The sequence below is a fragment of the Macaca nemestrina genome, chromosome X (genome assembly GCF_043159975.1).
Source record: "Macaca nemestrina isolate mMacNem1 chromosome X, mMacNem.hap1, whole genome shotgun sequence".
Classification (NCBI taxonomy): domain Eukaryota; kingdom Metazoa; phylum Chordata; class Mammalia; order Primates; family Cercopithecidae; genus Macaca; species Macaca nemestrina.
Genome location: NC_092145.1, coordinates 90,526,073 through 90,597,361, shown reverse-complemented (window position 1 = coordinate 90,597,361; position 71,289 = coordinate 90,526,073). Strand labels below are relative to the sequence as shown.

At 45.2% G+C, this 71,289-nt stretch overlaps 2 protein-coding genes across 7 annotated transcripts; both read right to left on the bottom strand.

The window, feature by feature from the left end:
- Positions 1 to 6,743: 6,743 nt before the first annotated feature.
- On the bottom strand, positions 6,744 to 28,482 carry LOC105476711 (APC membrane recruitment protein 1). Of its 2 annotated transcripts, none has more exons than XM_011732898.3 (2): positions 28,428 to 28,482; positions 6,744 to 14,969 (listed from the first exon to the last, which is right to left on the bottom strand). In XM_011732898.3, exon 2 carries the CDS (start codon positions 14,869 to 14,871, stop codon positions 11,467 to 11,469), a length of 3,405 nt encoding a protein of 1,134 aa, XP_011731200.1. In that variant the 5' UTR covers positions 14,872 to 14,969; positions 28,428 to 28,482; the 3' UTR covers positions 6,744 to 11,466. The 2 variants fall into 2 exon arrangements, with proteins under 2 accessions (XP_011731200.1, XP_011731199.1); XM_011732897.3 differs by lacking the exon at positions 28,428 to 28,482 and adding an exon at positions 27,719 to 27,861.
- A 15,737-nt stretch (positions 28,483 to 44,219) lies between these two features.
- On the bottom strand, positions 44,220 to 65,455 carry LOC105476710 (ankyrin repeat and SOCS box containing 12). 5 transcript variants are annotated; one of them, XM_011732894.2, is made up of 3 exons: positions 50,506 to 50,662; positions 44,852 to 45,698; positions 44,220 to 44,494 (listed from the first exon to the last, which is right to left on the bottom strand). In XM_011732894.2, exons 2-3 carry the CDS (start codon positions 45,672 to 45,674, stop codon positions 44,361 to 44,363), a joined length of 957 nt encoding a protein of 318 aa, XP_011731196.1. In that variant the 5' UTR covers positions 45,675 to 45,698; positions 50,506 to 50,662; the 3' UTR covers positions 44,220 to 44,360. The 5 variants fall into 5 exon arrangements, with proteins under 5 accessions (XP_011731196.1, XP_011731197.1, XP_070944891.1 ...); XM_011732895.2 differs by lacking the exon at positions 50,506 to 50,662 and adding an exon at positions 65,297 to 65,455 and having other exon boundaries at positions 44,223 to 44,494; XM_071088790.1 differs by lacking the exon at positions 50,506 to 50,662 and adding an exon at positions 57,514 to 57,736 and having other exon boundaries at positions 44,223 to 44,494.
- Positions 65,456 to 71,289: the final 5,834 nt, after the last annotated feature.

The window sequence follows — 71,289 nt, the reverse complement described above, 5'->3', positions numbered from 1 at the left end:
AGCCTTGGCACCAAGCACCAGCAACTGTCATCTCCTTCCTGCTCACCTGTTGGGTCCCATTGTTATGCACTTGCTTCCCCCCTTGGCATTGGACTTCTGATGCCCACTTTAGGTTCCTTACTTACATGATGATTTTAATTCTGATTAAGCAGTTCGCATCTTAGCCTGGTTTTTCAGGTACAATGTGATGCAGGTCCCTGGGCTTTCAATTGCAGGTCAAATAAACACTTGCCACTGACTTCGTTTGAAGTCTCCATTTCAACCTTCCCTCAGAAAAGGAACATTAAACTTTGAGCCTGAATGCTGACAGCCCTGGGTCTCCTGAGACCCCGGGTCTAGCCACCAATAGACACTCACATAACTCAATGGGAGAAGCACACGAGGTCCACACTCTTACATCTCCATCTGCTGAGCCCTACAAAAATGTGATCATTTTGACCAAATTCTCTCCAACTACAGGGTCCTACCAAAGATCCAAAATGAGGCTGCCTATGTGCCAAGGATAGGAGACACAATGATAGTCAAGATTGACCACCATATGTGCAGGGCCTGCATGGGGCAGGCAGTAGACAGAGAGGCTTTATACACATTATTGCTATCTCCCATGATGAGGTGCAGATTATTTCTTCTATTTTATAGATTAAGATGCTGAGGCTTAAAGAAGGTCTCATTTACGAAGGTTGTACAGCAGGTAGGTCATGGTCTTGGGTCTGTTTGACTCCAAAATTCATAATATCACTTAGACTCTTACAGGTATCTAGGAATCATGGCAAAGAGCTTCGGTAAATTTGTCCAAATTGTTCACCTTAGCATACGAAAATATAGAATTACCTGCTCTATGATGGTGAATTTTTAAACCTTATTCATTCTTCCTCAAAGAATGTCAGCATTAGGCCAGGCACAGCGGCTCATGCCTCTAATTGCAGCACTTTGAGAGGCTGAGGTGGGCAGAGAGCTTGAGTCCAATAGTTGGAGACCAGCCTGGGCAACATGGTGAAAGCCCAGCTCTACCAAAAATACAAAAAATTAGCCTGGCGTAGTGGCCTGTGCCTGTAGTCCCAGCTACTTGAGTCTGAGGTGGGAGGATTGCTTGAACCTGGAAGGTGGAGGTTGTAGTAAGCCAAGATTGGGCCACTGCTCTCCAGCCTGGGTGACAGAGTGAGACCCTGTCTCAAAAAAAAAAAGAAAAAAAAAGTCAGTGTTAAAAGTATGCTAGAGAACATCAAGGAAATAATGACCCCATACCTCCCTGCCTAGGTTAGGCAGTCCCTGAGAGATCATATCCTATTCGGGGACCCATGCTTGAAGGGGGCACCAACACACTGGGGTATATCTAAGAGGGAGCAAGAAGGCTGGGGAGGGGGCTAAGACCCAAGGCACATAAGGAAGGACTAAAAGGAGCTTACTTGTTATGGTCTGAATGTTTGTGTAATCCCCAAATTCATATGTTGAAACCTGGCCCCCAATGTATTAGTAAGTGAGGCCTTTTGGAGGTGATAGGTCATGAGGGTTCTGTTCTTATGAATGGGATTAATGACCTTATAAAAAAGGCCCAAGGAAGCTGTTTGCTCCTTCTACCATGTTAGGACAAAGCAAGAAGGCACCAGCTGGGCATGGTGGCTCACGCCTGTAATCCCAGCGCTTTGGGAGGCCGAGGTGGGCAGATCACCTGAGGTCAGGAGTTCGAGAGCAGCCTGGCCAACATGGCAAAACCCCATCTCTAATAAAAATACAAAAATTAGCTGGGTGTGGTGGTGCAAACCTGTAATCTCAGCTACTCAGGAGGCTGATGCAGTAGAATCACTTAAAACCAGGAGGTGGAGGTTGCAGTAAGATGAGATCACACCACTGTACTCTGGCCTGGGTAACAGAATGAGACTCCATCTGAGGGAAAAAAAGCAAGAAGTGGCACCATCTATGAGGAAGTGGGCCTCACTAGACACTGAATCTGCTGGCACTTTAATCTTGTGCTACCTAGCCTCCAGAACTGTGAGATATAAATTTCAGTTGTTTATAAGCTATGTTATAACAGGCCAAATGGACTAAGACAGAGCTGAAGCTAGTTAGGCATAGAAAAGACACCTCTACAGGTGACTTGAGTCAGCTCATGTCACTGCTCCCACCTCAGGAGTCTTTACAATGTATTTACAATTGTCTACAAGGCCCTGTTTCATCCCCCTAGCCCCAACACTACCTCTATGATATCGTCTCCTAGCATTGTCCCCCTCACTCACTCTACTTCAGCCATACTGGGCTCATGTTTGTTCCTCCAATACATTATATGCTCTCACCTCAGAGCCTTAGCTCTTCTCTCAAATGTGACCTGCTCAGTGAGTCTTCTTTAACCACTCTATTTTAAATTGCAACCCCTGTCTCTCCTCCCCTACTTAATTTTTCTCCTTTGTACCTATCATCATTTGACACACTATTTTATTTTATTTTCTGCCTCCCTACTCTCACAAAAAAGTAAGCTCTGTGAAGGTAAGGGTTTTATCTCTCTTGTTCACTTCCATATGCTTGGCATGGAGAACAGAGTCTGACACAAAACAGGCACTCAATAATATTTATTGATCCAAAGAATACCACCTCTGCCTTCAGATCTGGAAGGGCTATGATGGGGTAGATAGCAGACAAGATCTGTGTGGCACCCAAGAACTAAACTAGGCCAATTCCAGCTCAATATAAGAAGGGGCATCTCAGGTATTAAAACTTCTCCAGGAGTCTATGCCAGCTGCAGCGAGCAGGCAGAGGACACATGGTGTACGAGGGGACTTCAAGCATCAAAAGGGGCAGGGTGAGAAAAGAACTGCAGCTCGAAATTCTATATTCTCCAACCCCTGCCCCCCACATTTACAGTGAGGAAACTGAGACTGAGAAATCACCCAAGTTCCCAAGAGTTATAGGAAGAGCAATGACTAAAATCTTGGGGTCTTGAGTTCTAGGATAGTGAAATCACTTTTTTCGCCAATGAGAAAGTTTTCTGTGGCAGAGTAATTTCTAGAAATATTTATGTTTGTGTATGTTGTCTCCCTATGTCCCCATTCCCCATTTTTCTGCTTCATGGAGGTAATCAGGCCCTTGACAGACCTCTTAAAAGAGGGATTTTGGAGTGTAGAAAGAAGAAGCAGACTGAAGCCACTAAATCTATCATTCTTATAAAACCCCCCAAACCACAGTGAAGACATAATATCCTACAGGCAAAGGAAAGATGGAAGAGACTTCTGAGAGCCCAGAGAGAGAAAAGAAGAAAGATTCCTACCATTCCCAGCCCCAGCTGGGAAGGGAGAGTTCCTGAGTCTGGGACTGTAGGAACCCTTAGCTGTAGAACCTCCTCCTCAAGGAGAGGGTGGACATAGTCCTAAGGTGCTCAGAGGGAGGAAGAACCTAAGATCTCGGGGCTCTTAGCTTTCCTTCCCCTACTATTAGTGTAAAAAATGAGGGTGTCAGTGACGACTGGAACAGATGGGAGATTAGTTGCCCTTGACCTGGTTTTTGAGAACCACAAATAGTCCCTGGATTCCAGTGCCACCCTTGAGGGAGTGGGGACTCCCAGTCATGACTGACATGGAATTTCCCACTTCCCTGTTTGGATGGGGAGTCTGGGGTCAGAATTCAGTTACTTCAAAGAAAACAAACAATGGCTGTTTCTTGCCCTAACACATCTGAGTCTGAAGATGCAGATGGATGCCCATCCCGTTTTCGGCCTTTTAAAGGACATAACATTACTTAGAGCATCCACTTCCTGTTGGTGATGGGTGCTGCACAGGAGCCCTTGGAAAGCTGCATGAAGTGCCCCACGGGCTGGAAGGAGCAGAGAAAATGTTCCCGGGCATCCAGAGGGAGCAAGTGGGAAAGTAGGAGAGAAACTGAGGGAACAAAGAGCAGCCTTCAAGAGCCCATCAGATAGCAATTATTCCCCCAAAGAAAGAGACTATTTCCCACTGTGGCTATTAAGTGATTTACAATTAAGTAGCTCCTCATGAGGCAGCGCTCCAATTGATGATAAAGGTATGAGTGGTGAAAGCTGAGTGGTGGGAGGCCCTGTCTCCAGGCATCTAAGTGCTCATGTCTGCCATTCATCATCTTTCCCAGGCCACTTATTAGAAGATTTAAGTGAGAGTAGTGTTGAGCTCACCTGGAGGGAAACAATTCTCAGAGATCCAAGGCTGGGGGTTGGGAGGGGGATGGGAGTCCCACCCTGGACTCCACCAGGGCCACAGCCACCAAGCTCCCCTGCTGACTGGGGGTGGGGGCCTTGGAGCTTGGAGGCTGGGCTGGGCACAGTGGGATAGGGAGGCAGCTAGCAGTCCCTTTCAGCTTTTGGATGCTCTGACCTGAGGCCAGCTGCCGGGACCATTGCTGTGAGTTACCCCTAATGTTCAGCTGACAGCTTCACTAAAAGTGCAATGGTAAAAGCACAAGATTTGGAGTCCAGTGAGCTAGTTGGGTGAATTTTGGAAAGGGTCTTAACCTCTCTGAGTCTCAGTTTTCTCATCTGAAAATAGGGATAACAACAAATGTCAACGTCATAGGGTTAAGTTGAAGATTACACAAGAAAATGTAGTGTTTAGTGTCCCGCACATATCAATGATATTATTCATTCTGTGCTTGGAGAATTATTAGCAGTAAACTTTCTCTTCTACCACCTCTTCTAACCCAGCCTGCCCTACCATCTTTTCCACACTGACTTGCAGTCAGTATTCTGTATAACCATGAACAAGTCACTCTACTTCTCCATGACTCTATTTATTCATCTACAAAGAGGGGATGAAATTACCTGCTCTTTTCATCTACTTTGTAGGACCATTTAGAAGATAACAAAGATGGAAGGAGTTTGCAAACTACAAAATGTCACCCTCCGGTCACTTGCTCTTACTGGCTAGTTTTGGCTCCCAGAAGCCAGGCAGCTCAGCTAAAGCCTAAGAGTTGTTAAGCAAAGGAAGAACATGATCAGTAGGGCCCACAGCCCAGTCAACCTCCTTGGGAGTGGGGCAGTGGGAAACTAGCAGCTTGCCCACAGCAGTTTCCAAAAGGCTTACAAAAAGCTCTCTTATCTGTTGGATTTACGTCTGCTTTAAACATTAACTGGGAACAAGGGCAGACCACTTGCTAGGCACAACCCCAGCCCTCAAGCAGGCCATAGAACAGTGCTGGAGCTGACCAAAGTGAATTTCTTGATGATAAAAGGAAATTCTTAAGAAATTCCCTCCATTAACACCACCCACCCCTCCGGCCCCCCACCCCAAAAAGCACTGCAAAGCACTCCTCAGGGGACCACAGCAAAGGCAGCCATCTGTCATGGCAGAACAGGAAGAGCTCTTGTCCAGCAGGTTCAACACACCAGCATCATGTGGGTAAAACAATAAATACTCCCTCCCAGGCCACCTGAGTCAGAATCAGGGTGAGAAATCTTGCACTTAGGCAGTTGAAAACGTCCTGAGTCATTTGAGGTAGCCCAGTCTTCTGACTTACATATGGGAACTAGTCAAGTAAAATCTAGCCCAAGATTTGCCAAAGATGAGATTTGCCCAGGGCCCAGTTGATTAACTGGGGGCAAAAATTGGGCAGAAACCCAGGCCTCTCAGACTCCAGGACCCCTATGAATTTCTAATGGATATAATGAGATTTTATGGACTTTCCCAGAGGTTCTTGCTCCAAAAGTTCCTTTAGCAACCATGCCTGCTCCTTCCTTCCCTGGACAGCCCAGGAGAGTTAATCCAATTTCTATGAAATATCAACTCCCCTCCCATAAGTTTCTCTTTTTTTGTCTTGCTAATTTGCTTTTAATTGGCTTTGCTTGATTCATGAAATACCGAGGGCCACCAAGCTTCTTTGTTGGTCTGGGAAGGGGCCCTAAGAATCCCTTCAATTATATCCATGGCAGCACTGCCCACAGCACTTTCAAGCAACTGTGGCTTGCTTAGAGATTGCAGTTGGGGGGAACTCAGGAATGCATCTACAGCAGGTGCCAGATGCCCTTGCTTGCCAGGGACCAAGGGTAAGAATCTGGATTAGAGAAACCAAAGCCATGAGCACAATCACCTTCTCTTGGTTGGTGGCACAGGTAGGCATTTGTGTGGTAACAGAAAGTGGCAAGTGATTCCTACCTAGGCTAGGACAGGCCTGGAAATCAGCACATGTCCCCAAGGTGACTGATTGTTGCTGTGGTATACCACTGGTGCTCACTGGATAAGATGCCCTGCAATAAGTGGCAGAAGCCACATTCCCCCACCCAGCCCAACAGCTGAATAGGTGGGGCAGGCAGCTATCTGGCCAGCATCTCTGCCCATAGGCCTGGATAAAAGATGCCATTCCTGCAGCTTGGCCTGCTGGTCCCACCATTAGACATAACCTTTTGATTGAGCCAACAGCAGGAGGTACACATCTTTGTCTCCTGGCTGGTAGGGAGATCGCATACTTGCAGAAATTGAGGCTAATTTTAGAAGTGCTAGCCAGCCCCTGGCAGTGCACAGGGACTTCAGAGGCAGGTCTTAGGGCATAGAAGGTGTGATAGAGTTTACTAATATGGCATCTGACTGGGATGTAAGGCATGGCTTGGATGAAAAACTGCAATTTCCTCTACTTTCAATTTCAGCCCTGGCTTCTGTTTCCCCTGCTAGGTTCTCCCCATTCCACCTCCACCCACCACCTCCTTGGTTTCTCAATTTCTCTCCAAGGGCAATCTCAACAACCATGGGTTACAGGCACGCTACTGTGGAACAAACCACAAGAATGCACATTAGTGACTGAGGGGTTCCCTCTTGAACCCAGAAGTTTATTAGCATTCAGCAAAGATGTTGTTACAAACAGGCAGTGCATCCAGATATCCAGATGTCAGTGAGAGCTAGAAGTGGAGAGGTCAGAACCCAGGTGCTTCTGTGATGTCTCAGGGATGGAGAAGAGGAAGCTCAGGTACAGCCAGGGGCCACACTCCCCTTTCTGCACTGGGAGAGAAATAACTCTTACACCTGGGGTGATGATGTACTGCAGTTCCTAATTTCTTCCCTCCTTCCTCCAGCCATTTTATTTAACATGACCTAAATATACATTCCTGTTTTATTCCCCCACCCCCACCCCCATATACAGCAGGAAAAATAAGCACCAATAATAATAACAATAATTAAAGTCCCACCTCTCAATAGACCCAACCCTCACACATATACATACCATGTGGATTTTCTTCTTTGGAGTGACTATAGGATTGGAAAGTTGGGGATCAGGCCAGCAAGCCATCACCCTGAAAGTCACTGTTCCCCAAAGTACCATCCACGTGTGAGCTGGAGCAGGGCAGGGGAGGGGGAATGGTGGTAGGGGAGGATATTCCCCCAAAGCAGCAAGAGGGGTGAAGGAGTTCCCCAAAGCCTCTTCTGGGCAAATGTCACAATCAACTGAGCTCCTAGGAAGTCCTATGCAAAGGTTTCCTCAACGAGATGGTAAATTCCTGATAGTGCAAGCATCATTGTCATCTGTCTCCCACAGCTTCTCGGGGAAAAGGGACATGGCTGAAACTCCCTGCCTTCCCCATTGGGTGGAGAATGTCCCCAAAATGCTCCTTTGGAGAAACTCAACAAGACAAATAGCACAACATGGGCACTCTGATTACAAAACAAAAGCACAAAACATAAAGAGGAAAAAAAAAAAAAGCACATGAGTACTCTCAGAAGGTCTAGACATGGGGAAGGAGGGTTCAAAAGAAAGAAAAACATAAAATAAAGCCAGAAAATGACAAGCTGTCTACCAGGTCCCACACGCCTGAGTCACCTGGCGTTTGTCTTCAGTACCTGGGCATCTTCTGCTGTCCCTATCATGAGGGGAGGGAATGGACAGTGTGATACAGCTAACGTAGGAAGAGGGGAAAGAGGGAGGGCCCTAGGCAGTTAAGATGCCAGCCCTCTGCACAAGCAGCAGCAATTTTTGTGTCATCTTTGTTTTGTTTAAAACTGTAAACAGCACCGCTTAAAAATAAATCAGAAAAGAACAATTGATAAACATTGTTTTCCATGAATATAAAATGCAAACAATATAAAAATAGATAATTGACTTTTGATATATATATATATTAAAAACAACTTGAATGCAACATACACATGGGTAAACTTGAAGTCTCCCTGCTAAACCCCATGCCTCCCTCTAGCAACTGGGCCTGGGGGCTGAGGGCAGGTGGGGTGGTGGCACTGGCACAGGTAAGGAAAGCTGCTGGCAGCAGGATGAAGGGTACATACCCAGCCTCCTGAGTGTGTGAAGCTACTTCCCTTCTTGTCATAGGACTAAGGAGGGAGAGAGACTGGTGTTTATTGAACCCATTATCCGGGCAGTCTTGTGGCCTGGTACCCAAGTTGAGGCCAGATAGGTAGGGCTGGCTTGAACTGGGCCCCAAGGCAGTGCTTCCTTGGAGACGCTAAAGCACCAAGAAACTGGCATCCTGGCCCTGGGAGAGGCCTACTAGGTAGCCTTCTCTATCCACATTCACTGGTTCTCCAAGGATCAGTCTCATCTGGGAATTCTCAGGATCACAGCTGTCTGGCACTAGGCCTACTGGGTAACAAGATTAAGGCAGCTGCTTTCACTAAGTCCCATTTTCCCTTAAAGTCACATCCAAAAGCGTTATTCTAGGACCTTGCAATGGAGACATGGTGTTCATTTAGTCATAGTCTTGGAGGTGTGGACATGATATCAACAGTTTTAGTGGTCTGGGGCGTATTTGCTGCCAACCAAGTCAGCACTGGTCTGTGTTTGGAAACAGGGCTGAGGCTTGGCTGGCTCTCCCAGTGTCACCTTGTGCTGTCATCACCATGGGTGCCCAGACAGGTCTTCCTTCCTCCTCTAAGCTGCAGATGGATTTCAGCCATAAACTGCTTAGCGCTAGAGATTCAAAGGAACCTGCTTCTGCAGCCACATATCTTGGCTGCCCCACTTCAGGTGGTAAGGATCCTATCCCTGGGCTGGCTAGGGCAGTGAAGGGACTTGCAGGCAGCAAGGCTGTCCAAACCATGAACTCTCACTCAGCCCCAGGCCCTACTCTGTGGTGTGTGACCTTCCAAAGCCCATCAAAGTGTGTCAGGGCTATGCCACTGCCCCTCAGAGACAATGCCTCATGCTGCCTTCCTGACCCTGAGGGCAGCTCTCAGCCCTTAGCCAAAGGTTGACCACCTCCTTTTTCTCTTCCCAGATAGGCTGGTGGCCCTTCTCCAGCAGGGTCCGGAGGCTGGTGATGGCTCTACTGCCTGCTGTGGCTGGCACAGTCCACATGTAGACAGGAGCTCAAGCTGCCCTGAAAGAAGAGGCAAGAGGTGGGTTTTTCCCTGTTGTAAAGGCATTTGGTGAGTGTTTACTTCCTGCCAAACAGCCAGGCCAATTTCAGCCCCACCATCCCAGAGCAGCTTTGGTAAGAGGCCAGAAAGTTGGAATTTGGGCACTTCTCTCTTGGAATGCTGTGCTTGGGGTAAGGAGGGCCTTCCTCACCCTCTTTCATTCTCCAGCTCCACAACAGACACATTTCTTCACAATGTATCTGTAGCCAAAGTCAACTTGAAGAGCTGGTCTGGGTCCCTTGAGTGGTGGTGTTAGTGCCATGCAAATTCATGTGGTGCTTCCAGGGGTGCAGCTTCTACCAGCCAGGTCTGCTATTTGTGAGTAACGGCCAACCCCAATCTGAGAAATGGTGACAAAGACCAGCATGGACACATCCCCTGGCCAAGAAACAGTTTGCCCACAAAGTCACCTTGACTTAGAGGGCAAACAGCATCTGTTTCCAAGCTAAAATGCTGTATCTCAGGAATGGCAAGAACCCTGTTGACTTCTCTCAACAGGCATGGAGATGGTGGGATGTGGGGGTGGGGGTGCAATAATCATAATTTGAGTGAACACAGCCAAGCAAAAAATGTTCCATATGCCATTTCCAATAAAGACATGTAAAAGGAACCCTCTCCTATAGGTGACTAATGAGAGGTTGGGCTTGGCAAGATTAGCCTGTTCCAGTGGCTTCCTGACAGCAAGCTCTTCCCCACCAGTATTTCCAACCTAGTTTAACATGAAAACTGCATGGATGCAGGAGAAGGGAGGGTGCCATTCATTCCATAAAGGGCTGCAACTGCCAAGAAGCCCTGTCCTTTGATGATGCTGAGGACTTGGCTAATTGGAAGATAAAAGCTCTTTAAAGGGCCCAGAACAGCAGCTGAGATGCCTTTGGTATCCTGTCTTGGGAGTGCAAAGCTGGGGCCTTATTGCAGAGTTCAAATGATGGGGTGGGCAAGGCTTAAGGAACTTTTTGTGTTGGGAGGCTTGAGAAGGGAGTAGTTTTCCCTTTTAAGAAACTGAGATACCTCAAGCTCTGCAAAGTCTGAAATCCCCTCTCTTGCTGGCTGTGATAAAAGGACCCTCATTTTCTATCTTTCCCCTACACCCCACAAAAACCCCAGCCCCTATAGTCAAGCCTAATTTAGGTTGTTTCTCTTCCCTTATCTCAATTAAAAGACCAAGTTCCTTGTGATGAGATTATGAAAACTTCCTTTAGAGGAAAAAAGAACAAAAATTCAAAAGTTTCTGCAACTCAGGTAGTCACAGGCTTAAAAGAAAGAAAAAAAAAATCCTATCATTCCAGAGCTCAAGACTCTATGGCAGTGTCCACAACAGAACTTTGTTTTGTCTTCTGTTTGCAAATCGATGAATTTTATCGCTCCATCAAGGGGATTAGCGTTTTTGTCTTTAACCCAAGCTATGGCAGGACAGGTTAAAAGGCCCCCATCTGGTCATGATGCTGAAGTCCACAGTGATAGGCTGTGAGACACATGCTACTTGATCCTAAGGACAGCTAGCTGGGATGAATAGCTTATAGTCATCTGATATAATGATGGCAGCTATGCCAAGGCTAGAAGGAATAGGGGTGGGGAGGATCTGTACCATAATTTCACATTGCTAATAGCAAATAAGCCCCACTTCCCCAAGTGGGAGGCAATGCAGACTTGGCTGCTAATCAGTGGTTCATCATTCACTGGGGGAAACGGGCAGGGAGCGCTAAAGGTTTAGCCTGTGTCAAGGATGCATGCTAAATATGCGTGTGCGTGTGTGTGTGTGTGTGTGTGTGTGTGTGTGGGTGTATATATACATATATATATGTGTGTGTGTGTATATATATACATATATATATAATCACTAACTTGGCAACTGGAATAGGCACAAAATTACAGCATCCCAAACCCGGCATGGGGTCACAAGAAGAAACCTCAAAAGCAAAAACTGGAGTGCAGTAGCAGCAGCAGCCTCCCTGGGCAGATGCACTTGAATTGAACGTGGCCATAGATGGCAGAAGAGGGAAGTGGGAAAACCAAGGTGAAAACTCATAGGAGTTTTCCTTGGCCCAAAGGGTTTTCAAGTTAAACAGCAACCCCACCCCCCACCCCTCTGCCCAACCCCTGATCCCCATTCACATGCTCAGGCCCCGTGCCCCTACTCCAGAACTGATGATAACTACTTGGCTAGGTTTCCATTCACGGCAGTGGAGGAGTAGCTGGTGGCAAGAGAGGCACCTTGCTCGGACCTCTCCTTTGACAGGTCAAGGCTGGAAGGTCCATAGTGAGTGGGCTGAGGCTGGGGGTGCTCAGGCTGGACCCTGGGCAGCTGAGGAATGCCATGGGTGATGCCCACAGGCTTGGCCTGTGGTAGAGGGCTGGGGCTGAAGCCTCCAGAACTGGAAGAGCAACTGGGCTCATCAACAGGCAGCAGCACATCTCGAGGCCTGGCCCTCACACTCTGGGAGGCCTGTGGCTGGAGGTTATAGCAAGGGCCCATGGGCAGGTGTAGGTGTGAGGGACGAGCTAGCTGAGGCCTGGATTCCCCAGGTGCCCGTGACTCTGGCACTGATAGTGACATTGACGTGGTCATAGGAGGTATGCAACAGGTTGCCTGCTCATATGGAGACTGGCTGGAAGGTCTGTCCAACTGGTTAGGGCTTACCCAGGCAGGACTTGGCCCCACTGGAATAGGGCAGGGAGCCCAAGCAGGCCAATCATAGGCCCCTGGGGGTTCAGTATAGAGGGAAAGGGGACTGTCTCGGCTCCATTCCCCTTCTTCCTCCTCTTCGTCTTCTTCATCTGAATCTTCCTGCTGGGCCTGCAGCTCATCAGACTCCAGGTAGCCCTGGGCCAAGTGGGAATTGGAGAGCTCCATCTCCAGGGTCTCTGCAGTGTCGAGAGAGCGGCTTCTCCTGTTGAGGGCCATAGCAGCAGGTGGAGGTCGAGGGTGCAGGCCAGGCAGTCCCAAGTATCGAGGGAGGCTGCTCACACCCCAGGGCAGGCCTTGGTAGAATCGACTATGGTAGTTGTTGAAGGCATGTTTGTGATAGTAGCCCAGCTCAAAGGCTTCCAAGGAGGCTGCAAGATCTTCATCATTGTGGAACTCAGGATTCTCTTCACACTTGCCTTCCCCATCCCGTTCCACATCAGCGATGTCAAAGGTCACCATGGGAGGCAGCTCAGGGAGGTTTTGAGTGAAAGATGAGTCAGAGTCAGAGCTGCAGGACATGCTGGAAAAGAGGTTTCCATTGCTGGTGAACTCTACCAGGGCCTGTGAGAAACTCACAGTGGCATTCCCTTCCTTCTCAACCTCCTCTTCCTCTGGATCTTCAGGGGGTGAATAAGTAGGGTAGGCCCTCCTGGGAGATCCTCCAAAATTTGCTTCTTGCATATCTGGCTCAAACATGGCATCACTCTGGAAGAGCTGCATTAGGCAGGTACTTTGATCTTTCTTGGAGCAGGTTCCTTCATAACGCTTCTCAAGAGGACGGAAGTCCCTCCAGTCTGGCTCGCTGCTCGCAGTGGTGGGAAAAGCTGAGGTAATTCCCCGGTGGGAAATCTGAGAGGTCCCTGATAGCCCTGCTGCCAGGCCCATCACTGATGGGCCTAAGGGCCTCATCTGATACTCTAAGACGGGCTTCTCCTGCCGGGCCTGGGCCTCTCGGACTTGAGTCTCTCTAGAACGAGCCTCTCGGGCCTGGGTTTCTCGGGTTCTGGCCTCCCTGCCACGAGCTTCCCAAGTGTGGACCTCCCTGGCATAGGCTTCCCTGCCATGAGACTCTCGAGTATAGGCCTCCCTGGTGTGGGACTCCCTGGCATGAGCTTCTTGGGCACGTGCCTCCTGGGCCTCAAGCTGCTCCCGCCGAAGCTCCCAATACAACAACTGTTTCTGGATGGTCACTAGCCGTTCTTCCTCTGTCTCCATTGCCCCAGGTGGCCGGGAGGAAGAAAAGGGCTCAAAGTTTAAGAAGGGGTCAAACATCTCAGAGCTTCGACCATGGAGGTCATAAAGGCAGTCATCTCCAGGTGGAGAGTTCTCAAGGCTGTCATCTGGCTCATAGAACTCATATAGGGCATCTCCACTGTAACTGTCTCGGGGTAGACAATCCCTGTGGACAAGCCCCAGGGCCTCACCTGAATCATCCTCAAATCCAGGTGTGGTGGAGTCATAATAACCTTCATCACTATTGGGGGCGGATTCTTGCTGGTCACTCTGAGGAGTCAAAAGTTCCCCAGGAGCTAGGCCAGGATAAGACCTAACTGGGTCAAGGAGCATGTAGCCGTGGTGGCCTGGGGATGTGGTGGGATGGTAGCCCAGGTTCATATTGGGCCTTGGATACATCTGAGCAGTTGCCCACAGATATTCTAAGTCATCATCTTCTTCCTCCTCCTTAACCTCCTCTTCTTCCTCCTCTAATTCTACCTCTTCTTCCTCTTCCTCCTCCTCGTCATCATCTGGCAAGGCCATCTCCTCCCCACCTCCCTGGTAGGTCACCAGGCAGGAACTTCGCTTGGTCCCATCTCGGTTTGCTCTCTGGCCCCCAGAGGCCATGCTGTCTGTCATACTGTCCATGTCCTGTTCTGCTATAATGTCACCACAACCTGTCAATGAGTCAAAGCTTTTCAGGGATGTCACATCCCCAAACAAGAGGCTCAGCTGGTCCCCCACAGGGCCATTGGGTGGGTTTACCTCTCCTGCTACTACCTTCTCCCCTGTTTCTGGGCTATGGGGTTCCTCTAGGCTACTGGATTCAGGGGCAGGTTTGGGTTGCACATGTGCTGAGGCACAGACCTCCATGGGTTTTTCTGGATCTTTACAGGCCATTGTCTCAGTAGTTGGTGGAGAAGGCTCTGGTGTTGGAGAAACTTTTGGCCCAGGGGCATCTTGGGGGTTAGCATTTTCCTTTCTAGGGGCTTGGAAGGTCTCCTCAGGGCAGGGCACCCGAGGGGCTGAGCTCACGTGCTCATGAGGCCTGGCTTTGACCCTCTCAGGCCCCTTGGCCCCTGGCTCACTTTGCTCAGCCCCAGTGACCTTGCTCTTCCGGTGACGGCGGATACTGCTAAAAAAGCCTTTTAGGCCTTTCTTTGGCTTGGGCATAGATGGAACCTTCTCAGCCACAGCTTTCTCTGTGGCTCCAGCCACAGACGTCTTACATCTGGAGCCTGTCTCCAAAGCCCCATGGGCGCTCTGAGAGCTGGGAAATCGGCAGGGTAATTCAGGCAAAGGCAGGGAGAAGCCAGTTCCTTCACTGACAACATCTTCAGGGCCATGGGCTGCTTCACTCAGGCCATCGTGGGTCTTGCTCTTGCTGAGACCTTTCTTGGAGCTGCCTTTCCCAGAACCTTTGCTCCGTCCCCCTCCAAAGAAACTAGGCAGAGTACAGATACCCTTCTTGCCACCAAAGAGTTTCATGGCAGTTTTCTTCAGCCTACCTGGGCCGGATGAGGATGGCTCTGATGTTGGTCCTTCTATCGCCTTAGCTGCCTTGTTCTTGGCTCCTTTTTCTGTCGTTTGTTCATGGGTACTCCCAGAGGCTGCAGCTCCCTTGGCCTGAGCAGCTTCATCCTTTTGGGTCTCCATGATGATGGGGACAACTGAGGTACGTCCAGCTGGAAATTCAGCCTCAGGCTTCCAGGCACTGTTATAACATTATCAGTCAGGAAGCATCACAGTGCGGTCTGGAGGAGATAGGAGAGACAAAGACAGAGAGACAGATACTAGTGAGCAAGCATCCAGGCTGGGTTTGCTTTCACCGGACATCAGGCTTGAGCGGAACGAGAAAGAAAGTAAGGGGAAATGTGGGGTAAATCTTAATCCACTCGATATGCTTGGCTTGCTGGGCCAGCTCCCTCTGGGCCCCAAGGCAGCAAAACTCTACACTGAGCAACAAGAAGCCTTCACCCACTACCTTCTTGCTGGGTCCACTCCCTTCAGACCATCCTAAGCTCAGGGGACCACTGGCAGGGGGACCTGCAGTTGTGTGAAAGGCCTAGTGGTGCTATTGGTTGCGGGAGGTATTATCAATTATCAAAGGGGATGAGGATAGGGAGAGACAAGAAAGGAAAAAGGGATGTTGGCTCCAATATCACAGAATTTTTGAAAAGTATCTGGCAAAACAGTCTATTGAGTCCTCACAGGGTTCTGTTGGAGTCAAGCTTCAGTTTCACATTAGTCTGGGCTCTCACTGACATTTCATCTGAGACTGAAAAGTGGACCTGAAGTTTCACCTCCCATCCATAGCTTCCTAAATTGCCTACAGAACCATGCTCAGGCTTCAGAATCTCAGAACAGGAGCCTCACAGATCCGAAAACTAGGTATGCAATCTAGGACCTGCTAAGACAATGAAATGGGAGCCTCAAGAAAGGTACTCTCTGGGCTTCAATATTCGCCATCCAAGAGGCCTACCAACATCTCTCCCTCAGAGAGGTGATATGAGGGTGGGTCTAAGCCAGACCCTCTATTGGCTGTCCTGTTGGGAAAATATTTTAATGTGGTCATCAATGGAACCCCAAATTCCCCTTGAGAACCATGAGGTAGACTGTTTCTCCTCTACTCTCCTCTTATTATTTTTGTCCCCATCTAGTTCTCTATCTAGGAAGGGAACTTCTTGAAGGCCCTACGTGATTCATATTCCTGGTGTGTGAGATAGGTTCCCAATAGCTTTTTAAATAAATAAATCTGGTGCAAGCCACACCCTTCTGGTTAAGGCTCTCAATCCTCCAAATGCCCAAATACCAACAAAGACGGAATAAAAACAAGACCTAGCCACTACCTACCACAATATACCTCTGCACCTCTGGTCATCGGCTAGCTCAGTGACCAGCCTGCTAAAACCCAATGACCCCTCCCTGGGAAGTCCCTCACCAGTGTGTCTCCTCTCTGTAGAGTGGCACCAGCAGATGGGGGATCTGGGAGGAGAGGAGAGAGGGGAAGGGGAAAGGGAGGGAAGGAAGAGGAAGAGAGGGGGAGAGAAGCAAGCACCCTTGGTTCAGGAACAGCTGGACAGTACACCAGGCCTGTGATTGCTTGCCACAGTAATAAGATTCACACATTCACCTGAAGTGGAAGACTGTGGACCAGCAATGAGCGTGGAAAGAGGCTGGCAGCTACACTCTAGCCTTGGAGCTCCTGCTTCTGTCTGGCAAACATTAATTTTGTGCCTGCTGCCTTGCTTGGCTTGACACTTGAATCATCAGTGTGATAAAGAACACTCTACATAACTGAATATTAAAACTGGAGGAAGATAACAGCTGGTTATCCAGAAAAGAAAAGAGCAGGTGAAAAGGAAAGTTCATCTGAACCTCTCTCCGCAGAGATCTGCATTGCCATTTGCTCAGGTTAGAGATTTTTCTGTGACATATTTTGACATCACACTATTCCAACTCAGCCCTGCAACTGATAGTCCCACAATAGACAGCGCCCCCTCCCACTTCCAAATACACACACAATCATACCTAAACACACAATCACCCAGTTTTCTGTCCCTGGGTCTGGTGGGAATAGGAGTCCTATCATGTCTGAATGCCCCACTTTCCACAGCACATTTTTACCTCAGCCTTAAAATTACTGGTAAGGTTATCGTCAAGGTGTTGGGGATAGGGGAGTTGGGGTGGCAGTACTGGAGTTGTTTGTGAAATTCTATTCCTCTCTGGAATTCAGTGCTGCAGGGCAGGCCAAGAAGGGAGAACTCCCAGCCTTTGCTTCTAGGGAGCTCCTAGGCTAACAGGGAGAGTCCTACATGTAACAGTCTGTTAGAAACTGGACCACACAACAGGAAGTGACTAGCATGCAGGAGAGCGAGGTGAGCATTACCTGAGCTCCGCCTTCTGTCAGATCAGCAGAGGCAGATTCTCATAGCAGCGTGAACCCTATTGCAAACTGCACATGCAAGGATCTAGGTTGCACTCTCCTTATGAGAATCTAACAAATGCCTGATGATCTGAGATGGAACAGTTTTATCCCAAAACCTTCCCCCTCTCCATCCGTGGAAAAACTGTCTTCCACAAAACAGGTCCCTGGTTCCAAAAAGGTTGGGGATTGCTGCCTTAAAGAATAGCCCGTTATTTCTTAAGCTGGTTGGTGGAGTATCATTCTTTATACCTTGTAAACATATTCAAAGATAAATGTGAAAGGGAGAAAGACACTTCTTGGACAGTAAGGCTGGGCCTCAAGGAAAACCTCAGAGTCAAGTGAAAAACCTTATGGACCTAGACATCCTTGTGAATCACAGGCTGACTTGTCCTGCTGGGTTTGGGGCTGGAGTTCCTGGGAACAGAGTGATTAGGCAAATTGAATCACAAAGAAGGCTGCTTTCCGGAGCCTTGATGCCCCAGTTGGAGGACAGTCTCTTTGGGCTTTCCCTTGCCCTTGCTCCTATGCTCTGTGGGGTAGAGGCCAGCCTACCCACCTCTCTCTGTACTGTCCCCTTTCCTGCCACAGGGAGCTGCAGTTTGTTGTGGAAGGAGCCATGGACCACAGGGCTGGGGTCCAGGCCATGTCAGCCTCCCATCTGCCAAGGGACCCTGAATGTGCCAATGTAGCCTGCTGAAACTCAGGTACTTGTGAGCTATTTTGAGATCAAAACAGCTCCTCTACCTATCCTTCTACCTGCCCACTACAGTGGTGTGACGATTTGATGTGATAATAGGCACAAAAAAAGCACTTCATAAACTGTATAGTACAGTGCAAATGAGAAAGACTGTCATTACTGTTATTATTACTCCTTCTAGGTCAGATCCCAGTTTCTTAGGAAGCGACTGGCCATGTGTTAAAGGCTGTTCATTTGGGAAAGCTATTCACTCACTGTGGGAAGCTCAGGGACTTGCTGCCTTGGTCCACGCTGAGAGGGAGACAGATGTGAGGGGATTTTAAAGAGGTGTGTGTATCTACACAAACTCCTCTGCTAAGAGGTTTAAAAAGTCCTCTGTGTGTGTTGTGGGAGATAGATGAATTAGGCAGGGTGTCCCTGGGATGGAGTTTCTCTCCCTCCAGTTCAGGCCCTTCTCCTAACCAAGTCCAGGGTCATCTTTGCTGGCAGGTACCAGTCTTAAACTAGTACTCTGCGTTCTCTCTCCCAGAGCCATGTACCCCTAGAGCCATTCACAGTGTCTCCGCCTATGTCACCCAGAACACTGGGAAGGAAGGTAGCAAGGTCTAGCTGGTAGCTCCCTAGCCTAGCCCCACCTAGCTACCTCTGCCCTAGGCCTCTTCTCCATCCTCTTTGCTATCAAAACAGGTGCCAAAGCTATCCTTCCTCAATGGGTTATGCTGCCTTTACTTAGGACCACAAGAGTTCACCAGGAGAGTCAGGTGGGGCAGAAAGTAAAGGAGACAGCAAAGGACAGACTCTGCAGATCCCCTAGGCTGGGACTGGCTTTCCCTGGGGGTCCTGCCAAGAAAGTGACACTGCCACATGCAGGGCCCCACAACCCTCATGTTCCTTAACCAGTGTGGCTGAGTTTCAGGTGGGTTAGGGGTTAAGAGAATCCTCCCAAGCCACTCTGTGGTCCCTTGCAGGGGCTGCCTGCTGCAGTTGCTGCTATCATGGCAGAAAGCAGACTGTGGTAGAAAGTGCTGGGGCCATTCCAGCTCCCTGAGCCAGATTTAGGCCATTCTGGGGCCAGTGGAAGGCTGGCTACAAAGGAAGAGCTTCTTCCTTCTCCTCTCCACTTAAAACATAGGCAGGAGGCCAACCACATACCCGCCCTAGAGACCCTTCTCAAGGAGAAGGGACAGCTGCAACATGAGCCTTGCACATTCTGCTCCAAATCAGCTTCCTGGGGCCAGCTTGGCCAACTTAGAGAGGGCTGAATTGGGGAAGAAACAGAAGCATGTGGATTTATGCAGTAGCTCCAGAGACATGGCCTTGACCAGCCATAGTTCCTCAGGCCTGTTCCAAGCAGTTTTCCTGAAAGCAAGCCCACTTCAGGCCCACCTGCCCTTCTGTATGTTGGGGAGGGTTGGTTAAAGAAAAAATAGTGAGGATGGCCCTCCAGAGAGCTGGCCAGTTCTGCACTGGAATCAACTCTGCCCAGCTAGGGGAAATCCAGAAAGTTTTTTTTCCCATGTTTATGCCTCAGTTTCCTTAACTGCAAAATGAGGCCACTGAGAGTGCTTACCTCTTAAGGCTATTGTAAGAAGTAAAACCAGCCCACATAATGTACCGAATCAAGTGCATTACATAGCAGAAGCTCAAAACATTATAGTAACTAACTTTTATTCATATTTTATTCAAACTATGGTAGAACAATTTCTAGAAGTAAAATCATCTCAGGTTCAGTAAGGTGCTCCCTAGGGCTCTGTGGGTAAGTCACCAAACTTCTTTGGGGCTCAGTTTCCCCAAATGGCAAATGGTAAATGAGGATAACTGTATGGTCGTGTCATAGGAGGCTTTACTTGCTCATTTAGCCAACTTTCGATATTTAGGAACCTAAAAGAGTCAGCTAGCTACTGGCTAGCAGCCCAGGATTATGTGGGACTTTCAACTAGCCAGGTTCTCTAGCCCAGGTCAAACTCAGCTAAAAGTACCAACATCAAAGGAAATGCAAATCAACAGATATTCTTCACTCTCAGGGTATTTACCACTTTACAAAGCACTTCCTACTCCCACACCCCGCATTTGCCCTCCTCAGCCACCCCATTAATCAGGCCTGGTGTGGGATGGCAACTCCTTGTCACAGAGAAGGAAACTGTGCCTAGAGTTGGGAAAAGACTTGTCCAAGGTCACATAGTGAAATGGTGACAGAGCCACACTAGCTCCCAGGACTGTTGAGTCTCAATTTCATGCCATTCTGCTGCACCGTGCAGGCTACCAATCAAAGGAGGAAGACTGAGCGAGAGAACTGCAAAGGTTCCCCTCACACCAGCAAGAACTATAATCTCCCACTCCCATCCCACCTCTGTACCAGCCCTGCTAAGCTTTCTTTGCCACATTTCCAGTCCTCACTGGTTGCCACTGTTTGGATCCTACCAAACACATTCTAGAAAGACTGGTGACGTTAGAATCTAGGGGCCAACAACCCAGCCTGTGGCTGCTCTCCTCATCAGCAACCCTACCACCACTCCTCTCAAACTACAGGACATGTCACTCTACTCCCCTTTTCCTTAAGAGATAGGTTTGAGTGGCCCAAAAACCAGAAACCTGCCAATATGGACAAAGATGCAGAATTTGAGCTATTTAAAGAAAATGACTTATCAGATCATCTGGAACTTGAATGATCCATTTCTAACACCCATAGCCAAGTACTGCTCTCAAAGCTATTTGGTCAGAGCCTGAAGGAAGGGCTGCTTGGCTTGGTACCCTCTGATGGAGTTGTAGAGGCAGCTGGCAGAGCCCCCTCAGCTACCCCTTCATTCACTCCTCCCCTAATTTGCAGCCTTCTTGCTGAGGGGCACCTCCTGCCCAGGGGGCATCTCACCAACTCCAGATTCAGCAAGACCCCAAACTGGGACTTCTCTCTCCTGTCCCTATTCCCCCACCAGCCCCCCTCAACTGACTTGTTCACATACTGAGCTTTGTGTAATTCATCCTGACAGGCTTTGGTCTGTTCATTCATCTCTCTCAAATGGACCCTCCTTCATCTTACAGTCACTACATCTAGCACATAGCAAGAGCTCAAACAATGCTGATTCAACTGAATTCGAATTCGGCTGAAGTTTCTTGGTCCGGAACTGGAATGCCAGTCTCACCTTCTATAGGCTGTGTGGTTTGAGAAAGTGACCTAACCTCTCTGACACTCAAATGCCTTATCGGCAAAATGAAGAAAATGCTATGTACCATGCAGGATTGTGGTAAGGATTAGAGATGACCAATGTAAAAGCAAACTGGTAACTACATACTAAGCAGATATTCAATAAAGGGCTCTTGTGATGAGGCCACTTGCAGGCACCTTTTCCCCTCCAGCTCCTCAATTGTCACTCCACATTCTCCGAAGATGACACAAGCCTCTTAGCTGAGCTCCCTCTAGTTCCTCCCTGTCGCAACACCCCCTGGCTCCCCTCTCCCATCTCATTCATCCTGTACATTGTTGCCAGGTTCATTTTCTTACAACTCCTATTTCAGCACATCACTCCTCCACTTACCAAATTATTCTGCACTGCCTATAGGATAAGGGCCAAACCCCTATGTCTGACGTTCAAGGCTTGCTCTCCCTGAGTGCCCCTTGCAAGTTTCTCAGCCTTGTTTCTCTGCCTCTTGGCCCCAGCTCCAAATACACAGAGGTTTGCCCAGTCTGGGAGATGTGGTCACCCAGATACCACCTCTCCCTAGAAATGGGCTTTCCTGGTGAGTCCTCTCAGTGCCCCAGCTTTGTCCTCAGGCTCTTGAGGTCCCCTCCCTGCCCAGCTTGCCTTGAATGACAGGGGCTTTGGGAGCCACTTACTTGCCACTCCCATCTCAGGCTCCCAAACTTTCTTAGAGAGAAGTGTATCTGAAGTGGGTACCATGCCTGCCTGCATAGGCTTCCACTAAGTCAGTACTAGCCCAGCTAGAGTGAGATCAGACAGGCGCCAACCCTTCCCCAACCCCTGTTCAAATGAAGAACAGGAGAGGAGTTAACTCCAGAGAAACAGATGTGACAGAGCAGCCAAGGAAAGCCTACAGAGGAGCAGCTGGGTCAAGTGAACAACAGATACCTCTGACTTTCCTATGTGTCCACTCCCTTCTACTAACCATGCCCTGTATGAGAGGCTAAGTGAGGAAACTGAGGCTTGGGAGGGGACTAGGAGAGTGTAATTTGAGGAAGAACTCTGGAACTGAATTGGGGACCAGGAGCTTTGGACTTCTGAGTAAACTTGAGCAAATCCTTTCCCTGTTCTGGACCTCAGTTTCTTCATCTAGAAATGGGAGATTGGACCAGGCAGTCTGCTTGCTCCAGGTTGCCCTGAGAGGCTGGGGGAGGAGTGGTCCTGTGCCCAGTTTTCTAATGGTTGCTGAGTCAGAAGGCATAGCAGGGGGCACTGGATTGGCTTTGGGGGTCCTCGGTCTTACTGGTAGGCCTGGTTACCTAGCTGGTTGGACCTAGTTCACCACTTCAGGACAGAGGTGCACTGTGGCCCAGCCTCATTCCTTGCACCACCCCTCAACATTTTGCTCTTTCAAAATGCACTGAGTCTGGCCTGTGAATATTTCCAACATATCCAGAAAGCAGGGGGTCCAGAACTGGTCATGCCATTCCTCATTCCCCTGAAAAGAGCCACAGCCCCCAGCAAGAAGGACTGAGCAGATGGGGAGGGAGGCTTAAGGCATGCTCACTAGGGATGGAGGATTAGTATCCACTTGGAAGCCCAGCAGGGGGAAAAACTGTAGGAGATGAAACTTGGGAGCTTCATAAGGGGAACCTTTCACTCGTTTCATGTCTCTTTTGCCTCTTGGTCTTGGTCTACAGCTTTGCCAGGACTGAATATTTCAAAAGGAGAGGAGGTAGTTGGAAGAATTTGGCAGTCTAATGATCCCCTCCTAGTATAGTGGAGGTGTTAAAAATTCCTTAAGGGCCAGGCATGGTGGCTCACACTTGCAATTCCGGCACTTTGGGAGGCCTAGCCAGGTGGATCACTTAACCCCAGGAGTTCGAGACCAGCCCTGGCAACATGGCAAAACCTCATCTCTACAAAAAATACAAAAAATTAACCGGGTGTGGTGGTGTGCACCTGTAGTCCCAGCTACATGGAAGGCTGAGGCAGGAGGATCTCTTGGGCCTGAGACATCAAGGCTGCAATGAGCCATGGCCACGCCACTGCACTCCAGACTGGGCCGCAGAGCAAGACCATGTCTCAAAGAAACAAAATTCCCTCAAGAACTGTTACATCTCCACTCGTAGACAGTGTGTATGGGAGAAACAACCCTGCTCCAGCAGTGAAATCTCTATTTCAAAATACAGATCAAAGGATCACAAAGGCCACTGCAGCACCAGTATGCCTGCCTATGACCACACCAAGCCTCTCAGGTCATTTCTCCATTGTTCATATTTTCCCCTGATTCCAAAAGGGGAGGTGGAGGGAGCAACGTACTCTTACTGGGCTAGCACCTGTACCTCTGTAGTGGTTCTGATTTCCCTGCCTGCCTTTGCTAGAAATAACACTTACACATGCACAGGTTTGAAAAATAAGACAAAGCAGAGGAGACGGAAGACTCTGAGATTATTTAATTCAGAGAACAGAAGTTGGGGGGTGGAGAGAGAGTTTAATGCCTATGAAATCTCCAATAGATTGTTAAGCAGAAGAGCAATGGAGGCCAGCTATTCGCAGCTCCTTCCCCCAACACACACACACACACACACACACACACACACACACACACACACACACACACACGCAAGGTTTAACTACAGCATGACAGGCTCAGATTAGCCCTGAGAAGAACTGGGCAATGAGGCAGGTGACCCAGGAATGAGTGACACAGAAAGGCTATGAAATACTGCCTCAGGGGCTTAACCCTTTATCACCCACACTGTATCTTCCCAGACAGGATTCAGGTAGGGAAACTGAAATAACGTTGCACATTCTTCTAGCCTCAGATAGCCTATCTGTTAAGCAAGGGGGCTGGAAACCCCTTCTCCCTCTTGGTTCTACCTGCCAGGCTTGCTGCTGTTTCCTAGTGGAGCAGGGTTGTTTCTCCCATACACACTGTCTACGAGTGGAGATGTAACAGTTCTTGAGGGAATTTTGTTTCTTTGAGACATGGTCTTGCTCTGCTGCCCAGTCTGGAGTGCAGTGGCGTGACCACGGCTCATTGCAGCCTTGATGTCTCAGGCCCAAGAGATCCTCCTGCCTCAGCCTTCCATGTAGCTGGGACTACAGGTGCACACCACCACACCCGGTTAATTTTTTGTATTTTTTGTAGAGATGAGGTTTTGCCATGTTGCCAGGGCTGGTCTCAAACTCCTGGGGTCAAGTGATCCACCCGGCTAGGCCTCCCAAAGTACTGGAATTGCAAGTGTGAGCCACCATGCCTGGCCCTTAAGGAATTTTTAACACCTCCACTATACTAGGAGGGGATCATTAGACTGCCAAATTCTTCCAACTATCTCCTCTCCTTTTGACATGTTCAGTCCTGGCAAAGCTGTAGACCAAGACCAAGAGGCAAAAGAGACATGAAACGAGTGAAAGGTTCCCCTTATGAAGCTCCCAAGTTAACTCAGTCCCCATTTCCTCTTCGGGAATGAGGGAGGTAAGATGAAGGGGATGGTTAATGAAATCTGCATTGATTGGAAGCTGCTGGTTCCATGGGACACAGTGGAGAGAGCCACTGCACAGGAAGCAGGAGCCTATCCTTAAATAGCTGTGTGACCTTAAGCAAGCCCCTGATGCTTTCCAAGGCTCAGGATTCTCATCTGTAAGCACAGCAGTTCAAACTGGTGCTCCCCAAGGACTGCCTATCTGAGAGGAAGGTGTTCAGCAGAGGCCTGGGGAACACTTCTCGGTCCCAACCATGTTGGTATTTAGGCCCCACTTCCCACCTCTTCCTGCCCTTTCCCCTGCAATGCCAAAGGGAGGCTGACATAGTAAAACTTTCCTTTGGAGGTAGCCTGCCCACAGCTCTACTTCCAGATCCAAAGGTGGCCTCTTAACTGGCTGACTTTGCAGCATGCTTCTGATCCCTTTTTAAGACCCCATTCTACCACTCATTCAAAAACCTTGTTTGTATTACAGCCTATTTATATACAAAAATAGCAACTCCCTGCCAATTCTCTACTCTTTGATGCCCCCTTCCCCTAAAAGGATCAGATTCCCATTCCACAGCCTGTCATCTGGGAAACCCCATCACTGAGCCTCAACCTCTTCTCTACCTCTGAGCCACACCATCTCAACCAGAATAGACTCATTCACTCCCCTCACCCTGCCTGTCAATCGCTTTCTCTCCTCCCATTCCTGGGTCTGCTTACCCTTTGCCTACCAAACCCCTCTACTTTCTGGCAGCTTCCAAGGATGATCCCCCTGCTTATACAGATCTTTCATCTCTCTTCACATAGTTTGTCTCTAGGCTCATGAATCAGCAACCAAAGATATGCATGGTCTGGGATCTGAGCATTCCAAATCCTGAGCCTGTTGTTGGGGGAGGATATATCATTATTATTTTTTTCTTGTAGTTGCAATCATCCCCCTTCTAATCCATCCTCATTAGGCACATTCAATACAATACATATCTGAGCCTTGACTACCATTTCTCTAGTCACTTTCATATGAATCAGGGCAAGCACAAGTTGGAAAGGTAAAGGTCTACTCAAAAACTCTACAAAGAAAGCAAGTCCTTCCGGAACAATCATTAACTGCTCTGCACTGCTTGGCTTTGAGAGGGTTGTGGCTGAGGTCCAGGTTTTATTTACTCCTCCAAAGGGTTCTGAGAGAACCCAGACATCCATGATATCAGACAAAACAGAGGCAGGCCAACTTAATTATAGTCTGCATCCTATTATAATTTAAGCCTGAATATGCCCAGGAGAAGGAGGCAGCCCTGGAGGAGTTCCAAGAAGAAAGAAGTCATCATGGGTGGGCAAGAGCCAGGCAGGAAAGGCACCAAGGAAAAGGTAGGCCCAGAACTGGGGTCTGAGAAGGAAGAAGATTTGGACAGGTGTAGGCTGAGTGGGTTTGGGTGTGGGCAAGGGAGTTACATAGAGCAGATACATTAGGTGCCTGTTGGCCTAAGACAAGGCAGAGGGCAGGTCCAGCCCTGGGCTAGAGATGCCCAGCTGCAAGTAGAGGTTTGTGTTGGGGCCTAATCAAGGTGGGAGGAGGTGGCTGTAGTGTGATATCTGTGGTCCTGGCTCCTGTCATAAAGATCCAGAGCTAGCTTTCCTCCAAGTGAGGAATTTACTGGGTCTCATTGCCCCTCCTCAAAGTGCCCAAGCTTTGCTTGGGTCCTGCAGCCCACATGACTCTCCACACCAGAGATTAATCAAAGGTCCAAGAAGAGCCTACCAAGTCCCTCAGTGGCTTTCTCTGTCCTATTCCTCAAAAAGGCCTAGAGAGCCCACTGCCAGAGGTGCACCATGGTGCAGTGACTGTGCAGTGGGTGGGGCCGAATGAGGGGAGCCGCACTGGGGGAGGGGGCTCTGCTGGAATCCTGGTGGGGCAGGCAGTCCAACAGTGCAGTGCCCTCCGCCTTGTCCATGCCCACGCCGCTGCAGCAGGCAGGCAGGCAGAGCCGCAGAGAGAGGTATTTGTGCGTTGAACAAGGCTCGCCTTGACCCCGCAGCCCTTGCCAAGAGGAGCCTGGCCAAACGGAGACCAGCTCTGAGGGACCAGTCCAGCTGCTGCCTAGGCGCTTGGGCTGTGACGCATGTAGCCGGCGCAGCCCCTCACCACTGGGGGAGCCAAGCAAAGTCCAGCGTTCGGGCGGTCACCAGTGTCAGAAGTGTCTCCAGGAGACAATGACAGTGGCCTAGAGAGCTGGGTATGTTAAGTAACTGCGAAGTTGGAGGGGTTAGCCACCTCGATAGCTCTCCTGTACACACAGAGACGGTATGATACGTTCCGTACTACAATGAGGGTTCCTTCGGCCTCAGGCAAGGAAATGCCCCCCAAACACCGTGCCTATCGCTATTTTTAAACGGGAGGCTGGAGAGAAAAACGCGGCCAGTATCCTCCAAGGGAAACGGAGGTGAGGCGAGGCGGGAGACAAAGCGGCCTTGCAGCTCTAACTCAAGGACTAGCTTGCGCCGCTGCTCTAACCCAAGGACCAGCAAGAGCCCGGCTGCCAGCCAGCCTGCCCGACCGCGGGGGCGGGCGCCAGATGCGCCGGGAGGCCCAGGAGGAGGGGCGCGGCTAGTTGGGGCCGCAAGGCCAAGGTTCTGAAGGGAAGTGTGCGACTGAGCTCAGCCCACAGGCCCCACTGAGCTCCTCTGGGGAGGGGGCAGTCTGTGGATGTCCTAATCCACGCCAAAGCCGGTTTCCGTCGGGCCCAAGCCAGCACGCCAGCTTGAGTCCGCAGAAAGGAGGGAGAGGCTGGAGATGCACAGGGGAGGGGAGGGGCGGCAGCCAGGCAGCCAGGGTGAGGGGTGAGCGGTACCCGCGTTACACAGCTGTTCCAGCAAATGTGCTAAAACAAAGCTGCAGAGCTCCCGGCCTACAAATGCACGGCTTGGGGTGCTGGCTGGCGGCGCCCTTCCCGGGACTGTGCGGCAGCACGTGCGGGCCCATCCCCGCCCCCCCGAAAGCCGGGAGGCATGGCCCAGGCTAGCCTGCCTTCCTACCCTCCCTCCCCAACCTCCCCCCTCTCCCCAGCCGTGGTCGCTCGTGCCCAGGGGACTCAAGGCCGCTCGGCCTCTCCACCGGACACTCCGCAAACCGGGTTCCAAAGGAGAAGGGCGAGCGACCGGGACTCCGACCCGCCCAGTCCTTAGCGCCCTTCTCCAGTTCGTAGGAGCAGAGCACGCGGGAATGCACCCGACCGCGGGCAGGCGGAGGCTCCTGGCTGTACGCAACGCTTACCCGGCCGGGTCAGGTTCCTAGCCTGGTTATTGTCCGCTGAGCCGCCCTGGGCCGGGCTGCAGCCTCGGCTGCCGCGGCTGAGAGCGCCGCCACCGCAGCTGCTGCCGCCGCCGCCGCGGCTCCAGTCACCTCCAGCACTGACTCCCCTTCCCCAGGCTTTGGGAAGCTCCCCCATACCCCCTCCCCCAGTACTCCAAGGCCACCGGGTGGGGCATTTGCGTCTTGATTGGCAGGCGTATGGTCCAATCGCTATGGTGGGAAGGCGTGCCCCGGCCCGCCCACTGTTTTCCTTGGTGCGTTTCTCTTTAAATGCAAATAAGTGCAGGCGTGGTGTTGGCAGGGGGCGGAGAGGGTGCGGAACCACTGGCTGGGGCTCCCCACTCCCGCCCCCATGCCGGGCTGGTAGTGGCGTGGCTGCACCGTGGCTTCAAGGAGCCGGTCCTGCCCGGATGGGGCTCGCCGGATCCCTGGAGCTCGGTTTCGGTTTTCACGCACTGCCATTTCCGTGGCCGCTGTGCATTCGCGTGTGCCCTGGACGCCAGCAGGCCGTTTATTCCTGAGCTAGAGGCCGGCGGGGAGTAACGAGGCAGAGAGGTTGAGGAACCTGGGGAGACTGCAGAAACCCTTAGCACCTCCGCCGGCCCTTCCTTAGTCGTAGAGACAAGGCCCTGCGGATCGCGCCGCCAGGCCACCCAGAGGAGGGACTCACCTGCCAGGAAAGCCAGCTGCAGCGCCTGCGCCCTAACTTCCTCCGCCTCTCTGGCACACCGGTGCCCCTAAGACCATAGAGGCCAACTTCCACCCGTTACCGACGGGCCCTCTGCTGCCCCGAGTAGGGAAAGCCCCTCCCCACAGTTACCCAGCCGGCCTGCGACATGGGCCAATTTGGAATACAGAGCCCCGGGCTCCCCTTCCAGGATTGCTTTCACTTTTCTTCTCTGAGATGATACCTGTTTTCCATAGATTGACCCTCACCCAAATTTCCCACCTTCTATGGAATGTGGAGGGAATCCCCAAGGTCTTCAGAGTCCCCCTTCCCCCTATCCTTTGTGAGCCTGGCTTTGTGCAGGCCTTTTTTCCTGAAAAGTCTAAATATCGAGAGGAAAATCTTGTCTGGGCCCAAACCGGAGGTCAGGCTGAGGACAAAATGAGGGGGCCTGTACCAGCCTTGTCTGCTACTGTGTGTGGGATGTGGCAGGGAGCCAGCCGAACTTGGGTCTCTAGCCTAAGGACATTAAGTGGCATCAGTGGCTGCCAGGGCCAGGTGAGCGGAGGCAACAAAGAATCTAGTTCCACCTCTAGTTCAAGAATATCCAGAAGGCCCAGCCCTAAAAATCTGTGCGTGTCTAAAAAGGGAGGTGGGTGGATTAAAGTTGAGGATAGAGAGAAGGATTAGAGAACAATGCGTGCTATTTTTGCATTGCAGGAGTGTTCTCTGCTGCTTCTGGGTCCTGACAGTCTTGAAAAGATCCAGCTGCTGAACTGGTAAGAGGTGGACTTCTGCCTCTGCATGTGTAGAACACAGGAACTGACATGGCTGCTAGGGATCTGACTCTAGCTCTACCTCAGACTTGCTGGACACCTTGGCCAATTAGTTTTTTTTTTCCTCTGGGCCAGTCCATCACCCCGCCTCCACAAGGAGAGGGTAAGCATCATCAGGCTCTCTTGATATCTTTGAGATCTGAGAGTTCAACTCATTTTTTTTCTATAGTATTCCATGACCTTCCACGGAATATTATAGGAAATATAGATGTTCCATGACCTTCCATGACATTCTATACATTGCCAACAAAAATCAATATTGAACATCAGACTCCCTTCCTAGTCCCGAGTCTAAATAAATGGTGAGGAGTAGGGAGCTGCTGCTGGCTCATTATGTAACTTTTTTTCCCATCTGAATGGCTGGACTATAAAAGTTTCCCTGGGGCTATGCTTTCCTGCTTTGCAAAGTCCTGATTCTCATTTGTAGGCCTGATTTGGAAGTTTATTTTGTTTTCCAGAATCTCCATTATAGACTTCCTACCTCGTGCCTCTGGTCACTGCCACTTGCTCGCATTTCACTCAGAACCTTGATTCTCTGAATTAGACCAAGATTATGATTTGGAGAAGGCAGTTTGCAAACCTGGGGTCCACGGAAACAAAGGGCCAGAGCAGTCTCAGTTGTGGAAGCAGGGAGAGAGGAGGTGTGCAAAGTAGTCAGGTGGCAGGCTTGAAATAGTCCCAGGCACTATTGTGCTTCTCCTGTCACAGGGACTAGTCTTCTATGCCTTCTGCCCAGTCACCAAACATTCTGTCACACCAGGATGGTCTCTATCTCCTGACCTCGTGATCCACCCGCCTTGGCCTCCCAAAGTGCTGGGATTACAGGCATGAGCCACCACGCCCAGCCGAAACCAGTTTTTAATATAAACACACATGAGCCTATGATTTCTTATGCACAGATTCACTTTATTGTGCAGACCTAGACCCAGTTTTCCAGGGCAGAATATTTTGTTCATCTTCATATCCTCGGCACTCAACAGAGAGTTTGGCACAAACTTGTCATGAGCATGTATTTACTGAACATAGTCAAATGAGGCATTTCAGGCCTAATATCAAGCTTAAGTGCCAGCATCCACCAGTAAAGTGTGATGTTACCACTCATTGGGCATCTCCTTTGTGCCAGGCCCTGTGTTAAGTGACACACTCATTACCCAGAATGATGGACTACACACAGCTTCTGGTCTGAAGGGCAACCAGTCTAGTGGAAGAGGAAGAAAACTCCTGAGTTTCTTGCTTGGGCAAGGGACTGCTGGATGGTGTTGTCATCAACTGAACTGAGGAATATAAGAACACAATTAGGAAAATGTAATGATTCTGTTTAGGACATACTGAATTTGACTTGTCAGAAATCCCACCTCAGGGTCTTTGCACTGGCTGTTCCTTCTGCCTACAGTGTTTGTCCTCTGAATATTGGCATAGTTTGCACCTCATTTCCTTCAGGTGGCTGCTCAAATGTCATTAATAGTGACACCTTCACTGAACAGTTGATGTATAAAATAGCAATTCCCATTTCCACCCCCTTCACTCTCCAATTCTTTAATTGGCCTTTGTTTCTTATCCATAGCATTTACCACCTCTTGGTATATTTCTTATTGTTATTTATTTTAGAGTCATTTTTGAATTTTCTGTTTCTTATCATGAAAATGGAAGCTCTGTGAGGGATAGACAATGAACAAATAAGTACATAAAGTATACAATAGGTCAGATGGCAATAAATGTGATGGAGATCCTGGGGCAGTGGCACATGCCTGTAGTCCCAGCTACTTGGGAGGCTGAAGCAGGAGGATAGCTTAAGTCTAGGAGTTCTGGGCTGTAGTGCAGTATGCTGATAGGGTGTCTGCACTAAGTTCAGCCTCAACATGGTGACCTCCCAGGAGCAGGGGACCACCAGGCTGCCTAAGGAGATATGAACTGACCGAGATCAGAAACGGAGCACATGAAAGCTTCCATCTTGATCAGTAGTGGGATTGCGCGTACAAACAGCCACTGCACGGCAGACTGGGCAACATAGTGAGACCTTGTCTCTTGAAAAATAATGCGATGGAGAAAAATAGAGCAGGGAATGGGTACAGGGGGTACTGAGGGGTGCTGTTTTAAACAAGGAAGTTGGAGAAGGTGATATTCTAGCAAAGACCTAGAGGAACTGAGAGAACAAACCATGAGGATATCTGGAGGAAGAGCATTCCAGGTAGAGAGGCCAGTTAATACAAAGTCCCTGAGATGGTGACATGCTGAAATATTAGAGGAGCATCTAGGCAAGCCAGTGCACCTGGAACACAGTGAGTGAGGAGGAAAGTGGTAGGAGAGGAGGTCAGAGAGGACATAGGGAAACACAATGTATAGTTTTGTGAGTCATTTTAAATACTTTAGATTTTGCAGGATTTTGAGCTGAGGAATTACATGACCTCAGTAAAGCATTTAGGGTGCTATAGCAACAAAGGAAGAAGCAGAGAGGCCAGGAAGGAGGCTCTGATAGTGATCCATATCAGAATAGAGGCAGTGGAGGTGGTGGAAACTGATTGGACTCTGGATGTATTTGGAAGATAGAACTGGCTGGACTTGGTGTTGATAACTTAGATGATTGATGTGAGGGAAAGAGAAGAGTGAGGAATAGAAGCCCACAAAGCCCTGAGAAAGAGGGATTGGCAATGTGAAACCAGAGGAAAGAGAATTGGCTCTCCTAGAAGCCAAGTAAAGTACTGGGATTTTATACAAGACAGAGTTACCAAGAATGTATGTGTCAGATGCTGCCCAGAAACCCAGCAAGATACAGGCAGAAAAGATGCCACTGGATGGGCAAGTCACTGGTGATATGGGCAAGGCCAGTTCAGGACAGAGTTGTAGATATACACCAGACTGCGCTGGGGTGTCAAGAGAATGGTCTGTGAGAAAAGGGAGAATGTATACAGCTTCCTTGTTCTAGAAGTTTGACCACAAAGATGTGGTAGCTAGAGGGGGCCCTGGTGTTCAGGTTTGTTTTTACAAGATGGAAGGATGTGAGTTTGTTTATGTGCTGAGAGGAAAAGAAATCAATCAAGTAGAAGATACAGGAAACAAGATAATTGATGGGTGGGGGCTGCAGGTGGGAGTGGGGGATGGAATCCAGAGCCCTTACAGATGAATTAACCTTTGCTGGGACGAGGGATCAAGACAAGAGGGAAAAATGGGTGGATTCAGCAGAGTTTGTTGTTATGGAAGGTTGAAGATGTCACTCCTTATGACCTGTACCTGCTCTGGGAGGAAGGATGCAAAATTCCTAGTTGACAGTGAGAGGAAAAGCAGTTCTGGAGGGAGGTTCAAGGAAGTCTGTCAATATTGGACAAGGTTTGAAATAGCCACTGCAGACAATGGGCTAGTTGGTAAAGGTCCAGCTAGGCTGTCACCCAGGAATGTATAGCCACCCCACTCTGTAGTTTTGTGACATCCTGCTTCCTAGCTATGTGACCTAGAGCAACTTCACTTAGCCTACTTAACTTCACTGCACCTCAGTTTCCTCATCTATAAAATGGGCATGAGTAAAACAAAGCCATTGAAATAAATGAGTTAATCCATGTGAAGTAATTACTGAGGACACTGCCTGGAACATATAAGTGCTTGATGGAAATCAACTCTTTAGAGTTATTTTTATTTTTGATTGACAAATCATAATTGTATGCACTTATGGGGTATAATATGATGTTTTAATATATGTATAAAATGTGGCATGATTAAATCAAGCTAATTAACATATCCATCACCTTGTTTACCTGTCATTGTTTTATGGTGAGACATTTGAAATTTACTCTCTTAGTTACTTTGAAATAGATCATGCATTCTTATTGACTGTAGTCACCCTACTGTGCAATTGATCTCAAAACCTATTTCTCCTGTGTATTAGTCAGTGTTCTCTAGAGGGACAAGACTAATAGGATATATGTATATATGAAAGGGAGTTTATTAAGGAGAATTAATTCACATGATCACAAGGTGAAGTGCCACAATAGGCCTTGTGCAAGCTGAGGAGCAAGGAAGCCAGTCCAAGTTGCAACACCTCAAAGGTAGGGAAGCTGACATTGCAGCCTTCAGTCAGTGGTGAAGGCCCGAGAGCACCTGGCAAACCACTGGTGTAAATCCAAGAGTCCAAAAGTTGAAGAACTTGGAGTCCGATGTTCTAGGGCAGCAAACATCCAGCACAGGAGAATGATGAAGGCTGGAAGATTCAGCCAGTCTATTCCTTCCACGTTCTGCCTGCTATATTCTAGCCCAGCTGGCAGCTGATTAGATGGTGCCCACCCAGATTGAGGGTGGGTCTGCCTCTCCCAGTCCACTGACTCAAATGTTAATCTCCTTTGGCAACACCCTCACAGACACACCCAGGAACAATACTTTGCATTCTTCAATCTGATCAAGTGGACACTCAATTTTAACCATGATAAGTCCACCCCTTGTCGACTTGAACCCATACACATCTCCTGAAATCATATATAATCTTTAAATAAAGACAATAATAAGGTCAAAATTAAGCCTAACATAATACAGATATCCTTTGTACAACCGGAAGCTGACTAGTCCTTAGCCTAAATGCTATTACATAAAGATAACAACACTTAAATGCTGATAGGAAGTCAATAAATCTTATGTCACATGATGAAGGAAAAAGAAAGGAAATAAAATGGATATTCTCTTAGTACAAGTGTATACTTGCACAAACATGTTCTTAATGAAATAAGGAGGAAATACACATGACAATTACAGTCCTTATTTCTGCAACTGATCTGAGCTGTTATTGATGACTATAATCTTCTAATACCCATTTGGCATCCCCTTTGCCTTCAGCAAGCACCTCAGCAGGTCGTGGTTTTTTACCTGATGGAGTGACTCAAACTTCCATTCCTGAAGTGTCTGGCTCCTTGTAGTCCTGCCTGGATTGTGTTGTTGTAGTTTCTCATTGGCCTTAATCACAGGATATGGTAATACTAAGAGATGCCCGAAGGGACCTCCCATATTCCACACATACTCTTCCTTACCTCCACTGTGGAGTAGTAGATTGATTTCATCTTGATGGTCCAGGTCGTTCACACCAGCCAACGTTGGAACTCCCTTCTTAGCCTGTTGACTTAGAGGTAGGAGGAGCCCAAAGTGTCCAGGTGGCAATCTTAACTTCCAGTTTAATGGAGTCATTGTTGTGCCTCCTGGTGGCAGTATTCCTCCTTCTGGAACTAAGACCTCTGGGCCAGTAGAAAGTAATGAACAGGAAGCAAAAATTTTGTTAGTGGGTCATTAGGGGTAATGGTGAGTGGTGCCACCCATTGATGACTGGACCTGTGAATCCTGGCTATGAGAGGAACAGTACCATATACTGGACACTGATTTAGAGCATACACAGCATTCTGGAGAATTTTGCCCCAGCCCTGCAAAGTATTGTCACCTAGTTTGCATTGTACTTGTGACTTCAAAAGGCCATTCCACCGTTCTATCATTCCAACTGCTTCAGGATGATGGGCAACATGGTAAGAAGAGTAAATTCCATGAGCATGAGCCCACTGCTGCACTTCTTTAGCCATAAAGTGAGTGCCTTGGTCAGAGGCAATGCTGTGTGGAATACCATGACCGTGGATAAGACATTCTGTGAGCCCACAGATGGTAGTCTTTGCAGAATCATTGCACACAGGATATGCAAACCCATATGCAGAATAAGTGTCTGTCCTGTGGAGGACAAACCACTGCCCTTTCCATGATGGAAGAGGTGCAATATAATCAACCTGCCACAAAGTAGCTGGCTGATCACCCAGAGGAATGGTGTCATATGGAGGGCTCATTGTTGGTCTCTGCTGCTGGCAAATTGGGCACTCAGTGGTGACTGTAGCCAGGTCAGCCTTGGTGAGTGGAAGTTCTTATTGCAGAGCCTATGCATAACCTCCATCCTTGGCACCATGGACACTTTGTTCATAGGCTCATTGGGCTATGACAGTGGTGGCTGGGGAAAGAGGCTGAGTGGCATCCACAGAATGAGTCATCCTATCCACTTGATTATTAAAATCCTCCTCTGCTGGGGTCACCCTTTGGTGAGCACTCACATGAGATAAAAATATCTTCTTAATTTTAGACCACTTGGAGAGGTCCATCCACATACCTCTTCCTCAAATTTCTTTGTCACCAATTTTCCAATCATGCTTATTCCAAGTCCCTGACCATTTAACCAAATTATTGGCTATAGCTCATGAAACAGTAAAAAATCGCACATCTGGCCATTCCTCCTTCCAAGCAAAGTGCGTAATCAGGTGCACTGCTCCAAGATCTGCCCACTGGGAAAATTTCCCTTTACCGCTGTCCTTCAGGGCTGTCCTAGAAAGGGGCTGCAGCTGTTCACTTTTGGGTGGTGCCTGCATATCATGCAGAACCGTCTGTGAATCAGGCCCTAGTTTTCTCTTCCTCTGTTAACTGATCATAAGAAACTCCCCATGAGGCCACTGGTGCAGGCTCGAGGAGAGAAGGCAGGGTGGCAGGAGTGGGGACCCTGGACATTTGAGTCATTTCTTCATGTAACTTACTTGTGCCCTCAGGACCTGCTCAAGCCCAATCATGTATATACTACCACTTTCATTTGATGATAGAATGCTACTATGCATGCCCCACTTTATGGCTAGATGGGTCAGAAAGCACCCAGTTCATGACAGGCAGTTCAGGTCGCATGGTGACTTGATGACCCAGAGTCAAACGTTCAGTTTCCACCAAAGCCCAGTAACAGGCCAGGAGCTGTCTTTCAAAAGCAGAGTAGTTATCTGTAGAAGATGGCAGGGCCTTGCTCCAAAATCCTGGAGGCCTCCACTGTGGCTCACCTGTGGGGGCCTGTCAAAGGCTCCAAACAGCATCTCTATCTGCCACTGACACCTCGAGCATCATTGGATCTGTTGGGTCATATGGCCCAAGTGGCAGAGCATCTTGCACAGCAGCCTGGACCTATTTCAGAGCCTTCTCCTGTTCTGGACCCCACTCGAAACTGCCAGCTTTTCAGGTCACTCAATAAATGGGCCAGAGTAACACACTCAAATGAGGACTGTTTTGCCTCCAAAATCCAAATAGGTCCACTAGGCATCGTGCCTCTTTCTTGGTTGTAGGAGGGGCCAAATGCAGCCACTTATCCTTCACCTTAGAAGGAATATCCTGACAGACCCCACACCACTGGACCCCTAGGAATTTTACTGAGGTAGAAGGTCCCTGAATTTTAGTTGGATTTATTTCCCATCCCCTGGCATGCAAATGTCTCACCAATAAGTCTAGTGTGTTTGCTACTTCTTGCTCAGTGGATCTAATCAGCATAATGTCATCAATGTAATGGACCAGTGTGATATTTTGTGGAGCGGAAATGTGATCAAGATCTCTGTGAACAAGATTATGGCATGAAGCTGGAGAGTAGGTATACCCCTGAGGTAAGACATGGTCCTTATGGACAAGAATGAAGAAAAAGGCATTTGCTAAATCAGTGGCTGCATACCAGGTGCCAGGAGATGTGTTAATTTGCTCAAGCAATGAAACCGCATCTGGTATAGCAGCTGCAATTGGAGTCACCATTTGGCTAAGCTTACAATTTGCTGTCAGTCTCCAAGATTCATCTGTCTTCTGTAGAGGCCAATTAAGAGAGTTGAATGGGGTTGTGGTGGGAATCACCATCCCTGCATCTTTTAAGTTCTTGGTGGTAGCACTAATCTCTGCAATCTCTCCAGGGATGTGATATTGTTTTTGATTTACAGCCCTCACCCTATCACCCAAGGAACCAATGTGGGGATTCTGCCAGCTGCTAAGTATGTCTATGCCAATTATGCATTCATGCACTGGGAAGATGACCATAGGATGAGTCTGGGGACCCACTGTAAGTCAGACCTGGCCTAAAACTCTATTAATTACCTGACCTCCATAAGCCCCTACTTTAACTGGAGAACCACAATGATGTTTTGGGCCCCCCGGAATCAATGTCAGTTCAGAGCCAGTGTCCAGTAGTCCCCCAAAAATCTGATCATTCCCCTTTCCCCGATGCAATTATTCTGGTAAAAGGCTGGAGGTCTCCTTGGGGAAGGATGGGAGAAAGATTAACAGCATAAATTGTTGGTATTGTAGTTGGGTCTTTCTTCAAGGGGATTCGGCTTCTCCTTCATTCAAGGGGTTCTGGGTCTGTAAACTGGTTCAAGTACGGAAATTGATTGAGGGGCTGTGATTCTGTATTTTACAATTCAAATTAGTCTTTTGTCCACTTGACCTCGAAGTTTTCTGCTCATACAAATTAAGAAAGAATGCAGTAGGCTTTCTATCAATTTCACTTCCAGGAACACCGTGTTTCCACGCAGAGCCAGAGCTCTGCACAAGTCAGACTATTATGATGGCTGCTTTGCCTCTGCTGTCCATTATGGTAACTACACCCATCTTGCCTTTGACGGTTGAGAGTCGCCACTTGATCCCTGCCACCTCAGGATCCAATTATTCCCACTGCATTTAATTTTTTCTAATTTAGTTACTGCAGTTCCCAGTGTAAGTTCTGGCATACAGAGAAGAGCAATCACAGAGCTCTTCAAGGATGCAGGTGCTCCCATCACAAATCTATTCCACAAACTACTGGTGAAGGGTGTGTCTTCTGGATCCTCCCAGCTGGGTTGAGTAGGTCTAAAGTGATTAATCCACTCTAGCATTCCAATCCCCCTAAGCCTTTGGATCCCTTCCTCTATAGTAAAACAAGGGAGATCAGGCATTTCCAGCTTGCTCACAGTAGGCCATCTTTTGATCCATATTTCAGCTAACCAAGCAAATAAACTATTAGAATGTTTATTAACTCCCCAAGCTGCAACATTAAATGCAGGATCCCTGCTTAGTGGGCCCAGATCAATAAATTCAGCCTGATCCAACTTTATGTTCCTTCTACCCTTATCCCACACCGTTAATATCCATCCTTATGCCTGTTCTCCAGATTTCTGCTCATATAAATTAGAAAACACAAGCAGTTCTTTTGGAGTGTGTAGTGCACCTCCTTGTGTGTCACACTCTAAACCTCATCTCTAGGGTCCTGCCGGGACTTAAGTCTAGTTATAGGTCTAGAAGCAAACAGTGGTATTGCAGGTGGGTCCTGGGAGAATCAGCATTGTCTTGCCTGGCAACTGCCTCAAGGCAGGACATTACTGTTGCCTCAGGCAGTTCATGGTTAATCTCCTCAGACAAAGGTGGAAAGGCTGATGGCAGCGTGGGTAGGGAGGGGATCTTGCCACCACTGGGGGTAGGGAGGCTGTTTTCTCTGGCAAAAAATTGCTCATCACAATTTAGGGGCTCAGTGCCTGCAGCCTCATCAGTGTCCTCCCGCATGTCCTCATTCCAAATTGCAGGGTCCCACTCTTTTCTAATCAATGTCCTCACTTTAACAGTAGACACCTGGTGAGGCTGTGCATGCACCTTTCATTGCAGGTCAGCCACTCGCATGACAAGAACTTGTGTCTGACTTTACACAATTTCAGCTGTTTCTCTATAGGAGATAAGACTCTCACTCAAGGCAATCTTAGAAGATTTGAGGATCAGTATGTACTTCTGGAGCTGGGAGTTACAAACCCTGAGTTCATCATTTTCTTTCATCATTTTGTCCAATTAACTTAGGAGCAACCAACCAACATTATTATATTACTTCGTTCTCCACATATGGTCAAAGGTATTATGTATAGTCACTAAACTCCTTGCCTCTCACAAGCAGTGAATCAGGAGTATCAAATGTGTTTATTTTTGCATAACTCTCCAAACAGTTCACCCCAAGGACTATCAATCTTCTCCATACTATTAGAAGTACAGTCCTTAGCATTTGGGGGCCTAATCATATTAAGCAGCCAACTCCAGAAACTCCCAAACCACCTAAAGAACTCCATCCTTAACATTCTGTTTCTCTAGAACCACCCCACATCTGGTACCAAACTCTGTAATAGGGTTCTCTAGAGGGACAGAACTAATAGGATATATGTATATATAAAAGGGAGTTTATTAAGGAATATTATTGACTCCCACAATCACAAGGTGAAGTCCCACAGTAGACCTTGTGGAAGCTGAGGAGAAAGAAAACCAGTCTGAGTCGCAACACCACAAATGTAGGGAAGCCAACATTGCAGCCTTCAGTCAGTGGCTGAAGGCCTGAGAGACCCTGGCAAACCACTGGTGTAAGTTCAAGAGTCCAAAAGCTGAAGAACTTGGAGTTTGATGATTGAGGGCAGGAAGCATCCAGCACAGGAGAATGATGAAGGCTGGAAGGCTCAGGCAGTCTATTCTTTCCATGTTCTTCTGCCTGCTTTATTCTAGCTGAGCAGGCAGCTGATTAGATTGTGCCCAACCAGACTGTGTGAGGCTGGGTCTGCCTCTCCCAGTCCACTGACGCAGATTTTAATAATCTTTTTTGGCAACAACCTCACAGAAACACCCAGGAACGATACTTTGCATCCTTCAATCCAATTAAGTTGACACTCAATATTAACCATCACATCCTGTTTATCTGAAACTTTGTACCCTTTGATGAATAATCTCCCATTTTTTTTCCCCCAAAGTCCCTCAGCCTCTGGTGACCATCACTCTTCTATCGATTCTTTAGATTTCTATGATGATTAGTCATTTCTATTTCTTCTATGGTACTCCTTAGACCAGGCTTAGGAGAGGACAACGGCTTGATCCAAAGTTAGTGTGGAGAATGAAGTGATTGAAGACAGAGTCAAAGATGGACAGTGAGGGAAGGGAAGACAGGGGAAAGGGGAAATGCAGATAAATTAGGTTATGTGGTTCCTGAAATGCAGTTCCTGACACAGAATAGGTACTCAATAAATATCTGTTGAATTGATTCTGTGGAATCAAACCATAGAGTTCCAGGAATGTAACTTCTGGGAAAGCAAGCAAATCTGACTAGAAAGGGGAACCTGCATTTCCAGGTAAGGCCAAGGATACTAAAATGGAGAGTGAGGGGTGGTGTGAGAGTCAAGGAGGTGAAGGAACTGCAAGCCAGAGCATTGGAGGTATCAGTGGACCAGATTCTGCCACTAGCCTAGCCTCTGCTTTTCTCCTGGGAAGAAGCAGCCTACTTGGAGACTGGCAAAGTAGGAGCTGGCAAGTAGTCTAGTAGCTGGAAGCTAATGTCTTCTGTGCCTATAGGTGGATAGAGCTCAGAAGATACCAGGATGAAGCAGATGGTCATTGGCTTGACTGTTTAGGAACAGGGTTTCCTCAGGGTTGAGGGAAAAATGAAACCCCTTTAGAGTTTGGAAATTACCAGTAAAGTAGGATTGGGGCCCCTCTGAGCCCTGGGCAGGGAGAGGGAGGCCTCTGATCTTCCCATATGCCCAGCCCCTCACTGCAGGCTTACCCCAGCCCCTTTAGCTTATCCCCAGTCACTGGGGCTGCCACCTTTTCCTACCTCGCTACATCACTCCTTAGTGCCAAGCTCTGTCAGCGGGAGGGCGGGGACCCAGGCCTGCAAAATGAAGTCAGAGCTTGCAAACTCCATGCACCACCCTGCCTCAGTGCTAACATTCACACGTAAGGCAAAGCAGCATCTTGGGAAAGGACAGTGGCTTGGGTATCAGGAGTCTTGTGGGTTCAGTCCTAGCTCTGCCACTGCCTCACTGTGTCAAGTCCCCTCCCTTCTCTGGGCTTTAGTTGCGACATCTGTACAAAAACTGTTCTGCTTACTTCACAGAATTGTTCTAAGAAGTAAATGAAATTATAGGTGTGCAAATAACTTGTAAGTAGTAATTTGATATGTGCACACAAGACAGTGGTTTAGTTAATGCTAGCAGATATGTCCTGGGAAATCAGGGAACATGTTCTCCATATGCTCACGAAGTCATTCCTGCGACTGTAAGTGTCCCATTCTAAGAACTGAAACCTTCAACTCTAAAAAACTAAGGTATTCATGGCTCTCTTCGGTCTAGTCCGCAACCTAGCTCCTGTTCAAATTCACTGAACTGAAACCAAGCTGCCCTGCATTTTCCCACTTCTATGCTTTTGCTCATTGAGTTCCCTCCACTAATACCTTTTGCTTCCTCTCTGCTGACTAAATTTTTTTCCACTTTTCAAAGCAAATATCAAATACCCCTTCTCCATCAGGCTTTCTGTCAAGTTAGTAGCTGAATGGAGATCTCTCTGGTTTCTGGAGTCCCATGGGCCATTTTACACTTTGGATCTAGTCCTTGCGGGCCATCTTTTTGAATAAAGCAAAATAATTTTCCCATTGCAGGAGAGAGTGCAGACTGATAGTGGCATGTAGAAAGCAGAACCAAGATCTAGGATAATGGCAATGTCAGGAAGGAAGAAAGGGAGGTGTCTTAGTCGGCTTGCACTGCTATAACAGAATGCCTTAGACTGGGCAATTTATAAACAACAGAAATTTATTTCTCTCAGTTTGGGGGGCTAGAAAGTCCAAGATCAAGGTGCCAGCAGATTTGGTGTCCGGTGAGGGCCCACTTTCTAGTTTATTAACAGCATCTTCTTGCTGTGTCCTCACATATGGTGAAAGGGGTGAGGGGTGTCTTTGGGGCCTCTTTTATAAGGTCACTAATCCCATTCATGAAACTGGAGCCTTCATGATTTAATCGCTTCCCAAAGGCCTCACCACCTAATACTGTCACACTAGGGATTAGGTTCCAACATATGAATTTGGGAAGTACCACATTAAGATGATAGCAGGAGGGAAGAAAGGAGGGAGAGAGGAAGGAAGAAAGGCAGAAAGGAAAGGGAGGTCAGGAGGAGAGATAAAAGGGAGATAAGGGGCCTAGCTTACCTGAAGTAGTTAAGATTTGGCCTTCTGAAAGCTAGTGACTGTGCTGGGGGTAAGGGAGATTGAGGAAACTGAGCTTTCACCTGGACAAGACACTAAAGGCCAAGAGGAAGATTTCATTCTAGGTACAGTAATAGCATCTCTGCTTTCTCCTCATACTTCCTAGGCAAAATTGCCTTGGAAAAGTCATCATCAGAATTTGAGGTGATTAATTCCAACTCCTGGCCCATTTTCTGGATGGGAATGATGAGGCCTGGGGAGGATAGAATCTTAAGGCACCAGGTCTTAAAGTTGTCTCTTCTCACTAACAGCACAGGCAAGCGGAGAAAGAACAGCTAGGAATGTTCTGAAGAGCTGGACCGTAAATAATAACATGGGCACTTACCTTAGTTGGGTTCTCAATTCCCTCCTCTGGGAAATTGAAGCTAAGAGTTTTGGCCCTTCCTCTTTACCTAGAATTTTGTACATTCCTATAACCTCCTCAAGCGCATGAACTTTGAAATGCCTAAAGTGTCCATGTGCCTTCATGAGTCAACCAGAATCTGTGTCCCAGATGCCATGGAGGAGGCCACCTTGCCCAGACCCCATTCGAAGGGTGTACTTTCCTGGGGAACTATAGCAGATAGGGCTGCTGAGGTTGACTCAATCCCCAAGGGCCCTAAGAGAATCACAGGCAGGGCTAGGGGTGAGGTTTTGCACAAACTACCACTTAGGAGCCCAGATTGAAAGAAAGATAGAAGAGAGCTGAGGATGCCTACCCTGAAGCCCTGAGTTCTTTAGTTCCCATGCTCCTTGGAGAAAAACAGTTGCACTGTTTCCCAAAGTGCCTAAGAACGAAAATCTGAAAGCTGGGTGGGGTGGGAGCATGGAGATAGATATCCAATTTTCTCACCTTCTTTCCTAAAGTCTCTCAGGCAGCAGTAGCTAGGGAGAATGGGGGAGGTGAGAGAAGTAGGGGGCAAATCAGATTAAGACTCCGTGCTCTGTCTCCCTTTCCCAGTGATAGGGGAGCATGATGTAGGAGACCATCAAAGCAGCTCCCAGGAGGGGCTCTAAATATGTAAAGTGCTTCCTGGGTACAGATTATCTGGGCTCTCCTCCTCTACCCCTTAATCTTGTGTCCCTTTCACTGCTCACCCATGTTCTCACCCACAGTTGTACAGGAGAAATACAAGAAGGTCCTGTGGAGGGATTAAAATTTAGTAAAATGAATTTCCCTGAATTTAAGTGGATATCCTCGCTGGTCCAGGGTCTGTTTGCCTCCTTCCCCTGTTCTCCACATTATAGGGGGTCTGACCCCTACAGGCTGTGTTTCCCAGGCTCCCAAGTCAACTACCTTCTTGCTGGGTTTAACCAATAGAAGGCACTGGCGGGAAGGCAGGGAAAATGGAGAAGCCAGGTTACTTAGCCTCTGCCTTCTCTGCCTTGGGTGGTGCCCCTGCTGTGTCTGCTCTGTGGTTCCTGCTATCAGCATACTTCCAATTCTGCTGTGTGATTCCAGCTCCTGGTTTAGGTCATACTACCTCCTCCCATGGTCCCTCCATTCTTCGCCACCCAAATCATGGGCAGGCCTGTGATTTCACTTTCAATCAGATGACCCCTGTCCCTCCTCCCTTACCCCTGAAGCCTAGAAGTTATGCTGGCTTCCTGCACTTGCTAATCTCTAGGTTATCTGCTTGTCTTACTTGAATTCCCAGCCTATCACCTATGTAACCAAATTATTTTTCACATTAGATACTCTGTAATAAATATTTGATAGTTTGCTTACCCACGTAGATCTTGAACATAAACTGGACTAGCGGAAATGCAGCCTATGATTCAAGGTGAGTGAATGGGAGGCTCCTCAGTCACTTGACTCAAAGTAATATGAGACTAGGGGACAGCCAATGAAAAGGTGTCTTGCAGCAGCCAGAGAATTGAAGGGAGGCACAGGGCTGGGCAAGCTGATGCTACGCTTCTACCCATTTGTATTATTCAGGACCTTGCTTCCAGGGCAACACAGCTCCCAAAACTCTCTAAAGGATCTTGGTGTGGAGGTATAGGCCATTGGGTTATTTTCCTCTTTTGCTCTTACAGACTCCTGTGCCTGTCAGATACCAGACCATTTGCTATCCTTCCCCATGGCCAATCATACCCCTTCCCTCAATAATGCCCACGCCCCCATCCATGCCCACACACACCAGACACAACAGACACTGGGACTTATTTTCTGGATAATTTTATTGTGGAGGATAATACAGGAGAGCAACTCCAGGTAAGTGGATGAGGCTGTAATGCCCTCCAGCTACCTGAGTCCCCAGGTGGTTTTTGGAGGCATCATAAGTTCCTGGGGAGACTGCAAGATTACAGTTGGTGTTTTAGATAGCTAATCAACATGGGAGGAATATCCAGCTGGTTGATGGCTTGTGGCTGGCCAGCCTGGCACAGGGCTCTGCGGATGACTAAACGGGCCTGTGATAGAAGTGACCGTGGAGTGGCTACAGCAAGAAGAAACAGGTCATGAGGAGCAATTATCAGCATAATTCTCCCACACAAGCCTACATCCACCCTCCCCTGGCTACTACAGCCCTAATGCTCTATCCTTTCCAAGAAATAAAACAGTCATTGGCAGAGCCAGAACCAGAAATTGGGCTAGTGCTCCCCACCCCCACCCAACCTTATCTTAGTGACCTTTCTCTAACATGGAATACATAACCTCTTCTCTACTGGGGCCACGGGAGAGGGAGGAAAATGGAGTTTTCTCCATTGCATCTCAGAGGATTGGCTTTTACAGTGATTTGGGGCCCTGAGATCTCCAAGCCTCGTGACCCAAGGCTGGCCTGTTCACCACTCACCTCGGGCCTGTAGCAGCAATGCAATGCCTTTATCATCTTGTGAGGTCAGGTCAAGGGATAGAGATGGAAGGTAGATATTAGCACCAAAATCTATTAACAGCTGGATGTACTCTGGCTCACAATTATGGTGTAGGCAGATTTCAAGGAGGGTGCGGGGTCGTGGGACACGAGCCAATAGGCCCTGGTCAGTGCAGTTGTAGTCAGGGTCTGCCCCGTGGAGCAAAAGCAGGCGGAAACAGTCAAGGTGCCCGTAGACTGCGGCCAAATAGAGGGGGCCAGAACATGAAGCTATGTTTGATGCCCAGACTGGTAGTTTAGCTTTGACGTTGGCCTCTGCACCATGGCCTAGGAGCTCCTGCAGGATAGCAACAGCACCATCACGGGCAGCTGTGAGCACGGGAGAGCAGTTGTTGTAGATGCTACCACCAGGGCAGGCACCAGCTTCCAAAAGCACACGTACACAGTCCAGATGGCCATGACTGACAGCAGTGAAAAGTGGCGTCTGCGCCTTGACATCCAAGCTGTCAACATCAGCGCCATGTGCTAAGAGGACCTGCAAACAGCTCAAGTGGCCATAAGAAGCAGCCAAGCGCAAGGGTGTCCCAGGAACGCCCCAGCCACTCCTGCTGTTGATGAAACGTTTGTAACGCTCCTGGCGCAAAAGCTGGTCCAAGGTATAGGAGTCGTTGTCATACACTGCTTGATTGAGAGCCTGCTTCTCCTCCGTGTCGGTGTCCTCCTCCTCCTTGTCGGGCTGCAGGAGGGAGAAGATCTTGGTGATGTCCATGAGGTTCATCTTGGCTAACTGGAGAACTATTCTCATTATGAGCACAAGGAAATGCCAGATCTGTGGGTGACATACAAGTGGGAGAGAATGAGGGTACCCATCAAAAGCCTGACCACACACCCTCCTTGAAATCTGCCTCCATTTCAACCCCTTGCCCCCTGCCCTTCACCATCAGGCTACTCATTCATGGGTCTCCTACTTCTCACTCCCAATCCCACTGTCTTATTTCAGGCCCCAAAGACACTGCCAAAACAGGTCAGGGCATTTTATAGTTTGATGCCTTTGCATATACTCTTCTGCCTACCCCTCAAACTCCTACTTCTAGGAAGCCTTCCCTAATCTCTTCTTCCTGCTCAGGGATTCTGAAGGATCACAACTAAACTTCAGCTATGAACTTTCAAACCACATTTCCGCTTATCTATATTCCCTTAGTGTATAAACTCCAGGGCAAGGACCCTGTATTCATCTTGTATTCCTCTACCCCTAGTAGGGCTATATCATGGCTGGAAATTTGGTAGATGCATTTTTCTCAGATCAGAATGTGTGGATTAGTAAGGTGGCTCTGGCCTGGCACTGGCTAGGCCAATAGAACCATACTTTGTGGTGTCAAGCTGTCATCCCTGAGCTTTCTGACATCAGTCTTTTGGGGCAAGCCCTTAACTCCATTTTCAGATAGTTTAACTCTTCACAGCCCCTCATATATGACTAAAGCTCCCTCACCCGAGTGTTCTGTAACCTTCCCTCAGATGAAGGCCCCACATTTCAGGAACAGAAATATTCAGGAAATTGGTATCGAATGATATTTACTGATTAAATGAAGAGGTGGCATTACAAAGAACATATTTCAAGTAAAATGAAGACAGATGGCAGGAAACAGTCGCGGTTCCCAGGGCAAATTTCCTCTCTGATTACAACTAGATTCTCCCCCAGGGCCAATTTAATCCAGGAGTCCCTTTGATTGCCAACGCTGCCTCCCCATTCCTCTGGTTTAACCCTTTTTCCATCCTCTCTGTCTGACCCAGCCTAGAGCCTTTGACTCAACCTTCAACTCTTCTCTTCCCACAATCCTCAGGCCCTACAAAACCACTCATGGCTCAATGTCTGACTCAACCTAACCTCTGACCTTACCAGTCCTATTCCTAGTGCTTCAGTGTCAAGGTCACCCACCTCAGTTTGTAATGTCATCAGGGTGAGCTGGCAGGTTTCTCAGAGCTTAAGTTTCCCTACTCTCCCATACCCTGCAGCCGAGGTCTCAGGGCCTCATACCTCCTTTTATTCACTGTCTACCCCCACCCCTCTTTGTTAGTCTGGGACCTCAGGTACCTACCTCATAGAAAGAAAATTATGAGGTGGGTGGGTAGGGTCACCCTAAACTTTAGGCCCCTCCCCACCCACCAGCATCAGCTCCATATATGGTCTTATTATTTATTTATTCTTGGGGTGCAATGGGAAGGACAGGAGTTTAGAAATCCAGCAGACCCAGATTTGCAGCTCAGCACTCTCAGTTCCTAGCTGAGTAATCTTGGGTAAGTCTCTTCCCTTCTTTGGGACTCAGTTTCCTCATCTATAAGACAGAAATGAAAGTCCCTTTCTCATGAAGTTGTTAGGAGTAAGAGGGCTACTACATACTCTGTACCTTCAGCCTCCTCACACTGGCTCCTCCCCCTCAACCATCTTAGGAGACCAAACAATAAACTTCTATGGTCCTTTGTCTCACTCTAGCTATCTTTCTCTTCATCTCTCCCTTCTTAACCAAACATATCCAAAGAGTTTTCTACTATGTACTTCACCACCTTCCATTCACTTATCCAATCTCTGTAGTCTGGCTTCACCCACCCTCAAACACACACCAAGAAAACTCTTCAAAAGGTCATCTTTGTGGTTAAATCCAGTGGATGTCTTGAAGATCTTTTCTTCCCTGACTTTTCTGGAATATCTATCCCTACAGACCACTCCTCCCTACAAACTCCTCCATCAGCTTCCTTGCCAGCATACTCTCCTGATTTTTCTCCTTTCTCATTCTCCCCTGAAATATTTACGTTCTCTTCTCCATCCTCTTCTCTCCAGTCACGCTCACCTTTATTCTGATTATTTTAAACCTCTCTGTCCAAGCCCCCAGCTCTCTCTTTAGCTCCAGGCATGTATCTACTGAGTTTCTTCAAGCACTTCAAAGTATCACATCACCACCACTACCACCATGATGAAACTTGATCCATATATCATTTCCTCACCATCTACCTGGTCAACCAAACCAAAAACCAAGACTCCTATCAATCCTCTTGTGTCTTTATCTCACTCTCATCAAATCCCATTAAGTCCTGTGGATTTTACCTACTAAAGACCTCTCCAGACCATCTGTCCTCTTCAGGGACCATTCTCATTAACCATGCTTTATCTAGGCCCCCACTGCCTTTTGCCTCAGCAGTTATAGTGGTCTCATAGGTAGTTTCTCTTTTCATTATTTTCTCAACATTGTTGATAAAGTGGTAATTTTAAAATACATATCTGATCTCTGCCAATCATCTGTTTTAAATACTTTAATGGCTCCCCTTTCTTTCCAGCTACAGCCCAGATACTTTAGCCCAGCTCAGAGGTCCTTCATGAACAAATCTTGGCCAATCTCTCCAGCCTCACTTCCTACTACTCCTTGACTTATACCTTGAGATCCAGTGACAAGAGACAAGAAATGATGGCTCTCCATATACACCATGTTTCTTTCTGCCACAAGCAACTCCTTCTGCCAAGTTAATTCCTCCAGAGAATTGTAACTCCTATATGGGTCTTTGTTTGCCCCCAGTGCAGATAAAGAGGCCATATGTGGTAGTGGCAAAACATGGGAGTTCTGCTTCTACCCCAGCTCTAGCATTTAGTAGCTGTGTGACTTAGGGCAGGTCACTTAATCTCTCTGTGCCAATTTCTTAATCTGTAAAGACAAAATAACAATAGTACCTGCCTTGGAAGGTTGTTAGGATTAAATGAGTTAGTACATAGTAAGTGCTTAGAATAGTGCCTGAAAGTAGTTCTCGGTAACTATTTTTACTATGAGGATGATTATTACTTATGTCTCCATTTTCTATGGCTATTGCTCCCTACTTAATGTTCTAGAACCTCAGAGCTGCAATGGACGTTGTAGATAACTTAATTTAATTTTTTCAATTTAGAGATGGGGAAACCAAGGTTCAGAGCAGAGCAGGGACTTTAGTAAGGTCACATGGTTGTTATTGCTAGTTGTCTCATGAACAAGAACTCAGAACACACTTATAATCCTGTACTTTTCAAAGCAATTTCATGTAACAAAATAGGTAATATTGTCCCCATTTTTTGGATGGAGGAAACTGAGTCCAGAGAGGGTAAGGGGTTTGCCATATGCCTTACATCAAGGCAAGAGCAGAGTCAGAAACAGAATCCAGGTTTCTCTACTCCTCCTCCTGTTCTTTCTGTTACAAGATGAAACACAAACACATAACCCCCTCCCTTGACTCCAGCAGAGTCACATTGCAGCTCCCAGGATCTTCAGCTTTTCAGTGTCATGATGAATTCCAGGGTCTTCAGTAATGGAAGGTTCTTTTACAAATAATTTCTTCTGAAAACTGGTAGGAATTCCCTCCTTAGTATTTTATTTTGGGGACTAGGGTCTGGGGAGATAATGTGGCAGGGAGTGGCAGAGGAAAATGCCGAAGCTCTTGCAAAGGTCATACCAAGAGCCCACAGCAGTGCTCATATAATGAGCCTCCAGAGGGAGACCAAGCCATGCTCTCCAGCTGGCTTTGGCACTGGAGTGAACTGTGCCTCCGTTAGATAAGGACAAGAAAATCCAGCTAGCCTGTTGTCTAACCTCACTTTGCTGTAGTTTATTAATCAAATAGTTATTATGTGCCTCCTATGTGCACGGAGCTCCTTCCTGATCCTAAAGATGTAGGAATTTTAAACCTTTTTTTGTGATACTGGTTCCTGTGACAAACTAGTGAAGTCTGTAAACGCCTTTCAGAATGGTTTTTACTACATAAAACACATAAAATTAAAGGAAACCAATTATAATAAAATGTGACTGTCAAAATATTATTAAATGCATGATATAGTAAGAGATGTTCTTTAGTAACACATTAAATTAAAAGGTCTAGTAACAATTTCTAAGTGGTAATAAATGACATTTCAAGATATCTGCCACAACTGTAATGTGATATGAAATATCTGTGGTTTCTTCTGGTAACCAAATTACAGGAACTGGTTATGCTACTGCCATTTGCTACCTGCATTCATCCTTGAAGGAAATAGTAAATTTTAGTTAGAGGTTAGGGGAAAAAAAGGTAATTGTCTACTCATCCAAGTTTCTGGACCTCTTGAATTCTATCTAAGGTCCTCTTGGTGTCTGTGAATACAGGTTAAGTACTCCTACAGGAAAGTGATTGGTTTCTGTGCACCCTAGAGCACTCCTTCAGGCATTAGTAGAACGTTTTTAAGCCTTACCTTCCTTCTCCCACCCTTAGGAGTTCTGCCCTTATGCCCTTAAACCCACTCCAAGGCACCCATACACACAGACTAGCCAACACCACCACACAGGGACACAAAGACAAATCTCCACACTTCCTGTAGTGTATAATCTCAATTGCTCTCAAGAAGCAGGTCTGTTTAGACTCGAGGTCCTAGGCAGACATATCCTCTTGGGACACACAAGGCAGGGAGCTGGCATTATATCCCTCCTCCCTCCTCCTGGTGGGTTACCCTAACGACCTCCCAAGCGCCTGCCCCAACTCCCACCAGGTCCCAGACCCAGCGGAAACAGCCTACAACGGGTAGTGGGTGATCACAGGTCTGCGGCCCGCAGTGGTCACTGTTCTCAAACCAGTCCTAGGCTCCAGGTACTCACCGGGCTTCAGCCTGAGGCCGTGCTGCCCGGGGTCGCTGCCCCCACCCGTCTGTGAAACATTGGGGCCTTGGTGTCCCCTCCTTAGGGAGCCTCTACGGCCCCAGCCTGGAGCAGCTGGGGCTCTCGGTTCCCACTGTTAACAATGCCGCTGAAAGACTAGGAGTCAGCCCCTAGTCTTGGTCCAAGGGGCTAATTTTAGGCTACCCTCCACCCCCTCTTCCCAGGCCGTGTTATCTTACCAGTGCCATTCTGGGAGCGATTTCAGTAAGAGGAGGGGCTCGCCTGCGGGGAAGTCCTGGAAGGACTGACTGACAGATAGACAGGTGCCTGGCGAGGCTAGGGTTCCTGCTCCCAGCCTGTCCTCCTATATCCCTCCCTGCCACTCAAATGGGAGACAGGGTGAGGCCCCCGAGCTGTGGGTGTTCCCACACCTCCACCAGGAAGCACTGAGAAGGCCCAGCCTCAGCCTAGCACACATTTTTTTTTTTCCTCTTCTGAACTGAGCCTCTCTGCATATCCTCCAACTCATTGCCCCTCCCCTTCCCCCACTGCTCAGAGTGAGGAGGAGGGTGGGAAGGAGAAGCCTCCATAACAGAATGTGTTCTCACTCAGCTTTTCTAAAGCTTAAGAAGGGCTTGGTCATTCATAAAGACCTTCCCAGTCCAGCAACCCACCAGGCTCAGCCTGAAGAAAATGCCCACAACCTCCCACTCTCCTCACCCTAAAGCATCACCATTAGTTTAATGTGTCCAGCACTGGGAACTTTGTCAAAAACTCAGCTCTCACTTTTTCTGCCCCCAAAACAGCCCTCTAGGGATCTGAACCCAGGTATTGTATCCTCCATGTCACCTTGTTTCAGGGAAAACAGCCTCAGCTCCTTCATCTTTCTTTCAATCTGGTATCTATTTAGTTCCCTCCCCAGTCTTGTCTACCTCACTCATGAAGTGGTCAAGCAATCTGCTTGCACATTGATAGTGCCAGGGAGCTCACAGAAGACCAGATCACTCCTCTGGAAAATGTTGGAATGTCCTAGTGTGATCAGTGACTCTGAAGATCAGAAACATCAAAAAGCATACCAGTTTCAGCTTAGCTTGAGCCAGTGGACTTTGTCGGAGGCCTCGTGCAAGCCCATTTGCAGTCAACAAATAAGCTATTATGATCCTCAAGATGATAGAGTAAGGTGTTATTCTTGAAAAAAAAGATTTGCAGGATTTTTTAATGTAAGTTTTTGTTGAGATAATTGTAATTCACATGTGGTTGTGGAATTAATACAGATTCCAAGTACACTTTACTGAGTTTCTCCCAATGCTAACATCTTGCAATACTATAGTACAATATCTCAAGTATGACATTGGCATTGATACAATCCACTTATCTTATTTAAATCTCCCCAGGTTTACTTTTACTTTTTCCTGTCTGTGTGTGTACATTTAATTCTATACAATTTTATTACATGTAGCTTGTGTATACCACCTTAGGCAATACACAGAATAGTTCTATCTCAATTAGGATATTTCACATTGCCTTTTATAGCCATATCTACTTCCTTCCTACTTCCTTTCCATTCTTCCCACCTTAGTCCCTAACCTCTGGAAACCTCTAACCTGTTCTTCATATCTATAATTTCAAACTTATATGAATGAAACCATACATTATATAAACATTTGGAATTAGCTTTTTCACTCAGTATGTCCTTGAAATTAATTCAAGTTGCTGTATGTATCAAGTTTGTTTATTTTTATTACTAAATATGATTTATAGTAGGTATGTAGCATAATTTGTTTAATTATTGACTGATTGAAGGACATGTGGGTCCCATTTACTATTTGTCTACTATGAATAAAACTGCTATGAACATCTGTGTACAGGTCCTTATCATTGTAGTTATATAGTAGGGTAGAGTGACTCCTTCGGCTTTACTATTTCATTTCAAGATTGTTTGAGCTATTTTAGTACCTGTATCTCTTTATATAAATTTTAGAATAAGCTTATCTATGCCTACAAAAAACCTCTTTGAGATTTTGATAGAAATTGTGTTAAATCTATATATCAGTTTGGGGAGAATTGAGTGCTTTGTTATACTGAGTCTTCCAGTGTATGCACATGGTGTGTTTTTACATTTATTTAGGTCTTCTTTGATTTCTTTTATCAGCATTTTGTACTTTTCAACATATGGATTGTATGTTTTGTTAAGAAAATACCTAAATATTTCAATTTCTGTGGTGCAAATGTACATGGCATTGGATTTTGATTTGGGTTTCCATGTATTTGGTTCTTCTGTTCCAAATGTTTGTTTCTTCTTGGAAATGCAGTTGGTTCACATGCACTCGTATGTTTATTGCAGCACTATTCACAATAGCAAAGACATGGAACCAACACAAATGCTCATCAGTGATAGACTGGATAAAGAAAATGTGGTACATATACACCATGGAATACTATGCAGCCATAAAAAAGAGTGAGATCATGTCCTTTGCAGGGACATGGATGAAGCTAGAAGCCAAATCCTCAGCAAACACAGGAACAGAAAACCAAACACTGTATGTTCTCACTCATAAGTGGGAGTTGAACAATGAGAACACAGGGACACAGGGAGGGGAACAACACACACTGGGGCCTGCTAGGAGGTGGGTGGCAAGGGGAGGGAGAGCATGAGGACAAATATCTAATGCATGTGGGGTTTCAAACCTAGATAATGAGTTGATAGGTGCAGCAAACCACCATGGCACATGTAATAAACCTGCATATTCTGCACGTGTATCCTGGAACTTAAAGTAAAATTAAATTAGATTTTAAAAAAAGAAATGTGATTTTGTGTGTGTGTGTTGATCTTGTATCCTAACTGAACTCCTTAGTTACAGGAAAGATTTTGTAATTGTTGATTGTTTACTTTTGTTTTTGTTTTTTGGTAAGTTTATTGGGATTTTCTACATAGCCAATCATGCCATCTGCAAATGAGGGCAATTTTATTTTTCCTTTTCCAATCTGTATGCCTTATTTGTTTTCTTTGCCTTAATACAATAGCCAGAACATCCAGGACTATGTTGATAAAGAGTTGTGAGAGAGGACATGTTTGCCTTTTCCCAGTCTTAGAGAATTAGTATTCAGTTGTTCACAATTAGGTATGATGTTAATTGTACTTGTTTCAAAGATGCCCTTTATCAAGCTTATGAAATTCTCTTCATAGTTTTCTGAGTTTATCAGGAATGAATGTTACATTTTGTTAAATGCTTTTTTTTCCTCCATCAGCTGATGTGATCATTTCATTTTTCTTTCTTTAATCTCTTGACTAGTGGATTATGTCTGTTAGTTTCAAATGTTGAACCAGACTTGCATTCTTGAAATTAGCCACATTTGGTAATGGCGTATAATTCTTTTTTATGCATTGTGGGATTCGGTTTGCTAATACTTTTGGTGAGGAATTTTGCATCTGACTTGATGAGAAATATTGGTTTATAGTTTTCTTTTTTTGTTCTGTCTTCGGTTTTAGTATCAGAGTAATAATGGCCTCACAAAATGAGTAGGGAAATGTTTTCTCTTTTTCTATTGCTGAAAGAAATTGTGTAAAATTGGTGTTAATTCTTCTTTAAATTTTTGGTAGACTTGTCCAGTGAAACTGCCTGGACCTAGAGATTTCTTTTTCTAAAACCTTTAAATAATAAACTGCATTTCTTTAATGGGTATAGAATTATTCATATAACCTATTTCACCTCTTTTAAAGTTTTGATAGTTTGTGGTTTTTGAAAAATTGGTCCATTTTTTAAAAGTTGTTGAATTTATGATGGTAAAGTTATTCCTAGTATTCTTATTTGTAATTAATTATTTTATTATGGCTATATATGTACACACACACATATATATTACCGATTTAACCATTTATAAGTGTACAATTCAGTGACACTAACTACATTCACGGTGCTGTGCAAACACCATCATTATCCGTTTCCAGAGTTTTTTTTTAAATCATCTCAAACAGAAACTTAAAATAAAAATTCCCCATTCCCCCCCTCCTTTCAGCATCTTACAACTTTCTGTCTCTATGAATTCACCTATTCTAGGTACTTCATGTGAGTGAAATAATACAATAATTTGGTTGTGTGTGTGAGTGTGTGTGTGTGTGTAGCTTATTTCACATAGAATAATGCTTGCAAGCTTCATCCATGATGCAGCATATATCAGAGCTTCATTCATTTTTAAGGCTGAATAGCGTTCCATTGTATGTATGTACCATATTTTGTTTATCCAATAATCCTTTGATGGACGCTCAGATTGTTTTTTCTTTGGGGCTATTATGAATACTACTATGAACATTCATGTGTAAGTTTTTGTATGAACTTGTCTTCATACATTTATCTTGTGTATATACCTAGGAGTAGAACTGCAGGGTTATATAGTAGCTTTATAATTTTTTTGAGGAAAAGAGACACACTGTTTTTCCATTACAGGTGCACCATTTTATATTCCCACCAGCAATGTATGAGTTCCAAATTTTTCATATCCTAGCCAATATTTGTCATTTTCCTTGTTTTTATTATAGCCATCTCAGTAGGTGTGAGGTGGTATCTTGTGGTTTTGGTTCTCATTTCTCTAATTACTAATGATGTTGGCCTCTTTTAATGTGCTCATTGGTCATTTATACATCGTCTTTGGAAATATGTCTATTCAAGTACTTTGCCATTTTTTTAAATTTTAGAACATACTCATGTTTATTAGCTGGTTTATACTTGAGAAAGCAAAGGTAGGTACACAAAGAGCTGTTTGACAAAGTCTCAGTTATCAAAAGATAGTATTTATCTGTCTGCCCTACTCAGAGGGCACTTACATCTACTCCTAGGTGACTGTCCTCTGGAATGCAACCATTCAGTTTATGACATTGCACTGCTGTTGTATTGCACACAGAATGCAGACCTGTGTGCATCTAAGTGTCAAAGAAGTGGTCCATTAAACACACTAAAAGCACTAGTTCTAAATGTCAAATTTAAATGTTAGTAACTACCAAACACTAATTATGTAATAGAATGGTCAGAAAAACAAGCTTTGAATACTGTGTAAACTATAGGCTCTTATAAAATATAGGCTCTCATGAGCTGCCTCCAACTTATTTCCTTCCTTGGCCAAAGCCTGTGCATTCACGCCAAATCAAGTACCTATAATGCAACACTTTTATTTAAAAATTGTGATAAAAACAGATAACATAAAATTTACCATTTCAACCATTTTAAAGTATACAGTTCAGTAGTGTTAAGTATATTTACATGTTGGTGCAACAGATCTCCAGAACTTTTTCCCACTTGCAAAATTGAAACTCTATATTCATTAAACAACTCTCTAACTCTCCTTTCCCCCAACCCCTGGAAAGCACTATTTTACTTTTTATTTCTATGAATTTGACTCCTGTAAATATGTAATATAAATGCAACCATGTGATATTTGTCTTTTCATGACTGACTTACTTCACTTAGCAGATGTCCTCAAGGTTCATCAAAGTTTTCATTAGTAGTATGTATTAGTCCGTTCTCACATTGCTCTAAAGAACTACGTGAGACTGGGTAATTTATAAAGAAAAAAGGTTTAATTGACTCACAGTTCCACAGACTGTACAGGAAGCATGGCTGGGGAGGCCTCAGGAAACTTACAATCATGCCAGAAGGCAAAGAGGAAGGAGTCACATCTTACATGTCCAGAGTAGCAGGAAGAAAACAAAAGGGTAGGTGGTACACACTTTTAAATGATAAGATCTCATGAGAACTCACTCACTATCATGGGAACAGAAAAAGGGAAATCCACCCCATGATCCAATCACTTCCCACTAGGCCCCTCCTCTAACACTGGTGTATTAGCCAGGGTTATCTAGAGGGACACAAGTAATTGAATATATATTCATAAATACATATATATATAGAACATATATATATAAATATATATGCTGTATGTGTGTGTGTGTGTGTGTGTGTGTGTGTATATATATATATATATATATATATATATATATATATATATATATATAGAGAGAGAGAGAGAGAGAGAGAGAGAGAGATTATTACTAAGTATTAACTCACACAATCACAAGATTCACACAATAGGCTGTCTGCAGGTTGAGGAGCAAGGAGAGTCAGTCTGAGTTCCAAAACTGAAGAACTTGGAGTCTGATGTTCGAGGGCAGAAAGGATCCAACATGGGAGGAAGATGTAGGCTGAGAAACCAGGCCAGTCTCACATGTTCACGTTTTTCTGCCTGTTTTATATTTGCTGGCAGCTGATTAGATTGTGCCCACCAGATTAAGGATGGGTCTGCCTTCCCCAGCCCACTGACTCAAATGTTAATCTCCTTTGGCAACACCCTCACACACACACCCAGGATCAATACTTTGCATCCTTCAATCCAATCAAGTTGACACTCAGTATTAACCATCACAAGTCCACCCCTTGTCAACGTGAACACATACACATCTCTTGAGATCATACATAATTTTCAAATAAAGACAATAATAAGGTCATAATTATGCCTAACATAATACAACTATTCTTCCTATGACCAGAAATGCGCCAATCCCCAACCGAAATATGATTGTGTAAAGTTAACAATACTTAAATGCTGATATGATGTCAATAAAGCTTATATCACATGATAGAGGAAAAGGAAATATAATGAAGATATTTTCTTAGTACAAATGTATACATGCACAAACATGTTTTTAGCAAAAGAAGGAAGAAATACTCATGACAGTTACAGTCTTTCTAGCTGCAGCTGGTCACGTGGTCATAGTTGGTATTGATGACTACCTTCTACTACCCATTCTACATTCCCTTTTCCTTCAGCAAGCACCTCAGCAGGTGGTGGTTTTTTTTCCTGGTGGGGTGACCCAAACCTTCATTCCTGAGGGGTCGGGACCATTTGTAGTCCTGCCTGGATTGGGCTGTTGTAGTTTCCCATTGACCTTAATCACAGGGTATGGCAATACTAAGAGACACCCTAATGGATCTCCTGTATTCAATGATTCTTCCTTACCTCCATTATGGAGTAGTGACTGATTTCATCTTGATAGTCTGAGTCAATCACCCAAGCCAACACTGCAACTCTCTTCTTAACCTGTTGACTTAGAGGTAGGAGGAGCCCAAAGTGTCCAGGTGGCAATCTTAACTTCCAGTTTAATGGAATCGTTTTCATGTGTTCTGGTGGCAGCCTTTCTCCCTCTGGTACTAAGTTCTTTAGGCCAGCAGAACATTATATCGCAGGAACATGAAGCAAAAATTTTCCTAGTGGAGCAAGAGAGGTAATGGTGAGTGGTGCCACTTCCACTTCCACCCCTTGATTCCTGGACCCATGAATCCTGGCTCTGGGAAAAACAGAACCATATACTGGATGCTGATTCAGAATGTACACAGCCTTTTTGAGAACTCTGCCCCACCTCTGCAAAGTATTGTCACTTAGTTAGCATTGTACTTGTGATTTCAAAAGACCATTCTACCATTCGATCAATCCAGCTGCTTCAGGATGATGGAGAACATGAAAAGACCAGTGCATTCCATAAGCATGAGCCCACTGCCACACTTCTGTAGCTGTAAAGTGAGTGCCTTGGTCAGGGGCAATGGCAATGCTATGTGGAATACCATGACATTGGATAAGGCATTCTGTGAGTCCTCGGATGGTAGTCTTGGGAGAAGCATTGAGTGCAGGATAGGAAAACCCATATCCAGAGTATGTGTCTATTCCAGTGAGGACAAACCTCTGCCCCTTCCATGATGGAAGAGGTCCAATATAATCAACGTGCCAACAGGTAGCTGGCTGATCACCTCGAGGAATGGTGCCATATCGAGGGATCAGTGTTGGTCTCTGCTGCTGGCAAACTGGGCACTCAGCGGTGGCCATAGCCAGGTCAGCCTTGATGAGCGAAAATCCATGTTGCTGACCCCATGTGTAACCTCAATGCCTGCCACCATGGCCACTTTGTTCATGGGCCCATTGGGCAATAACAGGGGTGGCTAGGGAAAGAGGCTGAGTGATGTCTACAGAACAGGTCATCCTATCCACTTGATTATTAAAATCCTCCTCTAGTGAAGTCACCCATTGGTGACCACTCATGTAGAATTCAAATATCTTCACAGTTTTTGACCACTCTGAGAGGTCCATCCACATACCTCTTCCCTAAATTTCTTTGTCACCAATTTTCTAATTATGCTTTTTCCAATTCCCTGACCATCCAGCCAAACCATTGGCTACAGCCTATGAGTCAGTATATAATCACACATCTGGCTATTTCTCCTTCCATACAAAGTGCACAATGAGGTGCACCGCTCGAAGTTCTGCCCACTGGGAAGATTTACCTTCACTATTGTCCTTCAGTGATTTCCTAGAAAAGGGCTGTAGTGCTGCAGCTGTCCAGTTTTGGGTGTTGCCTGCATATCGTGCAGAACCATCTGGGAACCAGGCCCTAGTCTTCTCTTCATCTGTCAACTGATCATAGGGAACTCCCCATGAGGCCATCAGTGCAGGCTGAGGGTGGAAGGCAGGGTGGCAAGAGTAGAAACCATGGGCATTTGAGCCACTTCCTCATGTAACTTAGATGTGCCTTCGGGACCTGCTCGACCCCAATCATGTATATACCACTTCCATTTGACGATGAAATGCTTCTGTGCATGACTCACTTTATGGCTAGATGGGTCAGAAAGCACCCAGTTCACGAGAGGCAGTTCAGGTCACATGGAGACTTGATGACCCATAGTCAAACGTTCAGTTGTGGAAACTGAAAGCCCAGTAAAAAACCCAGTAAAAAGCTCCACCAAAGCCCAGTAAAAAGCCAAGAGCTGTCTCTCAATAGGAGAGTGGTTATTTGCAGAAGATGGCAGGGTCTTGCTCCAAAATCCTAGAGGCGTCTGCTGTAATTCATCTATGGGTGCCGCCAAAGACTCCAAACAGCATCCCTACCTGCCACTGACACCTCAAGCATCACTGGATCTGCTGGGTCATATGGCCCAAGTGGCAGAACAGGTTACACAGCACCCTGGACTTATTGCAGAGCCTTCTCCTGTTCTGGACCCTACTCAAGCTGGCAGCCTTTCAGGTCACTCAATAAATGGGCCAGAGTAACACACTCAAATATGGAATGTGTTGCCTCTAAAATTCAAATAGGCCCATGAGGTGTTATGCCTCTTGCTTGACTGTAGGAGGGGCCAAATGCAGAAACTTATTCTTCACCTTAGAAGGAATATGTCATCAGGCCCCACACCACTGGATCCCTAGAAATTTTACTGAGGTAGAAGGTCCCTGAGTTTTAGTTGGATTTATTTCCCATCCTCCAGCACATAAATGTCTCACCAATAAGTCCAATGTGTTTGCTACTTCTTACTCACTGGATCTAATCAGCATAATGTCATCAATGTAATGGATAAGTGTGATATCTTGTGGAAGCAAAAAGCGATCAAGGTCTCTCCGAGTAAGATCATGACACAAAGCCGGAGAGTTGATATACCCCTGAGGTAAGACAGTGAAGGTATACTGCTGGCCTTGCCAGCTGAAGGTAAATTGCTTCAGATAGGACTTATGGACAGGAATGGAGAAAAAGGCATTTGCCAAATCAGTGGCTGCATACCAGGTACCAGGAGATGTGTTAATTTGCTCAAGCAATGAAATCGCATCTGGTACAGCAGCTGCAATTGGAGTCACCACTTAGTTAAGCTTACAGTAATCCACCGTCATTCTCCAAGGTCCGTCTGTCTTCTGCACAGCCAAATGGGAGAGTTGAATAGGCAAGTGTTGGGAATCACCACCCCTGTATCTTTCAAGTCTTTGATAGTGGCACTAATCTCCACAATCCCTCCAGGGATGAGATATTGTTTTTGATTTACTATTTTTCTAGGTAGAACCAGCTCTAATGGCTTCCATTTGGCCTTTCCCACTATAATAGTCCTCACCGTACCAGTCAGGAAGCCAGTGTTGGAGTTCTGCCAGCTGCTAATTATGTCTATGCCAATTATGCATTCTAGCACTGGGGAAATGACCACAGGATGAGTCCAAGGACCCACTAGACCCACTGCAAGTCAGACTTGAGCTAAAACTCCATTAATTACTTCATCTCCGTAAGTCCATACTTTAACTGGAGGACCACAGTGATGCTTTGGGTCCCCTGGAATCCACATCAGCTCAGAGCCAGTGTCCAGTAGTCCCTGAAATGTCTGATAATTTCCCTTTCCCCAGTGCACAATTCCTGTGGTAAAAGGCCCAAGATCTCCTTGGGAGAAGAATGGGAGAAAGCCTAACAACATAAATTTTGGTAATGTAGTGCAGTCCTTCCTAAAGGGTCCCAACCTCCCCTTCATTCAAGGCATTCTGGGTCTGTAAACTGGCTGAAGTCTGGAAATTGATTGAGGGGCCATGATTCTCTGTTTTTATAATTCATATTAGTCTTTTATCCATTCGACCTAGAAATTTTCTACTTGTATAAATTATGTAAGAATTCAGTAGGCTTCCTATCAATTTCACTTCTAGGAATACGGTAATTAATTAGCCTATGCCAGAGCTCTACACGAGTTAAACTATTCTGATTGCTGCTTTGCCTCTGCTGTCCATTATGGTAGCTACACCCACCTTACCCTTAACAATTGAGTGCCACTACTTGGCCCCTGCCACCTTGAGATCCAATTATTCCCACTGTATTTACATTTTGTACTTGAGTAACTGTGGTTCCCACTGTTAGATCTGACATACAGAGAACAGCAATTACAGGGCTCCTCAAAGATGCAGGTGCTGCCCTCACAAATCTATTTCTCAAGGCATTGGTCAAGGGTATATTTTCTGGATCCTCCAAGCTGGGATGAGTAAGTCTGAAATGACTAATCCACTCCACTGTCCCAATCTCCCTAAGCCTTTAGATCCCTTCCTCTACATTAAACCAAGGGAGATCAGGCATTTCAAGTTCGCTCACAGTGGGCCATCTTCTAATCCATATTTCAGCTAACCAAGCAAATAAACTATTATAACCTTTTTTAACTCCCCAAGCTGCAAAATTAAATGCAGAGTCCTTACTTAGTGGGTGTGAATAAATAAATTCAGTCTGATCAAACTCTGCTCCTTCTGCCATCATCCCACACCCTTAATATCCATTCCCATGCCTGTTCTCCAGATTTCCATTTATATAAATTAGACAACTCTCTTTCTTTTCAAATGTAGCGCACCTCCTCATGGGTCACACTCTCAACCTCATCTGTAGGGGCCAAGTGGGACTTGAGTCTAGTTATTGGTCTATTAGCAAACAGGGGTGTTGGGGGTGGCTCCTGAGGAGAATGAACATTACCTTGCCTGGTAACTGCCTCAGGGGAGGCCATCACTGTTGCCTCAGGCAGCACAGCGTTTATATCCTCAGACAAAGGTGGAATGGCTCATGGCAGTATAGGTTAGGGAGGGGGTGTTGCCACTACTGAGGAGGGGGAAGCTGTTTCTTCTGGCAAAAATGTTCATCAGAGTTTACAAACTCAGTGTCCCAAGCTTCATCAGGGTCTTCCCATATGTCCCCAATCCAAGTTGCAGGGTCCTATTGTTTTCCAAATCAATGCCCTCACGTTAACAGTAGACACCTGGCAAGGCTGTGCATGCACCTTTCGTTCCAGGTCAGCTACTCAACTGATAAGAGCTTGTGTGTATTTTTCCACAATTTCTGCTCTTTCTCTACAGAAGATAAGACTCCCACTCAGGGCAATCCTAGCAGATTTAAGGCTCTGTATCTGCTTCTGAAGCCGGGAGATAGAATCCCTGAGTTCATTATTTTCTTTCATCACTTTTGCTACTGAACTTAGGGACAACCAACCAGCTTCATTATGTTCCTTGGTTCTCCACATATGGTCAAAGGTATTTTGTATAGAGTCACTAAACTCCTTGCCTCTCAGAAGCAATGATTCAGGAGTGTCAAATGCATTTATTTTGCAAAACTATCTAAACAGTTCAAGGCAAGAACTATCAGTGTTTTCCATAATATTAGAAGTAGAGTACTTAGTATTTTTGGTTTTAATCATATGAAGCAGCCAACTCCAGAACCTCCCCACTTCTGGTACCAAAATCTGTATTAGGGTTCTCCAGAGGGACAGAAGTAATGGAATATATGTGTATATATATGTGTGTATATATATATACACACACACATACATACACACACACAGAGACATATATATACACATATATATGTGTATATATGTGTATATGTACATATATGTGTGCATATATATAGCAGATTTTATTAAGTATTAAGTCACACAATCACAAGATCTCACAATAGGCCATTTGCAGGTTGAGCAAGGAGAACCAGTCTGAGTTCCAAAACTGAAGAACATGAAGTCCTATGTTCAAGGGCAGAAAGCATCCAGCATGGGAGGAAGACGTAGGCTGGGAGGCTAGGTCAGTGTCGCATTTTCACATTTTTCTGCCTACTTTAGATTTATTGTCAGTTGATTCAATTATGCCCACCAGATTAAGGGTGGTGGGTCTGCCTTCCCCAGTCCACTGATAGAAATGTTAATCTCCTTTGTCAACACCCTCACACACACACCCAGGATCAATACTTTGAGTCCTTCAACCCAATCAAGTTGACACTCAATATTAACCATCACAACTGGGGATTACAATTCAACATAAGATTTGGGTGGTGACAAAAATCCAAACCATATCATAGTATGTTACAGAATTTTCTTCCATTTTAAAGCTGAATAATATTCTATTGTATGTATATGTCACATTTTGTTCATTCATCCATCACTGGATGCTTGGGTTGCTCCCACCTTTTGGCTTTCATTAATAATGCTACTATGAACATTGGTCTACAAGCATCTAGTTGAGTTCCTGCTTTCATTCAATTCTCTTCGGTATATACCCACAGAAGTGGGATTGCTGGATCGTGTGGAAGCCCTATTTTAAAGTTTTTAGAAACTGCCATGTTGTTTTCTATATCGGTTGCACCATTTTAAAATCCCATCAATAATGCACAAGGGTTCAGATTTCTCTACATCTTTGCCAACATTTGTTATATTCTGATTTTTATTTTATAGTAGCCCTTCTAATGGGTGCAAGATAATATCTCATCATGGTTTTGATGTGTATTTCCCTAATGATTAATGATATTGAGCATTTTTTTCATGTGCTTTTTTGCCATTTGTATATTACCTTTGGAGAAATGTCTATTCAAGTTCTTTGCACATTTTAAATTTATTTATTTGGTTTGTTTCATTGTTGTTTTGTTGTAGGAGTTCTTTATTATTCTGGGTATTAACCCTTTATCAGATATATAATTTGTAAATGTTTTCTGCCATTCCATAAGTTGCCTTTTCACTCTGTTATTAATTTTCGATGAACACAATTTTTAAGTTTGATGTATTACCATTTGTCTATTTTTGCTTCTGTTGCCTGTGCATTTCATGTCATAGCCATGAAATCACTTCCAAATCCCATGTCATGAAGTTTTGGCCTATGTTTTCTTCTGGGATTTTTATATTTTGGGGTCTTACATTTAGGTCTTTAATTCATTTTGAGTTAATTTTTGTATATAAGATAAGGGTTCTTTTGTATGTGAATATCCAGTTTTTTCAGAACCATTTTTTGAAAATACTCTCCTTTTCCCCATTGAGTGGCCTTAGCATTTGTGGAAGATAATTTAACCATATACATGAGGATTTATTTCTGGATTTCTATTTTCTTCCATTGGTCTGCATGTCTGTTTTTATGCTAGTACTACATTGTTTTAATGCTAGTACTACATTGTTTTAATTACTATAGCTCTGCCTCGGACTTCCAGTACTGTTTTGAATAGAAATGGTGAGAATGAATATCTTTGTCTTATTCCTGACCTTACATGAAATGCTTTCAATCTTTAATCATTGAGTATGATGTTAGCTGTGTACTTTTCCCATTTCTAAATTAGGTTTTTGTCTATTTGTTGTCGAGTTTAGGAGTTCATATATCTGAGACACTAAACCCTTATTAGATAAAAGTCATCAAATATTTCCCACCATTTTGTGGGTTGTCTTTTCACTTTATTTGGTTCTCTTTCTGTGCTGCCATCCCAAGTTTCAATATTTGAGAATGTTTTTATCATTTCCTTGCTGGAATTACAGCGTTCTCTTAAGTGTGGTTTTTTATTGCTAAGGTCTTTCTTTGTGAATGAAAAGAGCATGAGACACGTCTAGTCAGCCATCTTGATAATGTCTCTTTCACTTTCTTAATAATGAGCTTTGATACATAAAATTATTTAATTTTAATGAAGTTCAATTTATCTATTAACTGCTTTGTGGTTTGTGCTTCTTGTGTCCTCTACAAATGCGTTGCTAAACCCAAGGACATGAAGATTTACACCTTTATTTTTTTAACAATAGTTTTACAGTTTTATCTATTATACCTGGGTCATTGATCCATTTGAGTTAATTTTTGTTTATGTTGTGGGGTAAACATCCAACTTTGTTACTTTGCATATGCAAATTCAGTTTTTCTAGTATCATTTGTTGAAGAAACTTTTTTTTTTTTTTTTTTTTTCACTCATTGAATATACCTGGAAGCTTTGTCCAAAAAAAAAAAAAAAAAAAAAAGAAAGAAAGAAAGAAATAGCCATAGATGTGTTGGTTTGTTCGGACTCTCAGTTCTACGTCACTGGTCCATATGTCTATCACTATGTGAAAATCACACTTTTAAAAAATTTATACAAATGTATAGGGTACATGTGAAATTTTGTTACATATATATACTGTGTGGTGATCAGTTCAGGGTGTTTAGGGTTTCCATCACGTGAGTATAATATAGTTTTGTTAACTGTACTCACCCTACTCTGCTATCAAATATTGGATATATTCCTTCAATCCAACTGTATGTTTGTACTCATTAACCCACTTCTCTTCATCCTCCTCAATTCTCCCATTCACCCTTTCCAGTTGATATAGTTTGGATATTTGTCCTTTCCAATCTCACGTTGAAATTTGATCTCCAATGTTGGAGGGAGTTCCTAATGGGAGGTGTTTGAGTTATGGGGATGGAACCTTCATGAATGGCTTGGTTCCATCCCCATGGTAATGAATGAGTTGTTACTCTATCAGTTCATGGTAGAGTTGGTTGTTTAAAAGAGTATGACACTGCTCCTCACCCTCTTTCCTCCTCATCCCTGATCATGTGTTGCCTGCTCCACTTCACTTTGCACCACGATTGGAAACTCCCTGAAACTTTCACTAGAAGCAGATGTTGGTGCTATGCTTTTTGTACAGCTTGCAGAACCAGGAACCCAATAAACCTATTTTTTAAAATAAATTACCTAGCTTCATGTATGGTAATGCAAATGGACTAAGGCATCAGTCTCTGTTATCTATCTTTTCCCTCTCTACTTCCATGTAATCAAACTTTTTAGCTCCCACATATGAGTGAGAACATGTGATATTTGTATTTTTGTACCTGGCTAATTTCTTTTAAGATAATGACTGCTAGTTCCATCCATCTTGCTGCAAATGACTTCATTCTCTCATATAGCTAAGTTGTATTCCATTGTGTATACATACCACATTTTCTTTATCCATTCATTCATTGATAGACATATTGATGGAGTGCATGTATTACTTGATATATTTCTTTCCCTTTGGATAGATACTTAGTAGTGGGATTGAATGATAATTTTACTTTTTTTTTTTGAGATCTCTCTCTACTTCTTTCCATAGTGTCTGTACTAATTTACATTCCCACCAACAGTGTATAAGAGTTCTGTTTTCTCTGCATATGATTTTTTCATATTTTTAATAATAGCCATTCTGACTGGGGTAAAATAATATCTTATTATGGTTTTGATTTGCATTTCTCTAATGATTAGTGATGTTGAGAATTTTTTAAAATTATACTTTAAGTTCTAGGGTACATGTGCACAACATGCATGTTTGTTACATATGTATACATGTGCCATGTTGGTGTGCTGAACCCATCAACTCGTCATTTACATTAGGTATATCTCCCAATGCTATCCCTCCCTCCACCCCCACTCCACAACAGGCCCTGGTGTGTGATGTTCCTCTTCCTGTGTCCAAGTGTTCTCATTGTTCAATTCCCACCTATGAGTGAGAACGTTTGGTGTTTGGTTTTCTGTTCTTGTGACAGTTTGCTGAGAATGATGGTTTCCAGTTGCATCCGTGTCCCTACAAAGGACACAAACTCATCCTTTTTTATGGCTGCATAGTATTCCATGGTGTGTATGTGCCACATTTTCTTAATCCAGTCTGTCACTGATGGACATTTGGGTTGATTCCAAGTCTTTGCTATGGTGAATAGTGCCTCAATGAACATACATGTGCATGTGTCTTTATAGCAGCATGATTTATAATTCTTTGGGTATATACCCAGTAATGGGATGGCTGGGTCATACGGTGTTTCTAGTTCTAGATCCTTGAGGAATCGCCACACTGTCTTCCACAATGGTTGAACTAATTTACAGTCCCACCAACAGTGTAAAAGTGTTCCTATTTCTCCACATCCTCTCCAGCACCTACTGTTTCTTGATTTTTTAATGATCGCCATTCTAACTGGTGTGAGATGGTATCTCATTGTGGTTTTGATTTGCATTTCTCTGATGACCAGTGATGATAAGTATTTTTTCATGTGTCTGTTGGCTGCATAAATGTCTTCTTTTGAGAAGCATCTGTTCATATCCTTTGCCCACTTTTTGATGGGGTTATTTGTTTGTTTTCTTGTAAATTTGTTTGAGTTCTTTGTAGATTTTGGATATTAGCCCTTTGTCAGATGGGTAGATTACAAAAATTTTCTCCCATTCTGTAGGTTATCTGTCCACTCTGATGGTAGTTCCTTTTGCTGTGCAGAAGCTCTTTACTTTAGTTTAATTAGATCCCATTTGTCAATTTTGGCTTTTGTTGCCATTGTTTTGGTGTTTTAGACATGAAGTCCTTGCCCATGCCTATGTCCTGAATGGTATTGCCTAGGTTTTCTTCTAGGCAATATTTCTGGGTTCTCTATTCTTTTCCATTGGTCAATGTGTCTGTTTTTAAATCAGTACTATGCTGTTTTGGTTACCATAGCTGTGTAATATATTTTCAAATTTGGTAATGTGATACCTCCTGCTTTGTTATTTTTGCACATGATTGCTTTGGCTATTTGGGCCCTTTTTTGCTTCTATAAGAATGTTGGGATTGATTTTTTTCCATTTCTGTGAAAGATGTCATTGATATTTTGATAGGGACTGTATTGAATCTGTAGATTGCTTTGGGTAGTATAATTACCTTAACAATATTAACTCTTATTCCTGAGCATCACTAGTTTGTGTCCTCTTCCGTTTTGCTTCATTGGTATTTTGTAGTTTCCTTGAAGAGGTCCTTCACCTCCTTGGTTACATTTATCATTTATTCCTAGGTTTTTTTTTTTTTTTTTTTTTTTTTTTTTTTTTTGTAGCTAGTGTAAATAGGATTTTCTTCTTGATTTATTTTTTTCAGCTAATTCATAATAGGTATATAGAAACACTGCTGATTTTTGTATGTTGATTTTGTATTCTAGGACTTTACTGAGTTTATCAGTTCTAAGAATTCTTTAGTGGACTCTTCAAGGTTTTCTAAATATAAAGTCATGTCATCTGAAAAGAAATTTTTGACTTCCTCTTTTCCAATTCAAATGTCTTTTATTTCTTTCTCTTGCCTCACTGCTCTGCCTAGAATTTCCAGTGCTATGTTAAATGAGAGTGGTAGAAGTTGGTATCCTTGTATTGTTTTAGTTTTTACGGGAAATATTTTTAGCTTTTCCCCATCTGGTATGATGTTAGCTGTGGATTTTTCATATATGCCTTCATTATGTTAGGGTATGCTCCTGCTATGCCTACATTGTTGAGAGTTTTTATCATGTAGGAATGATGAATTTTATCAAATGTTTTTTTCTGTACCTGATGAGATAATCATATGGCTTTTGTTCTTAATTGTGTTGATGTGTTTTATCATGTTTACTGATTTGTGTATGTTGAACCATCCTTTCATCCCTGGATTAAATCCCAATTAATAATGATGTATTATCTTTTTCTTGTCCTGTTGGATTCAATTTGCTCTTTTGTTGAGAATTTTTTCAGCTATGTTCATCAGGAATATTGGCCTATAGTTTTCGTTTTCTGTTGTATCTTTATCTGGTTTTGGTATCAAGGTAATGCTGGCCCTGTAGAATGAGTTAGGGAGAATATCCTCTTCAACAACTTTTGCAATACTTTGAAGAAAACTGGTGCTAGTTTTTCTTTATGTGTTTGGCAGAAATAGGCAGTGAAGCCACCCAGTACTGGGTTTTCTTTGCTGAGGGACTTTTAGTTACTGAATAAATCTGGTTACTCATTATTGGTCTGTTCAGGTTTTCTATTTCATCATGATTCAGTCTTGGTAGGTTGTATGTGTCTAGGACTTGATCCATTTCTTTTAGGTTATCCATTTTTTGGCATATAATTATTCATAATAGTCTCTTATAATCTTGTTTTATATGTGATACCAGTTTTAATGTCTTCTCTTTCATTTATGATTATTTTAACTTTTATTTTAGGTTCAGGGGTACATGGGCAGGTTTGTGATTAGCAATGTCGAGCACTTTTTCATATGCTTATTGGCTGTGTGTATATCTTTTTTTTTTTTAAGTGTCTGTCCATGTCCTTTGCTACTTTTTAATATTTTTTTAACTTGTAAATTCGTTTAAGTTTCTTGTAGATTCTGGATATTAGACCTTAGTTCGATGCATAGTTTGTAAATATTTTCTCCCATTCCACAGGTTGTCAATTTACTATGTTGATAGTTTCTTTAGCTGGGGAGAAGCTCTTTAGTTTAGTTAGATCCCATTTGTCAATTTTTGTTTTTGTTGCTATTGCTTTTGGCATGCTCATCATGAATTCTTTACAAGACCTTATGTCCAGAATGTTATTTCTTAGGTTGTCTTCCAAGATTTTTATAGTCTTAGGTATTATATGTAAGTATTTAATCCATTTTGAGTTGATTTTTGTATATGGTGTATGGAAGGCATCCCATTGCAGTCTTCTGAATATGGCCAGCCAGTTATCCTAGCACTTTTTGTTGAACAGGAACTCCTTTTCCCATTACCTGTTTTTCTCAACTTTGTTGAAGACTATATGGTTGTAGGACTGCAGCATTATTTTGGGGTTCTCTATTCTGTTCCAATTTTCTATGTCTGATTTGTTTTTTGTAATATGCTATTTTGTGTTTTGGTTAGTGTAGCTTTGTATTATAGTTTGAAATTGGGTAACGTGATACCTCCAGATTTGGTTTTGTTTGTTGTTTTTTTATTTGTTTTTGCTTAGGATTGCGTTAGGTATTTGGGTTCTCTTTTGGTATAAACTTCAAAATAGTTTTTCTAATTCTGTGAAGAATTTCGTTGTTAGTTTGACAGGAATAGCGTTGAATCTGCAAATTGCTTTGGGAAGTATGGACATTTAAAAAATATTGACTCATCCTGTCTGTGAACATGGATGGAATGTTTTTCCATTTGTTTGTCTCATCTCTGATTTCTTTGAGCAGTGTTTTATAATTCTCATTGTATAGTTCTTTCACCTCCCTGGTTAGCTGTATTCCAAGATATTTTATTTTTTTTTTTTTTGTGGCTATTGTGAATGAGATTGCATTCTTGATTTGGCTCTCAGCATGGTTGTTGTTGTATAGGAATGCTACTAATTTTTCTATGTTAATTTTGTATCCTGAAACTGCTGAAATTGTGTCAGATCAAGTTGTTCGTCAGCTTAAGCAGCTTTCGGGAAGAGACTGTGGAATATCATTATATCTAATATTATATTCTAGGTACAGCATTATATTATCTGCAAACAGAGATTGTTTGATTTCCTCTCTATTTGGATGCCTTTTATTCCTTTCTCTTGCCTGACTTATCTGGCTCGTACTTCCAGTACTATGTTGAATAGGAGTGGTGATAGTGGACATCCTTGTCTTGTTCCAGTTCTCAAGTGGAATTATTCCAAGTTCTGCCCATTCAGTATGATTTGGGCTACTGCTATGTCATAGATAGCTTTTATTGGTTTGAGGTATGTTCCTTCAATGTCTACTTCCCTGGGGTTTTTAACATGAAATGATACTGCATTTTATCAAAAGTGTTTTCTTCATTGAGATAATTATGTGGTTTTAAAAATAGATGTTTATGTAATTAATCACATTTATTCATTTGTATATCTTGAATCAACCTTGCATCTCAGGGATAGAGCTTACTTGATTGTGGTAGATTACCTTTTTGATGTGCTGCTTGATTCAGTTTGGTAGCATTTTGTTGAGGATTTTTGCACATATGTTCATCAAGGACGTTGACCTAAAGTTTTTTTGTTGTTGTTGTTGTGTCTTTGCCAGGTTTTGCAGTCAGAATAATGCTGGCTTCAAAGAATGAGTTAGGGAGGAATCACTCTTCCTCAACTTTTTGGAATAGTTTCAGTAAGAATGCTGGTACCAGCTCTCCTTTATACACTTGGTAGAATACAGCTGTGAATCTGCCTGGTCCTGGGTGGCAGGCTTTTTATTGCTGAGTCAGTTTTATAATTCATTATTGGCCTGTTCAGGGATTCAATGTCTTCATGGTTCAATCTTGAGAAGCTGTATTTTTTCAGACATTTATCTATTTTGTCTAGGTTTTCTAGTTTGTTTACATAGAGGTGTTTGTGGCAGTCTTTGAGGATTTTGTATTTCTCTGGGGTTGGTGGTAATGTGCCCTTTGTCATTTCTGATTATGTTTATTTGGATCTTTTCCCTTTTGCTTATTAGTCTAGTTATCAGTCCATCAATCTTATTTATTCCTTTAATGAAT

What these genes read in the sequence shown, in the direction of transcription:
- LOC105476711 (XM_011732898.3), bottom strand. Translation starts at nt 14,871, where the DNA reads ATGGAGACCCAAAAGGATGAAGCTGCTCAGGCCAAGGGAGCTGCAGCC.
- LOC105476710 (XM_071088790.1), bottom strand. Translation starts at nt 57,672, where the DNA reads ATGAAAACGATTCCATTAAACTGGAAGTTAAGATTGCCACCTGGACAC. An exon ending in GTCACTACTCCATAATGGAG is followed by an intron (nt 45,699 to 57,513) that starts GTAAGGAAGAAT and finishes TGTCACCCACAG; the next exon opens with ATCTGGCATTTCCTTGTGCT. An exon ending in ATTGCTGCTACAGGCCCGAG is followed by an intron (nt 44,495 to 44,851) that starts GTGAGTGGTGAA and finishes TTCTTGCTGTAG; the next exon opens with CCACTCCACGGTCACTTCTA.